This window comes from Ornithodoros turicata, chromosome 1 (assembly GCF_037126465.1).
Source record: "Ornithodoros turicata isolate Travis chromosome 1, ASM3712646v1, whole genome shotgun sequence".
NCBI classification, from domain to species: Eukaryota; Metazoa; Arthropoda; class Arachnida; order Ixodida; family Argasidae; genus Ornithodoros; species Ornithodoros turicata.
Window position 1 is genome coordinate 117,822,431 of NC_088201.1, and position 72,089 is coordinate 117,894,519.

At 43.2% G+C, this 72,089-nt stretch overlaps 1 protein-coding gene across 1 annotated transcript; it reads right to left on the bottom strand.

Annotated features, from left to right (window-relative positions):
* Positions 1-29,171: 29,171 nt before the first annotated feature.
* On the bottom strand, positions 29,172-44,866 carry LOC135368303 (phospholipid scramblase 3-like). Its single transcript, XM_064601490.1, has 7 exons — positions 44,710-44,866; positions 44,491-44,616; positions 40,941-41,015; positions 37,934-38,079; positions 37,698-37,865; positions 32,511-32,651; positions 29,172-30,739 (listed from the first exon to the last, which is right to left on the bottom strand). Exons 1-7 carry the CDS (start codon positions 44,723-44,725, stop codon positions 30,458-30,460), a joined length of 954 nt encoding a protein of 317 aa, XP_064457560.1. The 5' UTR covers positions 44,726-44,866; the 3' UTR covers positions 29,172-30,457.
* Between the last annotated feature and the right edge of the window lie 27,223 nt (positions 44,867-72,089).

Below are 72,089 nucleotides of genomic sequence, written 5' to 3' on the forward strand. Positions count from 1 at the left end.
GCGGAAATGGCTGCTCCACGAGGGTGTCGCCCCCCGAACGACACGATAGCCCCATGCAGGAGGAATTCTCCCTAAGTTACCTAGTCTATTGTATTCGAGTGGAGTTTCCTGACCAGAAAGAGTTACCCAGGCGACACCGCGAGGGGGATAGAAAGAATCGGCCGCCAATTTCGAGCAGCGCTCGAAAGTTGTACATTTTTGCATATTTTTTTACTACAGCACAGAAACCGCTGTGGTTTCAATTCCAGCGAACGAGACTCCTCAGGTTGAGGCCTCCTCAGGGTAGAGGTCTACAACATTGCAATTCCGTGATCAACCCATTTTGACGAATAATAAAGATTAATTATGAAAGTTAATTACCGGCTGCACTAATATTACTTATACACCACCACCTTTGAATAGGGCCCCTCGGGAATAGATCTAGACGGCTTTCTGTTTACACGCATGTGACGTCACCAGAAGACTTGTTTGATATTATATCTTGGGGTGCTGGGCAAGAAGCTGGAAAAACGCGTCGGCTGATAGGTTGGTAAAGCTGGTAGTGCCGACCAACGTGCTTTGCGCGGTGGCGGTACGTAATCAGTGACGTAGGGGTACAGGTCGCCTATATTAAACAATTTTACCGAAAGACAAGCAAACCACGAAGTCACACCCTGCCACACCCTGTATATTGTGATACACGTTGGTGTACAATACGATCAAATGAAACCCAAAATAAATTACTCTCACTGGACTCTTCATATAATCTCTTAAACTGGTCAAGTCTTTCAGTTAGATAATCCAAGATTGAGATATCATCAGCGTTGGCAAACTGATTAAAAATTATATTTTTTATGGGGCTGCGATGGGCGTAATGGCAATCTAACAGGTACTATACAATGCTAAGAAATGCCTTTCACAACATTACGTTGACAATATGGTGTGAACAAGCGATCGCTTAGAAATACCATATCTAAAATAGAACTTGAGTCACCATGGTTTCGAGTTGATTCCATAGCAGTCTGTTTTAATCTGTGTTGATAGGATCTGATTCACGTGTCTTTGGTAACAAAGATTTCCATTGCATACCAGCTAAAATAAAATCATCTCCCAGTACAGTTCCAGCATTGCTTAGGATATTAGTGGTCACATAATCCTTAAGGGAATTCAGAATTACCACGGGTTACCAGTGGCCTGTACAACACTCCCACGAACACAAATACACATGTAGCTAGCTGTAGCTAACACAAGTTTTCACCAAACTGTTTCAATATTACTTGATTCCGGGAGCGCGACGAAATCAAACTTTGAGTCACAGTGTATCAAAATGGCTACTCCACCACCTCTATCCATATGATTTATGCGAGTAACATTATACTGAGGGGGAAATACTTCTGAATCAGATATATCAGGGTGTAGCCACGTGTCCGTCACTGGAACTATGTCAGGAGCATACTCTAATGCGACTGATTCGCGAACCACCGACTCAATGACAATGCTCCCAGCATTTATAACGAACGGTGGATTTTACAGGGTTAGCTTGAGATGAGAAGGTGCGTGATGAAAGTTACGTAGAATGTAACCTAGAGAACGGTTCGCGTTGCTAGCTATAAAGTCAATGTGAGTTTTCGAAGACAAGTCTGATGAAAGGAATACGCCTAGATATTCATAATTCGGAACTCTTTCTAATGTAATGTTGTCCAGTGCGTCAGAGTGATGACATTCCTGGTTTCGTGAGATCTTAATGTGCTTACGTTTGTTAATATTATGCCCCATACCTCACGTGTTACACCATGTTAGTATATTATTAACGTCTGTCTGAAGTAGTACGGTATCAGCATCACACGAAATCTCTTTGTAAACAACGCAATCGTCAGCAAAGAATCGAATAGTGAAGGAAGAAACTCATTTGGTAGGTAGTTAATATATATTAAAGGAGCTGTAAAGTGAATTTCAACCCAGGGTAACCTTATGATTTTATGAAAGCCTAGGAAGAGTACATCCCAGTTACGAAATATTTCTTGTGGAATTCCTGTTTTCTTTGAGTAATCGAATTTCAAAGATTGCATTCAAGCGCCAGGCTGAGTACTCCCAATGCAGCAACACTGGGTTGGCTCGTGTCGGCTACGGCTAGTCTCGCATTTCTCATCCTCGTCCCGGTCGGTGGCGAAACCGTAATGGCCGAAATGTTTTGAGGGTACACGCCGTGTAATGTCGAATTTACCAAACCTGAATGCCCTCGAGCTTCGGATGGTCCAGCAGTCGCGCCGGCAAAACTTCTGGCCTTACGAGGCGCGCCGGAGACACTGACACGATGTCATTCGCAGAATCGTTGACGGAGGATGAATTGCCATCATGGTCGTCATCGTGGGAAACAGTCTTTACGTGTAATGAAAATTGTTGAGAGCCTCACATCGGAAATTTGGTATTGCTCCTTCAGTCCAGGTGTCCTTGCGGCTAATGCGTGCCGATGCAAACGGCAGAGGAATGCCTTTGTTGCCGCCAAATTAGACGTTACTGATCCAGCACAGCGGTTACATTTCAAGAATTAGTACTTTGAAATACTGTGGCTGGACACTGAGGCTCCAGGTCCTATTGCTACGTGAGAGAAAGCGACGACTACGCCCTAATCAGGAACAGCGAAGTGAACAAGTGAGTTCATTCACATATGCCTTCAGTTCGTTAACAGTAAAGCTATATATCACAATTTTACGCTGCCCATGGTACACGCATGAAGTTTCAGCACGTTCCCTGCAAACAGCTTAGGGCCGGGTCCCATAGCTTTATGCGAGCAGCAGCAGCAAAGCAGCAGCGGTGAGGCAGCACCAACACGGCAACATGGCAGCAGAGCAGCTTTCTGCTGCCGCTGCTCTGCTGCTGGAGGCGTCCCATAGCTTTGTTTTGAATTAGCAGCAGCAGCGGCTTAGGAAACACAATACGTGTTGGCAACTGTGGCATTGCTTACATTTTGCACATTTCGAAGGCGTACGCAGCAGGTAAGCCTTTTATTACACACATCTAGGAACGCAATCCTAGGTGAAAGGCGTTTGTGCGATAGATATGTTGTGGATTTTTAGCTCATAAGTGGACTTTGAGATGAGTGTGGTGGTGGTCTGAGCCTCGTATTACCTGATTGACACTTCGTTGATGTGTAGTCAGTTTCGTGACATTCAATGTAGGTTCGTCCCACTGCTGTGCAGAACAGTCCTTGCTGTGCTGTGTGGAGATTCTTCTACGGGATTTTGTTGTATAAATATCGCCTCGTTACTAGTATTCGATATTTTGAATTACTGTGACTGTCAAATGCGTACGTTGCTCTTAGTGAAATAAAATTGTCTAACGAAAATAAAGATCCCTTCTGCTAGTCTTCACTGCTTTCCGCCTGTTTTCACAAGGAATGGGTTCATTATATATCTCTATCGAACTTTTTTTGTTGTCTCAACATTGTCTCTATCTAACATCTCTATCTAACCCTTTTGAAGGGTCAGTTTCATTTAGAACAACCTAGGTCGCAAGTCGTCGACCCTCACAAGAAATGTGGTCGGTATGGTTTTTACACAGCATGGATGTGAAAGTAATTTGTTTGTACGTTTCAGGTCAAGGTATCAAGTTGTCAGGAACTTTCCGGAAGACAAGCGAACATGTTAGCTACAACTGTGGTACACAACATACGTATCACGTAGGTTCGGTCGAACACTTTATTGAGCTTTATGAACTGAATAATGTCCTGAAAGCGCACTTCACGCAGTCCCGATGATTGAACACTTGCTCCAAACTACTGCCAATCACAAGCCTGTCCAGATCCTCAGAAACAAATCACAGAACAACCAGCCACAAACGTTCTGCCGTCACTCTCCGCCCTGCTAACCCTAACCGTCGAACGAAACAATACCAACCAACCTCCTGATTGGCTTGCGAGACCGGCTGCTCAAGCTGCAGAGCAACAGGGCAGCACAGCAACCAAAAATTCGGATACGGGAGCAGCAGAGAATTTCTGCAGGTCGGCAGCGCTGCTGCTCAAATCGAGGCTATGGGACCCCGCCTTTACCAGGTGGCCCTGCAGAAAAGTCTTCAAAGCATGTGCTGTACATACCACGCCTGGTTCACCTTTCCTTTTTGCCTGCCTCTTTTTTTTTTTTTTCGTAATAAACATATCCCCCCGACCCCATGCCATAAGAGAAAAATTTCCTTCTGAAGCATACAAAAGTTTTTGCCTTTTTGACGTGTGATGCAGTATGTGCTGTCTCCATGTGCATGTTTATTCGCTTTCACTGATATTAAGCTCTCACTTTTCTTTCAGGTGCGTGTGGGCAGCACTGACTGCCTGCCATCTTGACAGAGCTACACTGCAACAGCACAAGAGCATCCCTTTCATGCACAATGCCCATACCCCCTCTGCCTTATACCCTTCTGTAGTAACCAGACAGCCACTACACAGTGAAATACATTCTACAGACATCAAAGCTTGTAAATATTGATTTATTGATCACTGTGATTATGAATGAACATATGAGTGATAGCAGTAGGCAAACAAGGAAGGAAGGAGAACATCCCCATACCGTGTCCATATCAAATTGAAAGTGCGTCACCTTCCACCAACCAGTAATGCAATGTATGCATGCTTTTTTTTTCAGTACACAGGTGTTTGCTACAAATACATTCCAGTCCATAAGCTCTGAGAGAACATAGGCTATCACTTTGTCTATCGAACATCACATGAGTTCATGACTTCATCAGTATAAGAAGGGCCTCAGGTGGGGACATGGAAATGTCATCAACAGAGGCTTCTCTTCAGAGGCATTCCTATCATCGACTCCACAAGCCTGTGATGAAAAATTTTAGACCTTTTCTGTGCACATCCATCTTTGTTACCCTTTCTCAATTTCTCATTAGAAATTTCCTATGTTTTCGCTCATACCAGTCCAATTGCAGTCATTGGCACGGGCTCAGGGCTTTTACAGACTGCAACTATTTCAGTGTAGCTCACATCTTTGCAAGTTGTCGGTGTTTCACTCAAGAGATGATCTACACCCTCTGTCAAGAAAAGATAATATGGTCATGGCTATGTGTTTTCCCTATACTCTTTATATCGAAACATGGTCCCTCATGGCTGTCTTGGATGTTGGTAGTGTGTCTCGTAAGCAGAAGCTCTGCATTTCTCTCAGAATTGGAACTACACCAGTAAAGATTGTTACAAGTATGCTGCACCCACGGGTTTAGATCAGCACGGGACTTGGCCGCAGCTACAAGCTTTTTCGTAACCATCTGTTACAAGGTCCTCTTGTGGGCTACATGGTTCATAAGCATTTCCAAGCATGGCAACTGCGTATTGCAATAGATTAAGTAACTAAAAGCCAGTTCTTTTTACCTTTTGCGACTTATACCTTTTACGTCATTGTTGCAGACAGAATCATTGTAACAGAACATTCAAGTACACAAAGCTTGTGTTGCTTTCTTTTGTATTATTTTTTTCGTGCCCTCAATTCTCTCTAACAAGAATTTGTATTTCTTTCTCCCCTTTTTTTGATGTACATCAGTATAAATATTTGTACCAAGTATGTGTGTGCGTGTCTGTATCGTACCTGATGAAGGACGGACTCCGTCTGAAAGCTTGTTTTAGTAAAAGAAATTACTTGAATGTTTCAGTCTATTGAAATACTTATCTAATTCACTTGCGGCTAGACATTTACCATTTTTGCATGTTGGTTTCCACTCTATGCTCTGCGACACGGCCATGAGTTCTGATAACCTACCTGTGTCGCGAGCGGGAGGCTGCAACCTTTCCGGTAGGTGTTGTGAGTGAGATAACTTGAATATTAATCGACTCGAGTAAACAGAGAACCTGATCAGCAGCAAATACTACAAGGTCTCATTTGAATTTATGCAAATATCGCAGGCTATGAATTCACACCTTGGCTGCACTGGTCCCACTGAAAAGGATTATGCCAGACAGCAAGATGTTCCTTGCAGCTATCTTGTTTACCTCTGGCTAATGTTTCCAAGATAAATTGTGTTCACTTGGGCACTCCGCGTTTGCGGTGGGAAGCGTGACGCGAACATCTGTGCCCACTTTGTGTGATGCACTGTAAGTCTTACATTTCTCAAACAGTTCTAATACTGCCAACCCTCGAATTGTGAATTCCCTCGTTTTATGAACACGAGCACGGGGAACCAAACTTTTTACATTCATTTTTCTCTCGTTTTATGAACCTCAATATTCGAATAATGAATGGAATTCCTGGGAACCAACTAGGTGTTGCCCAGCGTTTTTGCACTCAATTTATGAAGGGATCGCTCCGAGGTCAACAGAAACCTTTAAAGAGATTATTCCGTAGTCTTATGAATGACACCTGAACGGACAAAACGTTTACCGTTTTGTTAAACGTTTACACACTCGGTTCCTCTCGAAATCCGAACAAACGGGTTTTCCGGGGTCGCACAAGGTGTGACCAAGTGTTCCTGACCTCAATTGATGAATAACGTGGTCGCTGTTACCCAGAGATTAATAAATTGAGGTAAAAATCCCGGAGGAAATCCGACACCAGTCAAGTGCGAGTGTGGTGACGTATCTTCCTTTCAAGATTGACACAGCGCGGAAGGCATGGTCCAAAGCTAAATTAAACAATTTAGTATTGCATAATAAACAGAGTGTGAATGCGCTAACGTCTGCCCTTTGTGAGATTGATACAGCAGAAGGCATGGTCGAAAGCAAAATTACATAATATATATTGCATTATAAACACAATCGCAACTCGGAAATACTCTTCCATTTTCTCGATAGTACTCACTTAACGGAATTTTGTGTTTATGAATCCCTCGATTTATGAACGATTTTTCGGGGATCCGAGGGTGTTCATAAATCGAGGGTTGACTGTACTAGAGTTCTGAATTTGACGTACATCTTCTGGTCGGGTGAAGCAGAGGGCACAAGACTACAAATTAGCAGAGTATTTAGTATCTGCGAACTTGTATCAGGAGGCTATGTACCATTCAAAAGTGTTGTCTTCAGATTCACTGAATGACTCAACAGCTGGTTCCACCAGTGGTGAAGATATTGTCATATCATAAACCTGCAAGGAATGTAGAAGTTAAAATTTTAACAAAACAAGCGTTGTCCCACCTATGAGCATGAGGGTGTATGGACAATAGGTGTTGAAATCATCACTGGAGAAAGGTTGAGAGGTGCTGATGGTAAATCATCCGTTTGCATGCTTTTACTTCCAATTTTCACTTATCAGTGATCATGAAAGCCTGTGTCGCTGATACAAATGAAGAATACGGTCAGTATTTAGCACACAATTTCTCTCATGCTTACATTCTCTTGTGAGAGCTCAGGGCTCCCTAGGGAAGGGGGATATTCCGTTTGGTACATTACATAGCGTAGGCATCACAAAAATCAATATTAATTTGAAATGAACTATCACTATATATGTATTATTCCTGTGTATCGGTAAATACATACTTCGTGTACACTGGTGTTCGTATCGTCAGACGTCGCAAAGAGAAACAATGGTGTCGGGACTGCGGTCCGCTTGAGACGTTTTCGACCGTCCACTGCTACCATTTCGTACGAGTCGTCAGAGACATGAGCTGAGGAAATACGGCATGTATCACGAATGTCTTGACCAAGCGGCAGCAACCACTTTCGTTTCCGCGCATTATCCGTTGGAATCTTGTGGTACACAACGTCCCTCGTCGAAAAAGCACACTTGGTGTCCCCGAACATTACAGTAGATACCTGGCATCGCTGTCAGGTGAAGTTCTGTTCAATTTCGGCAGGAAATGAACTTTTTGCATACACAAACCGCACAAACCACGAGAGACGCAATTCATGCTTTGCATCACGCTGTGTGATATGGTTGGGAGGAGAGCAAACAGAGGTCGCTGATATCGCTGATAGTATTTTGGGATACTGTTTCTTCGTTATTTTCGAGAATTGTCCCAGTAATTATTGTGATTATTGAAGTAATGTTTATTGGTAGTCAGTAGCCGGACATTAGTTCGTGTATTACTTAGGTATCACGTGACGGGAGTGCTCCACTCAAGACTTTTTTAGCTGTTGCGAGGCGCAACCTAACATCCGATTTATTTTTTCTCATTTATGCTGTGTAATAATTAACGCGCCTTGAGTGCTTAGGTTCTGTGTATAGCATAACACAGGCAAGTACTACCAGGTCGCATACATAAACAGGGGGGGGGGGGTCAAATTTCACTTTACAGTTCCTTTAAGAAAAGTAAGGGAGCAAGTACAGAGCCCTGGGGCACACCGGACAAAACAGCGGTAAGGTTCGAATATGTATCATTAACTGTGACGTACTGACTGCGACCAGATAAAAAAGAATGAAGCCAGGTTAATGCATTAGAATGAATGCCTAGTGCACTAAGTTTGTGCAGAAGCAGCCGGTGTGGAACCTTGTCGAATGTTTTTTGATGTCGAGAAACACACAATCAGTCTGGGATCCGTTATCAAAGGCAGAATTGAGTCCGTGTATGAATGATATTAGCTGTGTTCCGCAGGAGAAGTTCTTGCGTAACCCGTGCCGAGCGTTGTGAAAAAAATGAGTTCAATTCAAGAAATTGAGCTAAGTATGAATAGATTACATGCTCAAGAATTTTACATGGTATACTAGACAACAAAATTGGACGGTAGACATCGTTTGTTACCTGATTTGTAAAGAGGAACCACCTTCCAGATTTTCCAGTCACTTGGTAGCGACCCATCATGAATTGGTTGCTTGAAAATTCATGATAAGATCACGGATGAGTAGCACGTGGTATTTTCCAAAAATTGGAGTTGATACAGTCTACACTACTAGATGATGTCTTCAAAGACTCAATGATTTTCTCTATCACGGCGGGATCAAACACAATGGGGTCCACAGTGATGTAATTAGTATTCGAGGTATGTAGTGGCTCACCTACCGTGGAACGTGGAAAAGCCTTAGAAAAAAACGTTATTTCGTACATCGACACACTCATATTGAGAAATTGAGTCACTTGTGTCAGAAATTGTGTGGGTTGCTACATTATGATGATCGTTATTGCTGTAGTCCCAGATGACATCTTCCTCACAGTATTTATTATGGTAGTTACGGTATTTAAATACTCACATTGAAAAGTATTTATCCAGAGTATTTAAATACCTCTTTCAACAATGTATATTGTATTTATATTTAAGTACTAAGACTGTATTTATTCCCGTCCAGGACTCACTTGTATATCATTCAACCTAGAATGCTACGCTAACACTTCGTAAATACTTTCTATACAAGGCATCACAAGAATATGACACGGGCCAATAAAGAAGAAATTAAGCGAATAATTAATGATCAATTTGCTATGTGGCCTAAAAGTAAAGAAGCCATGTTAGATACCACTTTAATGCTCATTTAATGTTGTAGCACGTGTAGCACCGAAAGGAGGAAGCTGCTGGTAACAGTGGGGTCAGTTCGGCCGGGCGACAATCTGGGATCTGGCGGGCAAGTCAGTGGCGACCTACAGTTTCTTGCGTCCTTCGAGTTGCAACTTTGCATCTGCAAGTTACAAGCCTACACGACCTCTACATTGACCACAACGTGAACCGGAGGTGAGCTACATTTTGCAACACACTAAAGACTATGCATAAAGCGAAAGGAAGACGACAAAAAGCGTCGTATATTCAGGCGTTAAGACGGAGAGAAGCAGCTTTCGCTCTGTCAGCCATGGAGGCTGTGCCTCCGGAAGCTGGCGAAACAGAAAGCAGTCAATCCAGTCATAACGTTTCAAATCCGTCACATCAGTCGGAGGCGAGTACATCATGCATGGAGCAGTGTTCAAGCGATGACAGTAGCAGGTGTTCGGACAATGCGTTTTCGTCGGTTCTGTCTAACTCCGATATTTCGGAGGCCGACCTCTTGTCAAGTGTCCACGAATTCACCGCGTTTGCTGATGACACTCGTGGAAGTGGTGACGTTGCGGACTTTACTGCGCCGCGAGGAAGTGGAAACGAAGACTTGCTTGGGGGGGGGGGGGGCTCACTAAAAAGGTGGGCAGTAGAGCACAACGTAACACACGGTGCTGTGAGCTCACATTTTTAAAATATTGAGGACGCATGAATGCCACGTTGGCCTTCCGAGTGATGCTCGGGCCTTGTTGCAGACTCGTCGCAAAGCAGTTTCTGCTGAAATCCTTTCTATGCCTCCGGTCGCTACTACCACATTGGGTTGCATGCAGATCTGTCGAGGATGCTAGAGCGTTTGCATGTCAAGCATCAAACAGTGCAGCTTTCTCTGAGCATTGATGGACTCCCCATTAGCAAGAGCTCAAAAATGCAGCTCTGGCCAATTCAATGTATCGCAAGAGGTGTACACGATGCACCGTTTCTTGTTGGTGTCTATGCAGGAAATGCAAAGCCCAACTGTGCAAATGATTTCCTTGACAAATTTGTCACAGAACTGGAAGTGTTGATGACAGAGGGAATTTGCATGAAAGGCAGCACATTACGCGTCTGCTTAAAAAAGTATAATATGTGATGCGCCAGCACGAGCATTTGTCTTTCAAATAGCAGGCCACATTGCATTTTCCGGTTCTCCTAAGTGCACTGTTGAGGGGCAACACATCAAGAACAGGACAGTGTTCCTTGAATCTGGTGCTGCCGCACGGACAGATGAGCGTTTTCGCTCCCAGTCAGACGCAGACCACCACAGGGGCACTTCAATCCTGACCAGGCTGCCTAACAACTGCATTGACGTTGCCCCCACTGATTATAGGCATTTGGTTTGCCTGGGTCTCACAAAAAAATAAATAAATAATAATCGTCAAATTATGGCTGTCAGGTCCCCGCAAAGTAATGATCAGTCCATCTGACCGCAAGGCTGTATCACAGGCCCTTATTGCTGCCCGAAGACATGTACCAAGTGAACTTGCATGCAAACCAACAGGGCTGGACGAAGTTGACAGATGGAAAGCCACTGAGTTCCGTCAGTTGTTGCTGTACACAGGGCCAGTCATCCTTAAGCCATATCTTCATCATGACGTATATTTGAACTTCATCACACTCCACTGCGAAATTACGGATCCTTTCACTCGAGGGCCTGTGTGTTGAACGTGCAGGCTATGCAGCTGACCTGTTGCGTTTCTTTGTGTCTGGGTTCATTCCGCTGTACGAAGAAGAGCATGTGACATACAATGTCCATTGCCTAACTCATCTGCCAGATGACGTTAGAAGCATGGCGTTGTTGATACTTTCAGTGCGTTCTCATTTGAGAATTACATGCAGGTGCTGAAGCGTATACTCCGGAAGAGAGAGTTGCCACTTGAGCAGCTGCGTAACAGACTTTCTGAAGGAAACGACGCTGCGGTTATGCCCTCCAGAGCAAATAAAATACAGGGCTTAGAAATGCATCAAGAGCATAATCATGGCCCTCTGGTTCCCGAGTGTTGGAGCCCACAGTACAAAAAAGTGAAGCTGGGCCACACAACTCTCACTAGTGGCGAAGGCAACAACTGCTGCGACATCAATAGACATGTTGTTGAAATCAGCAATTTTGCAGTTCTTCGCAGTAGCAATAATAAGCCCTGTATCATAGGCAGAGAATACCTTGTTAAGGAGAACCTCTATCATATACCATATGCGTCATGTCGCATCGGTGTGTTTCTGGTGTCAAAGCTGTCCACCTTGAAATGCTGGCCAGTAGAGGGTGTGAAGAAACTTGTTAGATTGCAACTTCATGACAAATACGCCGTCGTCCCTCTGCTACATGCTGACTTCTAGCTTCATTGTGTTTAAGAAAGTGCTTGTGCCAAGAACAGAAAAATATGATAATTACTGTTTAGATGCAGTTTGCCGTTGTCTTTGATCGTTTGTATTTCTTTGATGACACGGTGGAAGTAGTTCCGTCAACGTGGGTCCATGGAAACAAATTTCTTTGGTCTGAACAAGCACCCAAAAACATGAGGAACCTTATCAAGAAAGGGCTGCCACCCCTGGAAGGATGGAAACCGACCGTTATTGCTATGAAAGGCATCTTCTGTAAGTGCATCATCATATTGTACAATATTGCGCCACTGATTTTACATTTCATTCAATAGGATTATTGTGGTATGCACAGTGAGTGGTGCACAGAGTGTTAAGAGGGGATATCACCCGCGGCGTTTCGTCGTTACTGGGCACGAGATGGCGCCAGGATCTACCCATCCACGAGGTGGCGCTAGGGGCGCCGAGTGCTGTAACTAGTGCCGTTGTTCAAGAAGCGCGCGATACAGCGCGGTGGCATGTAGTCCCCACAGCATGCGTGACCCTGTTGTTTTTGTTCGTCCCGACTTCGCTCGGGACGCGCGGTTAATCTAAGAAAAGAGGGGTTCTTGAGGAGAACGCAGCTTTGGGGAACAGACGCATCTATTCATGTGCCTGTCGGCTGCTTCCTTGGTTTGCACTCTGTTCGACTTGTGTATCGTTTTACTGCTTCACCAAAATCTCCCGGCTGGAAGAGTAGAAAACGGTTCACGATGGCGAAATAATTTATTCTGTGTTGGCATCAGTGGTGCTGTACTTATGCTATGCAATGTTCGTTTGTAACACCCTCACCAATTAAACAAAAATACTAACTTGTGAATTTCGCATGTGATGGTACCAACTGTCTACCCCATGAACGTGCACCTTCAGCAACTTCATTTTTGCGACAATTCCCGAAATCGGCACCTAGTGGCTAGCACGTGGTCCGCCAATTTGACCGAATACTGCTCAGTTGAATGCGGTTTTGTTCAAGACGTTTGACTGAACGCCACTTTTGACTGAACACCTCCTTTTGTGTACAAATTTTACACGAGAGTATGACTTTGTATTTGTTCTCGCTCGGTACTGAATAAGAAAAAAAAGCACACTCATACACATCGTATACATGTTTTCTTTCCCTTTTGTATCTTCGCGCAGAAAATGTATCAGGTTGGAATGTCCGAATACGATCATTTGGGCTGGAGTTGAACATGTGATATTACCATTATTTTATACGTTATGCACGGACGCAGGGATGCAACCGTTCCCTGTCGCGCATTCCCCCAGGGCGTGAGTCGTGACGTTGCCCACATACGTGAGGCCGACAACGGCAAGCCCTATCACCACCACCACCACCCTGTCGCGCGTACACGTCTTGAAGCATAAATTAATGCCAGAACAAACGTTTAGCAAATAATCTGAATGCTAGCAAATAAAAATACGAAAAGAATGGTACTTGTAATAAATAAAGCGAAACAATAACGACCAGTAATGGCGGGAAAAGGGTGCTCGGTGTTGCTTGTGCATGCCGCATAAGCAGCGGAAAGAAAGACTGTCTCATTGAGAACTCAGCCCTTAAACCTGTAAATGATACGTAATGAATTTATTAAGTAGTTTTGTCAGAATCATTCAATGTCCATAAACACATTTCGGTTCTCAACAGAACCGCGCTGTACGTATACTTTAAGTGCACTATAGCAAACGATTGAGTATGTGACATATGTGCTATTATACACTAAAACTCTGCCACAAAATTTAGTTTTCCTTTGTTTTCATTGCTGAAAAAAAAAAGATGACATTGTTGCAAACTAAGCAACATACTGCGAAGATACAGCAAAGACAGAGAGAGAGAGAAAAAAAGTCAAGTGGGCCGTTTTTCTTTTCTCTCTCGCTGGCCGGTATCATTTTTCCGGGGCCATTCCTACGGGACTATTCTTTCTGGGACCATTTCTTCCTACACCCGAGACCGACATCGCAAGAAACTGTTCACATGTGTGCACCTCAACGTGAGAAGAAAATCATTCAACGCAGCCGGCGCTGGGCTTGAACTCGTTAGCACGGGAAGCCAAGTACAACGACATGTCCATTCACCAAGTCGGATCAACTGGAAAATATGTAGTGTTTGACAGGCTCTTCGCGATTCCACGCGAAATGATCCAGCGGACCTGCTCGGCCCCCACAAAACGATCCCAAATTTTTACGAAAATTTTTTAGCAGTCCCTAATAGTGCAAAACAACACACCACGAAACGTTTCTTCCGAAATCTCAATGTGGCGGGTGCTACACACGAGCAAAGTTCGCAGCGCTGGCGAAAACTGTGCCTAGCGTGAACGGCAACTGCGGCTCATAGAAAGCACCTAGAACTGTGCAGTTTTCTTTTGCGTATAGAGGAAACTATGCTCTACACAGCGTTCAAATCCCGGTTGTCGTGCTCCAATCGGTGCAGGTATACAAAGGCCGGAAGTTTCGCAATTTTCCTCCTACTTCGCGATTTTTTGGGGGAAAATCAAACTATTAAATTTTAATGAATATTTTTTTCCTGCCAAGACCCCAAGGAATACTTCAACAGGAAAAATCGCCAGACACGTAACTTTCATAGTCATTGCAGGAAAAAAAGAGGAAGTATGCGATTTTTCCAAAATTCGCTACAATCGAGCGCAAAACACGCAATGAACAGGTCGGAAGAGACGCCTGAAACCAACGCAGTTTTATAGAACGAGCCTTCCTCTACAACATATTAAAAAATCTCGAGGGTGTTTTTTCGTATACAGGAGAAAATATTTTGGCGGGTGCCGAATTTTCAGTTGCTCAGCTCATCATCGCCGCTCGTCCCTGCGCCAAACATATCTTTCGACGCTTCCAGATGTTCGGAACAAACACGCGCACAGGACCAAGTGAATTGACGGGACAGTCCGAACTGCAAGGATGAGCCCAATACCGAGAATAGCAGGCCGAGTCATTACATGCCCACTTGTGCCCGCTTCTCAAAGGCCGGCAGGAAAAAGAATAGCCCCGCTGTAGTGGACCTTAGCGCCCTTCCCCTTTTTTTCCTGGGGAAGGGAAGCTCGGATAGTATGCTGAAATAAGGGTCACACTTGGCGGATAAATACCTTCTGAACGTAAAGCCCGCGTCGTGGCAGCACCTGGCGACAGTCCGAACTGCAAGGATGAGCCCAATACCGAGAATAGCAGGCTGAGTCATTACATGCCCACTTGTGCCCGCTTCTCAAAGGCCGGCAGGAAAAAGAATAGCCCCGCTGTAGTGGACCTTAGCGCCCTTCCCCTTTTTTTCCTGGGAAAGGGAAGCTCGGATAGTATGCTGAAATAAGGGTCACACTTGGCGGATAAATACCTTCTGGACGTAAAGCCCGCGTCGTGGCAGCACCTGGCGACAGAAAAAGTTGTCCCGAGGAAGCGCTGTACATACACTCAGATATTTTCATTTATCTCTTGAACGGCTGACTTTACACGCGAGATAGTGGTACCAAAACGTTCAGGACACATTTTAGAAGAAAATGGATTGAGCAAATGTCGCCTAGGATGATTTCTTTTTCTGCTATTCGCTTCAGAAGTCCAAGGTGAATTTTTGGCTATTTTCCAGACGTTCTACAACGTATCAACGAAAAATCCAAGCGAAAATTGGAAATTTGATGAATCCTTTTTCTCATAATTGTTAAAAGCTATCAAATGAGGCCGATATTGTTAAGATCGGACGAGTATTTATCGAGAAAAATGGAAAAGTTTGCCCCATAGAAAATACATGGGGCCGCGACGGGTGATATCCCCTCTTAAGTACATTTCTTAAGCAGGTTGCAAAAAACAAAAAAAGATTTACGTACACACAGGAACAAACACCTTCCCTATTGATTTGAATGTCCTAGAGATGGAAAGGAATTGTTGATTTGTGTTTGAGGTATGCTATTTCGAACTAACTACTTTTGCTAACTAACTACTAAGTAATCTCTATGATGGTCGCTCACATTACAGTGATGTTCATACCTCACTGCAGCTTCGTATACAGAAGCAAGGGCAGCACTCGCAAAAGCGCAATGTAGCTCAGAGTCAGACACACCATCACAGAGGAGGAAACGGTAGCCACCCATCTCGCCGCAAGAAGGCTATCATGTTCTACAGAGGGGTAATAATGGAGAAGGCAATCATCATTATCAGCGAACAGGTGAGACAATCATGCAACAATTGGCCTGTTGGTAATGCTTCTTCCACTCAGTACTTGCTGCAAAGCGCACTGCATATGTTCCACAAGACAGCCATGGGTTCTTCAGAGCCAAATTGTGCTGGAAGTACCGTCCGTTCCCAATGATTTCTTTGTTCAGCAAATAGAAGGTACGACATTATGTGGGGGTCACAAGTTGCACATACATATGGTTAATGCAAAGCCCAAAATTGAGAGCTTGCAATATCTTGGACCTAGGCTGTTGTGTTGCCTTGGAACTGATCTTACTAAAAGGCTGGCAAGGAATGAAGCAAACTGATGACTAGAATAGATGATAAACAAAAAGAGGAGACCAGGGAGACAAGATCCATAAAGAAGAGACCCCGAGACGTGGAACACGTCAAAAAAGGGACATACACAACAAAGTCTCGGTGTGGGTCTATATCTACAGCTCGTTTGCTTCCCAAATTATTCCCCAATTATTATTGCCCAAAGCGTCGAAGATCAGCAATTGGACCGACAGGGCTTCCACAGATTAAGAGGTTTTCTGTCAAAAGGTGACTGGTCTGGTTGTTTTCCGCCTTTACAACTGCATCTTGCTTTTATGTAGGAAAACAGCCATTATCATATACAATACACAAATAAAATTAGGCTCAATGTCAGTAACGTACATAAGTGCTCTTAATTACATATGCAAAAAAGATGCAATTAATCCCTTTGGTTTTATTGACAACAAGCCCCATAACACAGGGATTGGGGTGTTGTTTCCTTCCTTGTTCTCCATTGGAAGAGCGCCCTTGCTCTCCATTCCAAATATGCGATGAACTTGAAAACAATCACCAGCAAAATATTATTAGTAACATATCATTGTTGTATTCTGTACCTGTGCTTAAAAGTTACATTTGTATCCTTGTATCAGAACGCACATCTCCATCTACTATTCTACTGCAAATGACGGGCTCTGGTACTACACATGAAGGTCTGTATAACAGCCATTCTGCAAGGCGGCTTCGCCTCATTATTTCCACTAGTTAAGTGAAGCCCACTGCACGTTAGTGCCATTGTTCTTTTTTTTTTGTGTGTGTGTGTGTATGGCTTCATTCTGTATTTCGGCTTCGCATCGATACGCTGGGGTGTTAGGTGAAGCCCGCTTTACATTGTTTATAATACTACCACAAAATGTTTTTTTCTATTGCGTGTTAGCACCGCGAAGCAGCTGTGGCTATCCTCAAAGGCTGCAATTTCTCTGAGCACATGGTCAACACTACCCTGGGCTCTGTTCTATCCAGCAAATGCATGGCCCGTGTTGGCTACCTTTCACTGCAGTTCATCCTACTAATGCAGTGTACCACACACAACTTAGGGGCTGACAATATGTTATGCCGGGTGAAAACGCTCAGAAATTTGGAGCAGAACATCATCGAATGAGCACACCACTAGAAAATGTTACACAGGATAATAGGAAATTATTCGAATCGGGTCTTTTCTTATTATTTAAATTCAATTCACCGTCTCAAGAAATAATTTGGATTCGACTTGCGGTGCAGATGAAATATTCGTAAGCTATTAGCAATGGAAATTTTGTTTTTCACGCAGCTCTGAAACATATGGCACATGTGTTATGGGAAGCTCTTAGTGCATGGTATCACTGTCCACTAAAATAAATATGTGCAACATTCGAAACTATGATCCCTCCCCTTCGTCTCATTCATTCATGCAGTTATCTAAATCTCTTGCAGGCACTGGGCCTGCACTTGGTTGCATAATAATTATCAATGTTCAACATGCACTACTGCTAATTATATATTAACCAGATTTTCACCACCACAGACTCCCCAACAGGACCACAACATGGTTTGACCGGTACGACCTCATGTGCAGGCACATGGACATGACACATGGCATATACTTTTAGCACACCTCCATTTATGCTCCTGCTCTGCAATTGTTTGTGTTGCAAGTCTATTACTCCCATTACAATGTATAAAAGAGCATTTTGTTAGACCAAAATGATGCCCCTGCGTCACATGACTCGTCCCACACTTCTCCACCATCCAATGGCAAGTAATATACAGTGTGTCCACCGTAACTATAGACGTAATTTTTAAAATAGAAAAATCACTTTTTCCTAGTTTTTAACCAATAGCGATGCACTCTACGCCTAAATGCCCACTTTAACAGGCCATAGGCAAGCTTCTGTGTCGATGCATTAATGAACTTTTTTATTATCAACAATAGAAGATTGACCCAATGAAGATATTGAATCCCTTGGAGTCACTGGTAACATTGCCGTTTTCAGAACAAAAATCGAGACAGTTATAGCGCGAGGAAAGCGCCCGGAAATAAGGCGATCTAGTGGTCGATTTTCGACACCTAAGTAGAAGCGCTCCCGTTTTCCTTTCCTCTGTACGCGGGGGAGGGAAAACACTGTTGCAGGGGAGATAGACAGTTATTTCCCACACCCGCATGGACACGAAATGAAAACATGAGCGCTTCTACTTGAGCGTCGGAAAATGATCACCAGTGCACCTTATTTCCAGGCCTTTTCCGCGCGCTATAACTGCCTCAATTTTTGTTCTGAAAACCGTAACCTTACCAGTGACCCCATGGAATCTGATGTTCTCATTGGGTAAACTTGTACCATTGATAATTAAAAAGTGGAGTAATGAAACTTAATTAATGCATCATCACAGAGGCTTGCCTAAGCCATCATTAGGTGGGCATAGAGTACATTGCCATTGGTTAAAACTGGGAAAAGGTGATTTTTCTAGTTTTAAAAATTACTTCTATAGTTACGGCGGGCACTCTGTATAATGGGTGCACGCATTTTTGTCATGACGTTCCCTCTTTGTTTTTTTATTACACGTGGTACATAATATAATTTTATATGTGACCATTTTGCATATGCATTGTCTATCTGATAATATAATGTAATAGTTGGTATTCATTTTATTTTCATTGTGTTGGTAGTCGAGTGATGCACCACATGTGTAGGTCTTGAGCTGTTTGCGGGCATCTTAATACTAATAATTGTCTTGTCTTTGGTGGTTCAAGGTGCACAGGTTTCTTGTATGAAACTGCATTGAGGCTGCATGACTAATTTTCACATTTTCCTCTCACATTCCCAGTTTACATTAGTAGTACCGTTAGTACAGCCTGTAGGCATCATTTGGCTTGCACCTGTTTCTTTGCACGTAACTGCTGTTGAGCTTGTTGAGCATGTTTAGACTCTCTTTATTATTTTGTTGGATGGCTTTAGTTGGAGGAGTTCAGTGTTAAACAATATACAGGTAAACAGAAAGCAGGAAAAAAAGACCACAGAGCTCAAGTGCCGCTTACTGTCCACATATTTGTGTTTACACTAGAAGGTTGATAACCCTAATCTACCATTAGATTTCCAGCGTCAAGTGTTACGTCTTCTCCACATCTTGCGGCTTAGACAGCAAGAGCACAGTGAAACCTTGGATGCGATTGCTGCACAGCTTAGTGGCCCTACCGGACATGGACCTAGTCTCTCGAAACCAATGGTGACATCTGCATTCTCATCACAGGAGCGGCTAGAAGAGTTTGTCTCTTCCCTTACATCGATGCAACGCAACAACCATGCATGCTTTTGCATTACACATGCAGCTTCCATCCTCAGTTACTGCTTACACACTGTAGGATCTGGCACAAAATGTAAATTAATTGCACTGAAAAATTCCTGTTCAATATTGTGTCTTTACTCACTGCATGTGTAGTGGATTTTGTGTGCAGTGACATTTAGGGAATGTAATACGGAAAACTCTTACAGAGTCCTTATTCGCACTACTGGGAGTGCTTTCACAGCTTCCACTCGTGGCTTTTAGTACTGTATTCTCTCTACTTCCCGTGTGTAACACATGGAACTTTTAGTAAATTAGCATTAGATACGAACAGTTTTTGTGCCGCCTGATGAGCATTCGTATGTCCCAGATATGCTTGATCGATATGTTGTCTTTGACATACGGCTGCAGTAAATGGCAGTCAATTTTTATAACTTTTTGAGGAGCGTGCGATTACTGATTTTCATCATATCATGATTAATAGCATGGTCTACCATGATGTTGTGGACTCGGATCACATCTGCTTTCCTATAGATGTGAGAACTTTTTATGTGTTCTTGTTTCGCAGGTTCAAGTGATGTCTGAACTAGGTGGAAAAGATGTGAATTCCGCAGTCCGTGCTATTCTGAACTACCTCATGACAGATGAAGTGGTAGAAAAGTACAACTGGCTGGGCCGTGGTAGAAAAAAACAGTTTTTCCAAGCTGAATCTTCTAGGTCTCATACATTGTAAGTATATTATGTAAAATGCATAAAGCAGTAATGAAACAAGAAACAAAATAACAAAGGTTTCTTCAAGGCGTGGCGTCTCCACCAGGAGTAGCCAAAGCTCGGAAAACGAAAAGTGTGATACAAGCAAGTCCCACCTTGCTTCAGGCTACTTTTTTTTCTTCTTTTCTCGGCAACGAATGCACATACAGGCCTGAAACAAATGGCTTCGTTACCTGGAGACATTTGTTCAGTATAATTTTTCAAGTAAAATCAGAGGCCACGTCTGGTCTTACGTGGAATCACCTAGCATATAAATCAGAGATGCATTTAAAAAATCTGCATAAGTTAACACAATGGAATGGGTCAGAGTCCTGCAGCTGGCAACCGTTTCAGTGACTTCCCTCACCCTTCATCTGCATGGACTAAGTTCTCTGTGTGGGGTGGTGGAGTATGAGCCTGTACTGTGCTCATCTTGAAGATTAGAGGTCTCAAACACATGGTCTTGAATCTTGAATTTCATGCGCTGCAGTGATTTATCCCCCCATTGTTGCAATTCTGGATAAACTACTGCCCCAATGCCGTCATACTACTGAAGATAGACTGATACACGTTGATGAGCTAACTATAAAACTGAATTGACTTGTTAGTGTTCTTGCAGAGCTGCATATTTGTTTTTTTTTTCCTTAAGCTTGACAGACTATAGGAAAATAGCAGTTTCCTGTGCTCATGTGCATGAGCAGGGTCAACATCTATAGAACCAGAATATGAACCATGTTCACCAGCTTGTCTTCCCTTTTTTACACCCTCTAGAATAGTGTGTTTTTTGCTATAGGCTTAATTGAAGCTTTCCGTTAAAAATGGACATTAGTACCTCTGTTCACTGTATGTTCAGCAGTGATTCATAACCTCTGTTGGTCACGTAATCATCATGTTGCTGCTGTAAACACATAGACATCTTACAAGCAGCAGATGTTGCAGTGTTGATTGAAAGCACCTGTCACATCAATCACGTTTGATATGCAGTTTTCACCTTCACGTGAAAACCAGGTTTGTGTAGCGTTTTTCTATGAAGTACTTGCTCTGGATAATACGGTGACGATAGACACCCCACGTAATTCATCTGACCAGACTAAAGAATGCAGCTGATGTACATTTTTTGGCAGTCATTGCTTTGTTCAGTCTCATAAATGTAATCCCTACACATTTACACTGCAGCAACCATCAAAATAAATCGCAAAATTCAAGGAGCGACAAAGCTGGATGTGAAGGGTGCCATTGTCAGCTGGTTAAGACATGCAAAAGAGCGGAGGACAAAGGGAAGACAGGCATCCACGCACACAACAAGCGAGTCCCTCACTGACAGGTATGGCTGATGGATCTACTAAGGGTCATTCCAGCTCAAGTGTCCCAATTGCATGGCTTCACCATCGCCAATTTCAATTACGGAAATTATGCTGCCTATTTCATGCATGTCCCTTTTTTCCTTCTTTTCGGGAACCATTTACAAGGGCCGAGAGGTGCCCTTGAAGTACACCACACACCACTAAAGCTGGGTGCTAGGAGATGCAAGAGAACTGTTAAGGCACTTTTTTTGCTTGTTTAGTAGTACCACTATACTGCATTTAAGAAGTTCCACACTTCCGTCTTCAGTAGTTGATTTTTTGTAATCAACCAAAATGCTGCTGTCTCACCAGAAATGCATAACTTTGCTGAGGAGGAAGTGGCATCGGTGGATGAGTTAGATCATTGAAGCTTCCGCAGAACTATGGCAGCGTGCCCCAACAGTGTGAAAGACACCCATGTGATATTACGCATTGCTATTACACATGGCTGTAGTTCTTTGGCAATTTCAGCACTCAAACTCACTCAACAGTGCCACTAAATCAGAAAGATCACGTTCGGCAACTTCTATAATCTAAGGTAATTTATCTTGCAAGATATGCATCACAAACACCTTAACGTTGGCGCGTTTCGAGTGCAATGACTGCATAGCGATATCTCGTTGTGTTTCGATACATTTTCGTATTCCTGTGCAAAACGACAAGACTGCTCCGAACAATAATGTAGCAAAATACAGTTTGAAATGTGCTATCGGCACGCTGGCACTACTTTTGCAGCTGATTGTATGACGGAAACTTGCTTCGTAGCCATATTGTGCAGTATGTACATGTCTTTGTTTCTCTAATATGAGCTAAAAAAGTTTTTTTTTCTTAATGCACAGAATAGCACAAATTATATTCCTTGATATTCGATTGCGCTCAGCTTATGAGAGTTAGCGAAATTGAGGAAGATCGTCACATCAACCTCCCAGATTAACAAGGAACTCAAAGGATACCCCTGAAACTAATGAACATTGATAAGACACATACCGTTCACCTCCTGAAAGTCGTGTGCAATGGGGGTGGACGGTATGTGTCTTATCAATAGTGAGTTTTAGTATACCGTTGATAAGGTTATCGTGCCTATCGGAACCAATCGCAGTGCTGCGTGACTCAGAATCTTATCCACTGATTGGTTCCGGTTGATACGGTTCGACGCAAGCCACGTTATCAACGGTATGCTAAAACTTTCAAATGTTCCTTAGTTTCACGGGTTTGTTCAAGGTCTTCCATCTACCCATCCACCCCCGCTGCACTCGACTTTCAGTACATTGTGCTGCTTAAGCAGCACAATGTACTGAAAGTCGAGTGCAATAGGGGTGGACGGTATGTGTCTTATCGATGTCCCTTAGTTTCACGAGCCTGTTCAAGGCCTACCACCTACCCGTCCACCCCTATTGCACCCGACTTTCAGTACATTTTGCTGCTTGGGTTTGGTCTTGATAGATTTCGGAGTGCTGTTCCTCGAGATATGCTATCAGGAGTGTTCGATTTTCACGTGTCTTATCGTTCATGTGGCCCTACCACACTGCGCACACGTGGCGCTTTGGTGTTTCATCACTTTCTTCACTTTCGTCATTGAACTTGTTGCTAGTCCAGTGTCCGTGTGCCTTCTCCTACTTCTCTCGTCCTGTTTTTTACCGTTAGTTACCTTTTCCATTACTATGTACCAACAGGTACAAACATTCACCTTTCTGCCCAAGTGCAGTTTTCTAAAGGAAGAAGTACTGCCATAGCTGACCCCTGCCGCCAAAGAAGGTGAAAAGAGGAAGAAGTGGGCGGGAGGAGAGAGAGAGAAAAGGCAATGAAAAGGGAGATAGTGACTAGCTAATAATCCTGGTCGGGCCAATTAGGACCACCAGTCTATGGAAAGCAGGGACCAAAGTAGTGTGTTGCTTTCCCAGAGGGCCTCGAAGGGTCCAAAACAAATTCTCGATCCACTCAACCACCAGGATCCACCTTTCCCCAGATAGGGGAAGCCACGCACAGCTATACTTGGGGGTCTGCTCTCCCGACCCTACCGTAATTGCGGGAGAGGCTATTGTGGCAACACTGCTGAGCGATGGGGACGCCAGTTCCCCGATGCCGGGGACCCCACTGCAGGATTGAAAAAAATCGGGATATTTTTTAAAAACTCCTCTCCAGTGGGCTTTTTTGGATAACACCCATATATTTTTGGATATTTTTGGAGAATATAGACGAACCTAGAAATGTGACACAGAGTACAAACAAATGTGTTTTGCTGTTCATGATTTCGGGTGACATCTCATAGTTTCGGTTTATGAAACTGCCTGTCCGAGTAGCATTGAATGAGCTTCCATTGTTTTCCGAAAGGTAGAGTCCCATGCACACTCTGGGTCTATGGTGTAGACGGTACATACCTGCATTATCTGTCGTACTTGAGTTAACATGCCGCCAGGAAGCAGAAGAAAACCTCTCCCTGAATGGGCAGAAGTAGAAGACAACGGGAAAAAGTTAAATCTGAACAGTTCGAAAAGTCAAGATAAAATGTTACAAAGCTAAAATAGTTAATGTAATTAACCTGGGCTTTTGTAAACAGTCAACACTACAATAAAATACGACGGGTGTGTTTCGTGCGACGTTGAATTTCGTGCGTCACATCGCACCTGGACAAAATCTCTAAAAAATCCGCATTAAATTGTATGGATGACATCCCCAAAAAATCCACGTGGATTAAATCTAAACAACCCTGCCCCACTGCGGCGTGCATCGTGGACAGGCGCTCTAGACTGGCCGCCAACGAAGAGGCGGATCCAGGGTTATTCTGAGGGGGAGGGGGGAATCCTGCCTTGGACAGCAAGCTACTATAGTGTCAAGGTCGATTGGAACTCTATGTAGAATCTCTATAGAAACTAAGATTCTCCCTAGATTAGCTCATTCGTTGTGTGTAGTTTACGTGTGTGGTTACGCTCAAGTATGTGTGGTTTACAAGCTGGGCCTTGCCCGGGCTGGGCAGCCGGTTAGGCGTGGGGTTGGGAAGGTCACCGTGGCGTCATTTCCAGGCCGTGTCGAGCAGAATTTTCGGCATCCGAGGTCGAACTCGGATCGGGTGAGCCTCCGCGGCTTCGTATACGGACCGCGTCGGGTCGGTAAATTCATTCCCGTGAAGTACTCTACGGAGAGAGACGAACGAAAGCGAACGCGTGGCCGCACGGCACGTCTGATTTTATATACATATATCTATCTAACCGGATAATAAATTCAGTTACAGCTACAGATTACTGAAGTCTACGGTGCTCACAAGGGACACTAGAGATAAAGTACGCTGGCCTTAAGTATGGACACTATATGTGGACTGTAATAATCTATGGATGAACGATAAGCGTTTGGTTAAGCGTCTATTCTCGAGAAGCGCGTTATCATGTTGCAATGCAACATCACGTAAGTTTAGTAGTAATGCCACGCACATTATAAATGAAACGCGGATACTTACTTTGTATGCTGCTTAATAGTCAAATTAAGTACTTTTGGTATGGGCTCCAAACCACTTATGACTACTCTATCTTCTGCGAATAAGGGTTTCATAAGTGTGTTGCTTAATTCCCCAAGATGCTAAGCATTGTTTGCACATTAATAGGCTAAGAGTTGGTAGAGCGTTTCCGCGTAAGTCGGGTGTTTTTCACGAAGGGCCCCCGGCTGAATAATTCGTAAACAGGTGGCGCCATCGATGAAATATCGTTTTCGTAAAAGTTCCTGGACATAGACCTTGAGCAGAGTGAGCGGCTACTTTGCACACACTCATTAATTAAAAAAATAACTTGACTTTTAAATTTCACTTCACACGCTTACGGGAATTTTTTTTATGTATCAGGACCTTCAGCAGAAAATATTTCAAGAAAAAAACAACGCGTAGACACTTAGTGATTTTTTTTCGAGTAATGAGTAGATTTTGGTTCACAAATTTCATGCGCGGAGCAGTGCACCATTGTGTTCTTTGGATCAGCTATGGGACGTTGAATTTCTTGTTCATTCGCCTGGTTCACGCATGGGGGCGACAGAAGATTAGGGCCAGCTCTCACTTGGCGACCCCCGACGCGACGTCGTGAGCGGGCGGCGGAAGTAGAGAAGCATTTCCGCCACCCCGTCAGAGCGCAATTTTCATGTTGTCGACACAATGGCGTTCCGTCGTCCAAAGCAGATGAAAAACCAGGAGGCGTTGCCTTTCTCTGTCACCTTATTGGTCGCCAGTATATCGTTCCCAGAAGCTCGCCGCGACGCCGTGAAAGATGTTCGGCATGGCAATTCTTTGGCTCGACGTCTCTTTTGTCCCAGCGCCGGAAATGCGGGCCTATTTCCGCCCTCAGCTCGCGACGTTGCGTCGGGCGTCGCCAAGTGAGAGCTTGCCTTTCATTAAAGCCGCAGGTATTCTACCTGAACGCGTCTGGTAAACAGCGCTGGCTGTTCTGTTGTTCCGTAGGTGAGATATTGTGCTCTTGTCATGGATGATGACGAGTGCCCTGTGAGCGTTGTGTGCTACGTAAACAACAAGAATTAGCCGAGGTAGACCACAATCAGGGACGACACAAACACGTAAGCCTCAAACCCCAGATATTAACCAATTCAAACAACTCTGAGATATGCTAACCACCAGGGATATACATTAATAATAATTGGGTGTTTACGTCGCGAGACACCAGGGTCGCGAGACACCAGGGATACACAGTAGTTAATTACTTCTAGTTTAGCTACTGCGTAGTAGTTAAAAAGTAGTTAGAAACTACTTACAAAAATGATAGTTACAACTACTACTTAAACTTATTTTTGTAGCTAACTACAGTAGTTAGGTTACACTGGACTACAACTATGTCGTATTTTCTTCACTTAGCCTTGTGTGCGCTTCACAGTATTCTGTGCATTCTATTCTATTCTAGTATATGTTCTAGTGTTCTGTGTATTCTTCAGTATTGTTTGTGCGCATTAGCGAGAACTCTAAGACTTTGTTTCTTCTTCTTGTGCATCACACGCATGCACAAATATCAGCACTGTGCATCTGACGCAGGAAGCGAAAGCTCACTCCGCAGTGTTGTTCAGGGCGATAATTGCATAACGCACTGCAATGTTGGACGCAGGTACAGAGAGATGCATGCTTTTCCTGGTGTAAGAACGTGAAGTGCGTCGGTTGAGAAGGGGTTTCGAGGGGGAGTCAGGGCGGTATTCATTGTTTTGCAACAGGACCTTCAGCATCTCGGAGCATTGGTCACAGAGTTTGAGTTAGACTGGTTAGTCTCGGAATGAAGGCGTTGTTCTCAAGTTTGCGTACCGGATAATATTACGGCACATGAGCAGAAAGTACGTCTTCTGCGTGAATCGAGGTACACAACGATCTACAGACACAGCACATTAACAAAACGAACGCCCCCTCAGCCGTCCCCGCCGTCACATTGGAAGCCATTGTATCGCTGCGTGACATATCAGTACATCAGTATGCTATGCAGGGGCGCGTGCTGTGTTATGATTGTGCGGAGTGTGGGAGCTCACTGTCTTCTCGGTCCCCACGTATTCACGCGCTATTTCTACGCCTAAGCGATCATAGATATAACGATGCCCACAAAATATCAGAGTACTTACAAATGTAGGTAAACAACCACATCGAACTTGGGTCTTACGATCTCCGGTTAGACATGCGAACCACTACAACACACCAGCGCGCAGTTTCCTTTGAGCTAGAGTGTCTCAAGTACTGGAGGGGGGGAGAGGACGGAAAACCAAGCAAGAAATATGTAAACCTAAACCTATTAATTAGTCGAAAAAATCACAAAGTGTCGACGAGTGTTTTTTTCATAATCGCTAATTACCAGGAAATTGCTAGAAAAAATGGATTGCAAGCATTTTTAATAGCTTACACGCTCAGTCAGATCGTTTAAAATGTCATAGTGGTCAGGCGCACGTTTTTTGTTCCTTGATATTGACATAAACTTGCTCTTAGGCGCGTTGACTTCCACTTGCCGTACCAGGCTACAATACAATCTAAATCGGATTGAACTATTAAGCTTTTATTTTGGTCACAAATTTATGTACACGGGACTACATCTTCATCATAAAGTATGATTCTAAAGCGAATGCCTTCCGACATGCGAACCGAATGGATGGACGTGCGACGGTCACTCGAGGCTGATCGATACTTTCACTCGACAAAAGTCACTGGGTGAATACGACTGAATAAAAGTGTTTTGAACGTTGGAGAACGAAGTGCAATCTTTATTGGGACAGCAGCACGTGCAGCATTGGTAGCTATCATGGCGGCGAGAGGTATGTCTGCAGCTAAGGAAGACCGGTGCATAATGATTAATGAAATCCCCTGTGAACGAGAACTTCAAACAAGATGAGATTTGCATACATTGTATTCACTGTATAGGGAACGAATGATGTGAAGTGGAAGCACGAGCAGAATTCCGGGGCACCCCCTCTGAAAATCGGCTAGGCCTAATAGTAGTAGCCTACGCAAAGAAGCCAACTTTGCAGGATGGTGAATTAGTCACGTGACGGAGAGAATATTTGGTCAGGGGACCACGATACCAACACCGAATAACGCGCCCGGGAACTTGCGTGGAAGTGAACGAGGAAGTGATGTATAAGCACATATTGGCCTGTAATCCTCTATTAGCTTGGATGTGTGTAATCCTGAAACGTTATATCAAGTTAGTGAAAATGTACTGCTCAATGTCCGGGGATCGGTTCACAACATCACTGCCGCATAGCCGCATATTTCCTAAAATGCTTCAGAGAAGACTCATGCGGAGCTCGAATAGTTTCTCAATGGTTTGCGATTTAACAGGTATTTACCTGCATGCACGGCATGCTGATGGACGAAAAGGTGTGTCAGAGCTACCAGTTAAGAGTTTCAGAACTCGCTACCGGTTAATCTACTGTGCAGAGATGTAAATAAGTTTTTAACGAGGTTACAGGCACTGAAAATGAACATGAAGATCCTAGGTAGCAATTTACTTTCCAGTTACTTCATACCAAATACGCAGTTCTTCGTGCGCTTGGCTTTGCTATAATTGATACAGATAATGATCCCATAATGGCGGGCGCAATACGTTAGGTTGATATACATGACTATTTCAATATGATGTCTATTTGATGGCAGTATGACGACTATTTCAAGATGTTTTCGCGGATGAGTAAGATTTATTGAGCGATTAGGCTATTTCCACGCATTATATATGGAAATGCAAGCGGACAACATCACAAAATCAATGAATTCCATCTGCATCACCGACGAGAAACAGTTATCTCATAAAGTATGCAAGTGGCGTAAATTGCAGAGACAGAGAATAATTATGACTTATGACAAACACAACATTTGTCACCAACAACCAAGCAATGATTTGAAAGACGGCAGCTGGGAAAAGCGAGTGAGCGGCGCTAGCGGGACTCAAAATCACATGCCTCTGTTTCCCGTTTAGGACTTGACTGCAGCGCAGAAAAACAACGACAACAGTGTTAGACCCAGGGGGCGGTGCACCTACAGTCTCTTAACTGGTGAATGTGTATTCGAAAGTGAATTATTTATATAGCTAAACAGAGATAAGATCTACGAGAAACGACAAGTTAGTTGCAAAATTCATCCCTTTCAAAAAAAAAAAAAAATCGCTAGTTGAGATTCTGCATGTGTACGGTTTGCTACGTCTGATAGCGCCATATGTATGTACCAACTCCCTCCAATAGAGTTCATCGATTCTCTGGTTCCCAGTCAGTCGCTGACCGTCGGCGTAGTGTAATAGTGGTAGCAGTGAAAGGCATGGAAGGAAATGGGGCATCAGAGTGGAGAGCTGTGCGTTCGATTACGCAACCGCACTCGCTCACTTTCCCATCAACTGACGTCTGTCTTCAGTCTTTGAAGTATCTGAAGTCTTTCTTCAACAAGCAACGCACATTGGAGATGAAACAACTTTTATGCGAGGGATAGCTTAGCAAGCAAATCCGCATCTCACGTCATGGCTATCAAATGACAGAACATGTATCAACATTTTTATAACGCAGGCAGTGATGAACAGGAAACGAAAATAGGAAAATGGCGATTCATTCTTTCCATGAACAAAGAACAGCGCTATCGAGTATCACATTAATTTCATACATCCTCTTCATGACAGCATTAGTATATGTAAATCATCTTACGTAGGAGCACTACAGCACCCGACCGGATATGAGGGAGTATCATGCACCATATTGAACTACCGCAGGAGGGAAAAATTGGACAAGTGAATACAGTGACAGCGTTCATTAGTAACGCATTTAATATCGACTAGGAACGTGGACTTGGCGGGCAGTTCCTTCGCCACAAAAGCGAACTCTACAGGAAACAGGTAGACCGACTTCTGACCTACCTCTGCCTGGCCCCCGCGTGAAATGCATGTCTCCCCTTACCACTGAATCGTCGAAAACGAGACGGCAAGTATCGGATCTGTTCAAAAGGGTGCAGTTCAACTCTCACACGTGTGACTGTTCGAGAACCTGTGAATGTGTGTGAGAATACCCACAGTAAGACTGCTGCCCATGCTGTTACTAAATATGGGCTTAACAATGATAGTCATTCGCTTACTAATAGCAGAGTTTTTATATGTGTGGAGTTTCCCATGCTTGTTCTGGAGACGCCAAATTGATGTCTTCTGTGAGTTTGACACCTATACGCGAGTTCGCACATTCAGCTTGAATATCCGTACGGCAACACCGAGTGCGGTATGACTATCTCGCTATGATCATGTTCTGGTTTCTTTTGTATAGCTTCCACGCATTTCCTGGGGCATTAGTAAATGGATTACATGAGGTAAATCACATCAATAATGTATTGCAGGCGCGAATGAGAAGTTAAATCTAATGAGAAAATTTGCCGAGCATTCGGGAAGGAAATATATCACTTATTTAGCAGTGTTGATCTACCGATGTATGTTGAATCTGCTTCTGTTAATTGGATGCTGCTCTGTAGGTTGGATTCTGGCTGCTGTGATGTATTGGATGTTAGGCTGCTAGGCTGAGGGATGCCACGGTCCGGGGAGTCGTCCTGACGTGGTGCATATCGTCTCATTGGCCCCGGTGGACGAGGTATCCGATTATCTGCAATGCGTCTGCGCCGCCTACGCATTTGGAAGCACTGGCATTTGCCACAGAGGGGTTCTGTGTAGAAGAACATGTATCGCTGCGAAAAACAACAAGTCAGAGTTATTAGTTACTACGGCCTCGTTTTATTTATTTGATATATATTGATATATACAATTAGGTTTGCTACAGAGGTGGAAGAGATGGTTGAGAAACACCGCCAGCAGAACTGACACACATAACAGTAATACTAGGTGGCAACAAATAAAGGAGAGAAGCAAATGAGGCGACAAATACAAATCTATGAATAATGGGAACACCAGCGCACAATATAAAAAAAATATCTGATTACAGATGCAAGAAGGTGAAAAACATCACTCGGTCACTGCTTCACAGCAGCAACAGTGTGCGCATTACAGTTTCCTGGTGTTTGAATCAGGGACAGCGCTGGAAAATGCGGCTGTTACACGTACCCGTGTAGTACCCGTTTGTTATGCACATGAAATGTTCGACGAACCTGGAGCGGATATTTCATGTTTGTCTTTGCTGTTCGGATGTGAAATAGGAGTTTTATTTATCTATGTTAAAGTGCCACACGGAAGAAAAGAAATATTTTATGTTGTGTAAAAAATCAACCTCTGTTACAGCCCCACTATGCCGAATGTAAACGGCCTCAGTGAATACTACGCGGTGGTATAGTATCCAGGTATAATCCAGGTATTTTTGACAGAAGTCTCAAAACTCTATAGATTTGCATTCTCCAACAGTAGGTGAGGACGTTTAGAGTAGGCGCTTCGCTCTTAGCAACAGCCTCTTCCTTTTTCATTCGGCGTTGGAAGTCTGCCAGCAGTTTGGTAATGAGACTGAAATTGACCCTTTGGAAGGTGGTTGCCAGACGCATTGCTGATTCCGTACAATGCATAATATGATATCGCACTCCCCCCCCTCCCCGCCCCCTACAACTGAAATAATTTCATGGTACTCCCAGTTCATAGAGAGGAAAAATATCTTAGAAGAACACACTGGGAGACATCTCGATTGCAATAGGTTATCAATTCCTTAAGACAAAAGAGAGGACACGAGATTTAAAAATATTAATAATTCTTAATAATTAAAAAGCTTAAATGACTTATTCACGTGCCACCCACCGCGCACGGAAAACATTCCCGAAGGAAGTCGCCCCAGACGCTGTAGGGTTCGAACCTCCTCCTCGATTAAGAGTCTGCTACTGCGATTCACCGTTCTGCGAACTCATGAACCCGGAAATGATTGCAGCTCACCTGGAACCTGCATTTAGACAAAAAATGCAAGACGCTTTCCAGAAAATCAGTTTCGAGAACGATTGAGCATTTTTGCGCTGTATTTCCAAGTTTCCCTTTTTGCATTTAGTGCGTGGGGACGTTCACTCACAACTCAACTCACTATGAACGCAACAACTCGCAGACGACGGTGGTTCGTCTTCATGGCCACAACCGCTGAGAGCACGTTTGTAATTGGCTACGGCCGTTGAAAACACGGTCCTCATTAGCTGGCTCCTACGTCTCAAGTCTCACGTTTTACGTGGCTCTTAATAGTTACGTCTTGGCGACGAGTAATCTAGGTGATGTTGGCTCCAGCAGGTAGAAGTGGCGCGAGGGCTCCGGAGAAAGCAACAACGAAAAGGACACGGCGACACCTACGCGAGGGTTATGTCGGCTATGTTTTTTATTTAGTTAGTTAGTTTATTACGGAGTTATAATACACCGCAAAGCGAAAATATTTTGCATGGTGGATCGTGGACAGCTTTATGAATGAAACACGGTTTCTAGCCGGGTTAAGTATGACGCCATGTCTCCTTTAAGTTCGGTAAAAGGTAGATCAGGAATACTTACCATTAATATGCCACATCCAATAAGACATCCCTTGAGATGAACGTCAAGGTCTCTGGGAAAAGTGACGAACAGGAACCTGTAGTGTAGTTGATGGAAAGTCACTCCGATTGTGCCGATCCGGACGTCGTTCAAAGTTATCACCTGGGTATACGTTGTGCATAAAAGTTGAGAGGTTGCGCTGAAGCGTCTCGCAATTATGATGAAGCATGTACAGGGTGTTACACTATAAACGTCTACATACGCCGGCACTCCATGCTTGGCAAATACACAATGCAGGCGCAACATTGTACTGCCTGCATGTAAAGCTCTTAGGGACAATCAACCATGCTAAATTTCCACCCTATTGTGCCCCGCGATGCGAAGTTATTACGCGAAACGTGTGATTCCCTTAGTCAAAACAACCAAGATGGCGGTTTGTCAGAGGGCAGTTAAGATGCTGCTCCCCAGACGGCGACGAGTCGCTTTGGCAGAGGCGTGTCGTCCGTACTGCAAGCCTAACCAACTTTACCGCGGTATCCAGTTCCAAATATTTGATCTTGGAACGATTAACTAAAGGCGGGGTCCCATAGCCTCGATTTGAGCAGCAGCAGCAGAGCAACAGCAGCGGAGCAGCAGAGCTGCAGCGACACGAGCGGTCCCATAGCACTGGGCGAGAGCAGCAGAGCTGCCGAGCTGCAGAAATTCCCTGCTGCTCTCGTATCCGAATTTTTGGTTGCTGTGCTGCGCTGTTGCTCTGCAGCCTGAGCAGCCGGTCTCGAAAGCCAATCAGGAGGCTGGTTGGTATTGTTTTCGTTCGACGGTGTTTAGGGTTAGCAGGGCGGTGAGTGACGGCAGAAGGTTTGTTTCTTTTTGTCCTGTGATTTGATTCTGAAGATCTGGATACGCTTGTGATTGCCAGTAGTTTGGAGCGAGTGTTCAATCATCGGGACTGCGTGAAGTGCGCGTTCAGGACATAATTCAGTTCATAAGTTCAATAAAGTGTTCGACCGAACCTACGTGATACATATGTTGTGTACCAGTTGTAGCTACATGTTCGCTTGTTTTCTGGAAAGTACTTCAAAACGCGTGACCTGATAACGTACAAGCAAATTACTTCCACGTCCATGCCGTGTGAAAACCGAACCGAACAAATTTCTTGTGGTCGGTATTGCAAGACCTTGCTAGGTGGTTGTAAATGAAACTGACCTTGAAAAGGGTTAGATGGAGATAGACAACGTTCAGACAACAACAAAAAAAGGTTCGACAGAGATAGATAATGAACCCATTCCTTGTGAAAACAGGCAGAAACAGTGAATACTAGAAGAAGGGGCCTTTGTTTTCGTTAGACAATTTTATTTCACTAATAGCAACGTACGCATTTGACAGTCACCGTAAGTCAAAATATCGAATACTATAGCAACGAGGCAATATTTATACGTCAAAATCCCGTAGAAGAATCTCCACACAACACAGCAAGGACTGTTCTGCACAGCAGTAGGACGAACCTACGTTGAATGTCATGAAGCTGACTACACATCAACGAAGAGTCAATCAGGTAATACGAGGCTCAGACCACCACCACACTCATCTAAAATTCACTTATGAGCTCCAAATCCACAATATATCTCTCACACAAACGCCTTTCACCTAGGATTGCGTTCCTAGGTGTGTGTACTAAAAGGCTTAGCCGCTGCGTACGCCTTCGGAATGTGCGAAATGTAAACAATGCCACAGTTGCCAACACGCTTTGTGTTTCCTAAGCCGCTGCTGCCGCTAATTCAAAACGAAGCTATGGGACGCCTCCAGCAGCAGAGCAGCGGCAGCAGAAAGCTGCTCTGCTGCCATGTTGCCGTGTTGCTGCTGCCGCACCGCTGCTGCTTTGCTGCTGCTGCTCGCATAAAGCTATGGGACCCGGCCCTAACTGGTTGAAAACTACGCAATGTTCGCGGCACGTTAGTTTGTTACTTTTTAAAACTTTCTGTAAATCTGTATTATTGGCGACGGCAGCTTTTACGTTATTTCGCTGTCTTTCAGTAAGCAGACAATATCTGTTTTGGTTGTCGTCTGCTAATTACGCCGGCAATTTGGTGTTTCACGTTGTTTGTTTCGCGAGCAAAATGCGACAGTTAACCGTAGTAGGGTGGTACTCTGGTATGCGCGAACCCAGAGTATTAAGGAAGTACGCATTCGGTGTCGCCGTAACTTTCACAGGCGACCACCGAGCAAAGACACCATACTGAAGTGGGTGAAGCGATTTGCGCAAGACGGCACAGTCCTCAACCGCAAGCACAGCCGCAGCCAAAAAGTATCAAGCACTAAATTAAAATATGCCGTGGTTGGTGTATTTGAGGCCGACCCCCACATGTCGATTAGCCGTGCAGCCAATCTTTTTTCAGTGTCCAAAAAGACAATACACAAGGCATTGAAATCGAACAAAATGTACCCGTTCAAGTTGCATAGGATCCATGCCCTGTCTGAGATCGACTGCCGGCGAAGGAAGCAATTCTGCCTCGAAGGGTTGGAGAGGATCCAACAGAACCCGACTCACCTGCCATTCCTGGTGTTCACTGACGAAGCAGTGTTCCACCTTGACGGCAGAGTTAACACCCAAAACTGTCGATACTGGGCACGTAACAACCCTCATTGGGAAGTGGAGCGACGATTTCAAACACAAAAAACTGTTGTATGGGGTGGGAAGGGAGTTGCCTCAGGACAGAAGCCGCCGATATTTCGAACAGAGACTGTTCTTCTGGGCACCGTCCTCATCATTGGCATGGTATTTAAAGGGTTAGGTGTGACGTGTTTAAAGGTTCATGCGAATTGTGGGTCAACAGCCCGGAGGGAAGAAAGGTTCCGTACGGGCTTTTACGGCCGGAGTGAATGGCTGCTTTGTTAGAGTGTGGAGGGGATTATGTGAAGGTAGTGATCTAGGCTACAGACCGGTTACAGCAAAATGGAAGGGTCACGAACACGTGGACGAAACGGGACAACAGGCAAGAATTGGCAAGCATAGCGAAAGAAAAGGAGGTTAGTGGTTATGTGGGGAAATTTCGTGGGGTGGAATTTCGAACCAAGGTGTGATTGGCCCGTTCTTCTTCCCCAGTACCGTTCGCACCGTCAACTATCTTGACATGCTCAATGAACTCTTTCTCCCCGAACTGGAAGAACTGCACATGCAGAGAGAGGTGTGCACATTTATACACGACGGTGCGCCACCGCACTGGCCTGTGTCAGTGCCGAAGCTGGCTCAATGATATGTGTCCTGGTAAGGGGCTGGGTCGAGGATCACCTAACATGCCATGGCCCCCACGATCTCCAGACCTCACAATACGTGACTTTTTTCTGTGGGGTTTCATCAAATCAAAAGTTTATGACGGTACACAAATTCCAAACCTGCAAGTGCTTGAAGAACCAATAGAAGCAGCATTTCTTTCTGTGTCAAACGAAATGCTAGAAGCCACAACTTGCGAATATGTGACACGGCTGCATCGCCGTATTGCCATGGACGGCGCCAGGTCGAGTCGCACTTCTAAAAATCAGCATATTCATCAAAGCAAATTTCATCATATCCCTCCTTTGACAACGGCTCCTGGTCTTCGCAGCGAGTTCTTCGACGGCCCTTATTAGGGGTACAATTGATTGCACAGAGACTGCGTCATATCGAAAAACCCAATCGCAATTATTGTGGTGAAACACCTCATCTCATGGTCATTCAGGTTGCTGTTGTTGTTGTTCAAAAAACCCACTTCACGTTCGCACACGGAGAGACATTCGTGAACAAATAACGCAACAACAACAACAACAACAAAAATCGGCCGGAATCAATCGCACTTCGCACTTCACCGCTAATCTATCAAATATGCACATTTGATGAGAAAGTTGGGTAGAGGGTCAACTTATTGCTTTGCCTGTGTACGGGCGTCATATGAGGGGAAGAAGTAGGCCCTGATGGTTGTCGTATACCTCAAAAAAGTTAATTTGCACATAACGATTTCCAAACACGGAAGCGAAATTGAAACGACAAGCCGGTTATGAGGAACTGCAGTTTTACATAGCTGGCTGCGTGATGATGTGCGACTTGTCGCCGTCTGGGGAGCAGCGTTGGCACCCCCGAACTGCTGTTCGCAACACCGCCATCTTGGTTGTTTTGAATACGGGAATGACACGTTTCGCGTTATAACTTCAAACAGCGCAGCTCCATCGCGTTGAAATTTAGCATGGTTGATTGTCCTTAAGAGCTTTCCATGTAGACAACACAATGTTGCGCGTGCTTTGAGTATTTGCAAAACTCGGCATGCCGGCGCTGGTAGACTTTTATAGGATAACACCCTGCATTATACGGACATTATAAAAACACGGCTGCACCGTCCGCTACAGATTACATAAAATTACTTCCCTTAAGTTTTAAGAATCCAACAATAACATCGCGTAACTCATGCCATCACGCTAGCAACAGTTATTACTAGACCTGACTTCCATTCGCAAGTTTACTCTTGTACTCGCGGAATCCCGAACTTGCACGGTGCCTACACCACGCGCTGTCGTACAAACAATACATCTTCATTAGCGGTTATACGTCTTGTAAACAAATAAAACACTACCAAATTGCAAACGCGTTTTGTGCTTTGAATTTTCAGCTACCATTGACGTTTTTTTTTATACTGACAGTGACGCAGACGGACGGACAGATGCGCGCAGCGCAATCGGGCGTGCAGTATATCAGCCACTCGATAATCATTAAGTCTGCCTCCTAACATTGACTGTGCTGTCTGAGGTTTTCCAGACGAATGCCGCCACAGTTCCCCCCTTAAGTCGGCCCAGGACGCATATTAACCCCATGACCCCCACTCATTCCTGCTGTCCTCTCTCCATCTGTCCACATATGTATGCAGCTGATAGCAACAGGGAAAAATAAATAAATAAATAAATAAATGCTAACTCTTTCCGTGTTGCGGCGGTGACAAAGGATCTCTAGTGATCCAAATGACCATTACCTTGAATAACTATTCAAATGGCTCAGTTTGTTGTGTAAATGAAATTGGACTACTAGAGTGGCATTCAGAAGAAAGAGACGCGGAAACCAAAATGTGTCAACCTTGATAGCGAATATGATGTACGCTGGCGTCTCCGTCGTTCAAGCGCTGAGGGCGTTCAGCATTGGGATTAGCCAAATCCAGAACTATGTTATCAGAAAGGAAGGCTAGTTACCTCGAACCAAGTGTCCTCAAGGAAACAGCGAGGGCACATGCAGTCACCCATGATTTTGAACACTGGTTTCTCGGCCCTATCACAGATTGTGAATGACGTGTCCCACAAGTCCCGCTGTTCGTATACGAAGCCGACTGTCTGGCCAGGTGGAATTTCTACCTCTAGTTCCTGAAAAAAAAAAATAAAAGAAAAACGTGTATTTGTTCTTTCGCACCTAAGGCAAAGAAGTCACTTGCCTGTGCGAGGCAACTTAGGAAGCATCCTCTGATACCACTTTGGCACCGGAGCGGTCGATGAAAGATCATAAAGTCTGCGTCCAGCGTTGCATGTACGTCGAAAGGTCTACTTCCCGGCATCATGCAAGCATCGCAAGGGTTAGACTCTGAAAATGAGAAGGCGTATTCATTCGTACTCGATACACGTGTATGATGAAGATACAGCGGTCCTGCATATACTGGCGGAATTGGCGCATAATTTGGAACGACCAATAGAAAATTTAAGTTCAAGGAGCAATGAGGTGACATTTAACCTGGCTCGAAACAATGTCTGATCTCTCAAGCTGTACATCAAAGTCACCATGCAAAATATTTTTGCTGTGATGTGTATTGCCGCTGCCCAATCACATTTCCAAAAGCTGTCGGGAAAAGTAGGCGCAGACACGACCACGGCGTGACGTCGAAATGTACGGTAAGGTGGGGCAAGATGAGGCGCGGGGCAAGACACGACATTTTTTTCTCGACGCCGCCTGTCTCGGAGACACGCTGCTTCATGCGCTTGAAACTTTACTCGTAGATCGCTCTGCATGTCCACTCTCTTGCACTTGATAATTGCTCGGATCCGCGTATCCGTTGAACAGGAAAAAAATATGTTACTTCTGCCTGGAATATAAACACCCACCAAAAAGCGGCGATTTTCTGTAGTTATCTTTCTTGTCAACTGTGCAGCTGCGTTTCGCAGGCTTATTCTGTCAATGTAAGTCTACGTCATATTTCTTTATTCACTCATCTAGGTATATGCAACATATGGGCGCTCTTAGTTATTCGGTGTTGAATAGAAACATTACTGCATTTTAAAAGCGATATACACACCAGTGCAGTGGAAAAGGACGACACACACACCAAGCACTGTTAAAATCTACCACCAAAAAGCCCGGTTTTTATTGGTTTTTACATTAATGCATCCGATTATATGCACGGGGCAAGACGCGACAACTTAATGTAATTTAAATTTATTGCAAGATGGATTCATGCTTGTTGAACAGCGATATATTTTTTTTTCTATTTTTGCATATTGCCGAGGAGTTTCCTAAGTTATTTCGAGCACAGCATAAGCGGGTGATCAGCGGCACACCAGGCTGGTGGGGCCTTGTTTGCGAACGACGGTGGAGCAAAATAGCATTGGCTTCTGTGTGCTTTACTGCACATCGTGTGGGCTGTGGGCTCAAGTGTACGCGACCATGGTCTTTGCTTTGTCTGCTCGAATTGCAAAACTAATTTGCATACTTCATTACCACGACATGTCTCATTTTGCTTCATGCGATATCTCGTCTTGCCCGAGGGTTGGGGCAAGATCGAACAATCTGCATTTTGAATTTCTTCTTTTCTGTAGACCGGCTTCGTCCTCTCTGCATTTACAAGTCAGAAGCTATGGACCCCTGAGAGTGTACCTATGGCTAGATTTTTTCTAACACGAAAAATAAAAATTGTATATTCATTGCAACTTTTTTTTTCATCTTGCGCCACGTTACCCTACTCCAGCCATTCCTCTTTGCTCTTCTCACTTCACGCGCCGCTTACACCTGCCCGAGTTGCACGTCGCATGTCACATGCTAGGGGACTCTCTAACATCACGACGCTCCGTCATTCTCCGACACGTTCTGTTAAAGGGTGGCGGATTTTCTGAATATGTGCAGACCAGAGGCATCACGCGCACGCTGCGGGAAACTTGAGCCTGTCGTTCTGTCAAAGGAGCTCATCTTATTCGTTGCGGACCACGCTGCAGCTAAGAGGAAAAAAAAAAGAACGTTGGTGTTACCTCAGTGCTCCTTTTGTATATTTCCTGTTGCAGGTGGAGGTGCTGATTCGACGAATGAAGAAAAAAAATCACTGAAACATTTCCTTGCACATTATTTTGAATACTCAGCCTGACAAAACTGATTTCCGTTATTTCGTCACAATCCTACGATGAACATGCCAGTTTTAATCACGATTGAAATTATAAGAATACTACGAAGGATTATTAAATAATACCAGCTTCGTATTTTCCAGATTTAAAATATACATTTTCCTGATTTTAAGGTGTGTATCGAAAGACTAATGTTAGCCATTTGCAGCTCAGCATGTGACAAAACTGGGTAAGTTTAGAATCAGTAGTAATTGGGCTGCAAATATGTATCACGGTAATCGCTCACAGATATCGCCTATGTACCCGCAAGAAATAACATGCCGTGGGACAGAGGGGTTTCCTTGCGTCCACTAATACAGATCAAAAATTGCCTCCTGGTCAACTTAACGGAAACTGAGCTACTTGATTTGATGATGGTAATCCATGTACGAGCCTAAAGCTCGCATCATGTATAACGAGTAATATTGATGCACGCTGTAGAGGAGTAGATTATGCGAGCAATAACTTTATTTTGACTTTGGGAAGTGGGGAGGTTCATCGGCAGAGGCGATACGCTACCCCGTTGCTGGTGGGGATGTGGGGATTATGCGGAGAGAGGAGACGCAGACTAAGTCGTAACGCTTACCCACAAAATGCATCCCCTTAGTTGCAATATGCAAGTAGGCGTTGCCAGGCTCATTTGAAGACTTACGGGTAATAATGGTAAACGTTATATTGGGATTGGCGTTGCGCTGAAGCCGTTACCCGTAATCCTTCAATTCCTATGTTCAACGGAACGACGTAAAGACCCAGGCATATGTTCGATTCTACAACCAATTCGCAGTCACAAGGCACGTTTCGCGGGTATGAATTTTGTTGTGACTTGTGCAAAACGCTCGGTTCAGCGAACTATGTACGTACATAGTAGCTATAGTATGCGTGTTATGAATTTGAGCAACTCTCTATTGCGATACAGCTAATCTACAAAAGCTGCGCTGGATGCTGCACTTTTCTGACAAACTTTGCATTACTCGCCATTTCACTAGATAACTGTTGTATCTTACATCCAATGCGATATCTGGGTTCCGGAACTTAGGCAGTGGCGTTAAATAATATGTGCTTTGTGGTGGATGCACTGACCTTCCAGCAGCATGAAGAGAGCTGTGTCAGTCCTATCCACTGCTATGAACCTCTTGCGGTACGGGTAGTGTGGAACTGAAAGCAAAAACAAACAAGAGTAACTTTGAATTTTCTATACTTTTCGTGACACCGAGGGAATCCAATGCAATCCAATTCCAATCTTCATCACACGATAAACATGGGCGCATTTGTCCCCATGGCAATAGCAATTGCGTGAGAACAAGAACGGCTTCATAACAGTGTCATGTCTATATCGAACAAAAACAGTCCGACTGTCTGTCAGCCGTCAACTGTACTTTAAGAAGGCAATGCAGTAACACAATTGGGAGTCATCACGAGGGAGATCAATGATTTTCTGCCTTTCTCAGCGGCGATTTTTCTTGTCTCCGCTATGAAGATAATATGACTCCAGTCGAAATACAGCGAAACCAAAGCTTAGCTCCGGCGCTGCAAAAAACGGCACCTTTGGAGATGGAGTCTGAACCCCAACGACCTACGGTTTCAGTGCATCGTCTTGTTTATGACGCTTGTAATCGTGCCTTAGCAAGTTGAGCATGATTGTTTAAGTTCCGCAGATTACGAGGAGAGCTTCTGGGTTCCTACTAGCATAGCATTGCTCTGGAATAAAACAGATTCGGAGAAACCTTGCTCTCCTCGGTATCACAATCGCTAACGTGTTGGCTAGCTCAGCTCAAGATCGCGGGTTCAAACGCGGCCGACGACGGGAGCAACGTGGGGGAGGTAAACATTGCTTCCAGTACCGTGTGTCGGACATTTCAGGCGCACGTGAAAACAACAACAGATGGTCGAAATTATCCTCAATCCTACCCTGCCGCACGTGCAACATGTCATACTGCAGGCAGACAAACCTTGCGTCTAACATTACGGCACCATTATTCATGAATAGGGAAACCTGTTCGCGAGACAGTGCAACTCTACTACTAAACCTAACTATAGGTGCTTATTCTTTCTTTGCGAACTTGGAAGTAACAGCAGCGAAAGACAAAGAAAATGTTTTTGTTTCTGCGGCGTAGGCGTGAAGAGTAACAGGAGTCCCTGCGGAAGAACGGTTATCGTGGCTGACCAGTGAATGAGTGACGCACTCAGTGACTGCTCACACTCTATGACGTGTAGGGGTGCAGGGTTTTCCCATTAAAGTCATCTTGAAATTCTCTTTCTTGATGCACCTTTTAAATGTGCAGTAGCATTCGATTCTCGTGAATCAATGAGCAGAAAGCATGTTTTTGCTGTAAAAAGGAGTTACACTTAGATGGGGTTTGTGTGTGAACATTTATTCTTACATATATAACAATACAGTAGATGTGAAATTATTACAAGTGGCAGATACAAAGTCGAAAGTTATTTCAGATGTTTTCTATAAGTGTAAACATTCACCAATCAGTTGCAAATCGCTAGTAAGACATACGAAAGCAGAGTAGAAACTTGATTCAGCACTTACATGTTTTGAAAGTCTACCATCATCAAAACACACAGCATAAATCCATAATCAGTAAATTCATAGGGATATATACCAAATGTCCGAACAGCGCGGACGAAAAAAAAATGAAGATATTGAAGCACTAAACGTCACTGCGATCATGCTCCTCTGTGTTTCGTAGGTGGCTCGCGATGTCTCGTCCAACCTGCCTTTCTTGCGTGAAAATTAACGCCACCCAACCTCGGTAAGATTCCGTTTTGACTACCTGCTGACAAATGCCGATGTCCTTATGCCGTCCGCGTCGTACCAGCATAACCTTCAAGAAATATCATTTGAAAAGATACTGGAACAGCACCATGTCAGTGTGAGTGGGCGTCAAAATATATTACATACCATTGCACACAGCGCCGGCGAACAGTCTGACTGCACATGTCAATCTCCTCCCATCAGCAGTCGTAATGCCTACGAGCAGGGGTAAAAACCTCTGAAACGGCGTACAAAGAACAGGAATGCTTGACACATCGATTACATGTCCTAGAAACGAATAAAATGCTCAAAATGAAGCCCAATTAACGCCAACTGCTTGTGAGCCACGCCGGGGCACGCGCACGCCCAAACACTTCGGCATATCGCAAAAGACTGACTAATCCGTTGGGGAGTGCCGAAAACGCTTGCACTTATGTGTACTGGAATGCTGTACGGAATACAGAAACAATAGCTTAAAGTAAGCTGTGTAATACGAAGTATTACATGTACACGCACATCTACCACAGCACAGGTACTTTTGCGAATATGTTCACAAACATCTGAAATAAGGCGAACTATTTCCAAGGCAGACGAGCCACTATATGGTGGGGCACGGAAACCTGTTACAACGCGCCCTCTTTGGACTCGGCCAGCGCGACCAGCGGCGACACCGGCGAAGGGCCTGCTCAGTTGATTTGTTCGGAAGGAATTTAATTTCAGATTTTCATTCAGTTTTCACCTGCAATATTTTTCGATACGACGCGTATTCGAGAATTTAATTTGTTTGAATTGAACGCGTTCCTGGAATTGTTCATTTTCGACACGGCGTGCTTCCTAATCGTATTATTAGTTAATTTCAGAGTGATGATGCACCGTTGGTCGCCATTACGCTGGTTTCTTCAGCAACTGCCTTCTCACTTATTGTATTGGCGGCTATGCAACATGCTGGATCCCATTAAATCAATTGGAAAGCAGTTTTTTTATTGATGCACATTAGGCCAATTCCTCCAACTGGCTTATCATCCCTTCTATTGCTGAACTCTGTAATACACAGCATGTCGGATCTCATTAAATCAATTGGAAGTCAATTAATTGTAGTTTCTCATTGACGACCATTAAACCAATTCATTCAATCGGTTCCTTACTCCGTGATGTGCTCTTCACGACACAACACGGCAGAGCCTGGTTTCGCGAGGGCAGCTTCCCTGCTTAACTTGCAATTCAGTCAATGGGAAATAGTCGGCCTTCACACGTGGAACGAATTCGCAGTCTCGTTTCTCATTGAATTTCATTGAAATTACTAGGAGTCAATAAGGTTCAACAGGAAATGACACCTCGCGCCTTCCTGCTACAGTGATGCTACATCACACGGACCTGACAAATCACACACGGTGATCAGGCCCGGCGTCTACCTTATGTAGCACTGCTGATGGCGGTTTCTCAATAGCTGCACTTACATGAATGCGACAGAAGCGCATCGTGTCGAGTTATCGCACCTCCTCGCCCCTATGCCAAACAGTGGATTGTTTGACGTGGCCCGCTCGGAGATGATTGGTTGCGATAAGTCGCTACAATACGCTTTGGGCGCATTCACATAAACGGAGCTACTATGTTTTTGTAAACTACATTGACCAGTGACACTGACGAGGCGTCACGCAACAGAATGTGTGATGGCTGCTGCCAGACTGATTTATCGGTATCCGGGGTTTCGAGTAAAGCTAAATGCCATTTCATTACTCCTTTAGAGTCAGCCATGTACACCCCCAGAAACTAACCTGGTTGCGCCATTGTTGTTTATACACCTGTCCTGCTGAGCCCAAACAGACCATATCACCGTGCTCGTGTATAAAAGTGTGAGAAGCATACCAGAGATGGGAAAATATTCCGTCGTCTCGGTGATACCGATGTAGTCAAGATGCAGTAGCTTGTAGAGTCCCAGAGAAATACATATGGGTCGCTCAACAGGAATGAGTTGACGGCGTTTTCTCTCCACTTGGAAGGACAATGTGAAAATGTGTTTTCAATACATCTTCATTAATAGTTACGCGCATCACGTGAGTGCCAAGGAGTGCAATAATAACTCACTAGCAGTGCGTTGCATAAGCCAAAAATGCAGCCTATGGTCTCCGATGTTCTTCCTTCTTCTTCCACCAATCCAAAGATGGTCGCGAGATGGTCGTGCTCTGTAACGGCTTCTTCTACACTGGCATCTGAGGTTCGTTTTTTTTAGTTGGAGCAGCTAGTGATTCTGTAAGTCAGAAATTTGATGTCTTGAATTTAAAAGGACTCTGACCAGAAGTTGTGGGAGCTCTTTCGTAGTTGCAGTCGATAAAGCATCCAACAAGGGCTCTCCACGCGAAAACATCGAAACCCTCACGGTTTCTCTAAACTCGAATTTTAAACATTCGACTTCATCCGACTGCATCACGTCTAGTGTCAAACGGAGAAAACATACGTTTATATAGAATATCCACCCTGGCTCACCATCATGATGACGTCGACACGAGGGCCACTGGCAACGCCCACAATTGGCTCAAACGCGTCACGTGGTCACGCAATACGTGGTCAGCTGTAATTGTTGCCATATGACGAGCTTGCGAACTTGTGTAATTCCCGGCTCATCCTGCCTTTTTCGGGTCACTGTACTGGTGATGGAGTTGTTCGCCATATTCTGAACGTTTTACCTATCACTGCGGCATACTGTTCTTGATCTGCTGCGAAGCAACGAACCGCAACGGCAGTCACTCGCCTCAGCGAAATTTTGACTGCTGTATCCCAAGGGAGCATCGGGACCTGATGATGTACTGAAAATGCTGAAGTTTGATTCTTTGAACCTTCATCTAAAGAAACCAAGTGTGCTCTCGTGTGGTTCTGACGGAAAAGTAGTTTTAACAAGGTTAGCACATTTATTTTTCAAGATGAAGTTACGCACTGAAAACCACGCAAGTGCATCCGATCATTCTCGTAGTTTTGTGTAACACATTTGCTTTCTTACGCATCCCACAGAACCCTCCGCTTCATGAACCCAGTGATATTTTATGTGACCCTCCTGATGCCTTCTTTCTAGGCTATGCCGCTCTCAAGCATTGAGATGACGAAGGGTCGTGGTGGCTGCACCTCTGCTTTCGAAAGTTGAAACAGTCAATCCACACTGTGCTTACTGGCTTTGTATCTAGTCTGACAAATCCGACAGTCCTGGACTGACTTTTTCAAGAAAGTGTCAAATGTAAGTATGTGTTATATTGGTTTCACATATCCCCACCATATATCGAGTGTGTATATCACTGTGTAGCAGAAGACGCGCCACTCCGTGACACAGGTGTTGGCTTCGTTTGCGTCACGGAGCGGCGCATCGTCTGCAGCTGTCTCTGCCTTTTCTTCAACCGCTTATTTCTATCATAATATTAGTGAGTTTTAGTATACCGTTGATAAGGTTACAGTGCCTATCGGAACCAATCGCAGTTATGCCTGGCTCAGAATCTTATCCACTGACTGGTTCCGGTTGATACGGTTCGACGCAAGCCAAGTTATCAACGGACTGCTAAAACGCTCTATTGTTCTAGTACAATCGTCTGATTTTTAACTACTCACTATTTTACCATGGTTTTGGCGCACTAGAGCCTGAGTTACTTATGCGCCATTAAAACTGAATCATCACCTTCAACCGCCATTATTCAATTGAAGTATGGTGGGCTAGAGACTGATGTACCGTTCGCCGGTTTTCATATGTACCCGCCGATGATCCTGCCGAGAGATGGCGCCAAGCGTATCTCGGCGCTATGCGATCTAATCGCCTCTCGCGGTTGATTTCAGTACTACTCGTCACCTGCTCCCCCGGCTAGACTGCGCTGGCTTTCCTGTGGACGCCGCCACATTGAAAGCCAGCGCAGTCCAGCCGGGGGAGCATGTTGAAAACTGTTTACCGCACATGCCAGAGAGAAGGAAAGCACACGCGTCGTATGCTTCATCCATGGTATCGCTTTCCTCCTTGCTGGAATGTGCTGGGTGCGAAAGCGCTGGGAGCCAGGCCTGCTGGAAAACGGTGTATACCAGAGGATGAAAGAGCACACTATCGCTTCTTGCGTCCTGGAAAAAGATTAAAAGAAAACAGAAAATGCAGCCCAAGATAAGGGCAGTCGCGATAGAGTCACCCGATAGATTTGTGTTTTTGTTTTGTTTCCGCAAGTTAAAGCTAATCTTCGACGCATGAGGCGGCACTGTGCTCTTTCACTCTCTCACACTGGGGGTAAAGGAAAGCCGCTTCTTTGAAGATGGGCAATAAACCAAATAAAGAAAAAAATGGCGTTCCTTCACGAATTTTTTGCGGACGATCTACCGAACGGATTTTTGTTCTGAAAACGGCTTTGGTATCCGGTGACTGAAGAGATCTGATGTTCTCATTGGAGCAACTTCGTAGCTTTTATAATTAAAAAGTTAATTATTGAAAGTTAATTAACACATTGCCTTAGTAGTCTGTTAATGCCTCCCTAGGGAGTGCCCTTCAGCATATGCTATATTGCAATTGATTTCATCTCGGAAAAAGTGATTGATATATTTTTAAAAAATCTGTTCACACTTAGCGTGGACACCCTGTATATACTTTCTAGTTCTTGACCTTTAGTTCTGTATGGTTAATTCAGACCTTGCTGTCACAATCGGCGATTCTAGACGTTCCAAATAATCTTGACATACAAAAACAATATCAATATCAGTAGTAATGGAACGGGCCGAGACTACGGGGAGTCAACTCAGCAACCTGGACGCCTGACCCCTGTCCTGAGCCCTGCGCGTATTTTTCCCCGTGCGGTGCGTGTGCGGAGGGTTGTCCGCGCGCTTATCGGCGGGGGAGGGCTGCGTGCGCGCTTACCCTCTCACATTTTTCAGCCTGGGCCAACTTCATTCGTCATGTTTCAACCTGTGCCGATTTCAATGGCATTTTTTTCCCGGTACAACAGGCGTGCGGTGGGCGGTTTACATGCAAAGGATAGCCATACACAAAAGTACAAGTGAAAATATATTTATTAAAGTCATTAGTGTCAGGAATTATGTTATGACTCTATGTGAAGGAGAAAAACCCAGCCAAAAACCTGAAGCAGAAGAAGCACAATACACGTAACAAAGATTATACTTATTACAGGTATGGTGCAATAGCATTGAAGGGGTATCACACATCATACACATTATTTTTTATTAGTGGTAATCACGCGTTTTCAATTAAGCAGAAGGGATAGCACATTTAATCAAAGAAGATATTTTTAATCAATATGATTACAATCAAAATTACAAGTTTTATTAGAAAAAGTCTCACATTTTTCCGCCTGGGGCGACTTCATTCGTATTTTTACCCGATACAACAGGTGCGCAGTAGGCGGTTTACACGCAAGTATAGACATGCAAAGAGGAGTCATATACAAAACGTACAAGTGAAAATATATTTATTAAAGCCAATAGTGCTGGGAATTGTAATGCCAATTGTGATGCCAATCAGGTGAAGGAGAAAAACCCAGCCAAAAACCTTCACGACTTGGAACAGAAGAAACAAAATGCAAGGCACTACATGTAAAGAATATACATATTTTATTCACTATACCTAGCCATCTGATTCTGAAAGAAAACATGAAATCAACATGCATCTCATTGCTTATTAGTTTAATATTCCAACATGACACAAATTTAATTAATCAGTTTCTTATGAAGTGAATAGCACAGACATAAGGAAATAATTAGAATCAACACGGTCAACACATAGCATTAATATAGAACCAAACTGACATGTCCTCCAACATGTAGGGAAATAATAGCTACACAATACCATATCGAAACGAGAAACGGTCACAAGATTTAATCAAAGAAGATATTCTTAAACAATGCGATTACAGACAAAATTACAAGTTTTATTATAAAAAGTCTAATATTCCTATATGTGAGAACCATCAGTGCAATAGGGGGAAGTAGGGAATAAGGAAATAATTAGAATCAACACGGTCAACACATAGCATTAATATAGAACCAAACTGACATGTCCTCCAACATGTAGGGAAATAATAGCTACACAATACCATATCGAAACGAGAAACGGTCACAAGATTTAATCAAAGAAGATATTCTTAAACAATGCGATTACAGACAAAATTACAAGTTTTATTATAAAAAGTCTAATATTCCTATATGTGAGAACCATCAGTGCAATAGGGGGAAGTTCCGATAGTTTTATGTAATTAACTGTGAACAGCAGAGACCCTGGAAGACCATGGGACACGAGCGACACGAACACAAGAGGAAATAAAATCTATACCACTACAAAGAAGTTATTCTTAATCAAAACAGAGGAGAATAATCTTTCACTTTAACTATAATAAAATCATCATTGTGAAATAATCTAAACAAACACTCTACAATTTTCATTCTAAGAGACACGACAAACATTACTTTGTTTTATGAATCCAACACAGAAAATAGATATGTTAAAAATGAACTTCACCACATAGCACGCTCCTAGCCAACAACCAGCTCTGATGATATCTGCTATGATTTATTGAAGACAGGTGCTGATAGATGTATGGAAGACCACGGAACACGAACGACACGAACACAAGAAGAAATAAAATCTATACCACTACAAAGAAGATATTCTTCATCAATATGATTACAATCAAATTACAAGTTGTATTATAAAAAGTCTAATATTCCTATAATTGCGAACCATCATTGCAATAGTGTGAATATCTGTTATAACATTTCGAGCGCAATAGGGACCAATGAACCATCATAAAATCGAACAATATACAATTTTCATTCTAACAAACACTACGAACCTTGATGGAAGTATCCAAGACATAGAAAACATGCACTGTTTTCATCTCGGTTTTCACTATTTTCCTCAAAGCCGGGAGACTGTATGCTTTATCCCATGCTTTATCACTCAAAGGGTTTGGGGCTATATTCCCTCGTCCAGCAAACAGAACGCTCTAGAGGCCAGATAAGACAGTTCAAAGGCAATATATTTTATTGTGCAGTGCAAATAGATGCCGGTATTACTCGTTGGGATCACTATCTTCTCGCATCCTTTCCTTGAAACGGAAATCTTTCGTCAAAGTGGTTGACAAGTCGACTAAGTTTGTACAGATGCGATATTCTTATTGAACATGTAGAGAAAGTCCAAATTATTAAATGGTACCAACAATACTCAATCAAAAACGAGAAACAAATTTAATTAATATTATATATTTAATATAATTTAATATAACAATATTTAATATATATTTAAACAATTAATATCTTACAACAGAAAGTTCTAATGAACCACACATAAATATCAAATGTGAAATGCAACTCAGAGGTATGAGGCATTCCCATCTTAGAGATTATGTTTACTGATGTCAATCGAGTGAACAATTGAAACAAATACAAGACATTAATTATTTCAGGCAGTAAGTTCACAACTCATAGAATATCAGTCGAGTGAATACTTGAAACAAAGTCAAAACAATAATTCTTATGACAGGTGGAGATTTTAGCATTCTAAACCAGATAATAAAATTTTAATCAATAAAGTAAACATAGATATGCTTTTACTTAAGTGTAGACGAGCACTTGAAAACAGAAGAGACAATTGCTCTACATTGAAAAGATGGACAGATTTTGTACTCGCTACCATAAGTCATGGGAAGATGTGATAAAACACTGCTTCGAAAAGGAAGAGCCGCGAAACGATTCCATTATCGCTGCATTTGAATACGTCCTAGACATGGTCGTATTCGGAGAAATGGTACAAACTACAGAACTGAAGGTGCAAGAATTTATATGCCGAATCTACAATACATAAAAATATCTCCACATCAACGTCGGAGGGGCCACTGGGATTGATGGCGGAGTTTTTGAGGTTTCCTAACGAAAAATTGAAATACACTAGTCCAGATGTAATTGAAATCATTGCAATGAGCATTGCATTCATCAAGAAAGCAGTCAGATCAAATTATCATATACAAGCGGTCTATATCGCACGATTCATTATGGATTTGCTGAAATTACACATATCTGAGACAGAAAGTACATAAAATCTTATCATGTGATATGTTCCACTACCATGGCAACGCAATTATTTTCTTCTACCAGTCTCTGCAACGATGTCGAATGAGCAGAAGTTCAGTATTATTGTACAAGGTCTGATGTATCATCACTTATTGAAACTCAACGAACATATAAACTGCGGTGGACCACCGGACGATTTTCATCTAATACTGTCTTGTACGCCATTCAAGAACATTCATACAAAGAAAGGAAACATCAATAAGAGATTGTGCAAGTTCGTCGGCGTAGGACAATTGTAATTTATCGGAATAAACAAGCATATAACTGAAACAATAAATGTAATCTTTGTCATTATTATAATGAATTCTACACATCACAATGAAAAACACTTTGCATTTGGTATGGTTAGGTTGCACACAATGATTGCTGAGGCAACGAATATTCCACACTATACAAAAATTATAATATGGAATCAGAGCTAGCCATCAAATAGTTTTTTTCGCGACTACACTCTGTCCAACTTCATCCCCCCAAGGGTCACCCGCGTCGACGAACACGTTTCGGCAACACGCCGGGCCGCATTTCCCCAGTGTCCTACCCGAAACCGAACGCGATTCTGCGCCCGACGCGTTAACGCGGTACTGTACGCGAGCGTGTTGCTTTTTCCGGAAAAGGGTTCGTCGATGCGGGTGACCCTTTCTTCGAGTTTTAAGTAAATTTCGTTCGGAAAATATTCGTAACTTTTAATATCTACGACATAGAGAATTTACATTATGATATAGTGTATATAGAAAATATCAATCCATTCGGTTAAATTTTCTGTCATCATGAAAGAGTGCTCGTCAAAGTGAGCAAGCTCAAGCTTGCGTATTGTGAAATTACACATTCTACAACACTGATCGTAACTCGCAGCATCTGTTCAATTTTTAATTAAACTCTTACTGATGTGTGGTAGTCACCACTTCCCCTGAATGTGAATCGATAAATTTTAGCATTTAAGCCACAATCAAATATATTGTATAGTATGTGTGACTATATGCAGAACTTTTTAATCTATATCTCTTAAAAAATGCAAGAAATAGCGTGCAGTTTTGGCTTTGAAAATTTAAAGAAGAAAATGATCTTTAATGTTGAGTTTGCGTTTTACAACGTTATGAGCTAAAAACTTATAAAATTAAAGTATGGCCTTTCCATTTGTAGTGCCCTGATGCTATGACACTAAAATAAAGTGATAGTTTTTTTGTATGGCTACGGGAAATCTCGAGTGTATTTTGTGAATTTGATCTACGTTTATGTGTGACCTGCGCTGATCTGGTTATTATAATTAATATAACATATATTCCATTGTGTTTTCATAACGCTCATCTCCATTGTATATTGGTTAAGCACTTCTGATGGCGGTTGTGTGATCCGCTTCTCCCAAAATCTGATTGACACTTGGAAATTATTTCGTATACGTTTGTGTGCCGTGTGTTACGAAGATTACATGAGTAGAAATGTAGACTTGGCCTGCACGTTATGCTCGTAAAATCCTTCGTTTGCATTCTGGCATTTGATAATACATTCGATTTCGCGAAGACTTCGTATTATCTCGCAGGCGTTGAACCCGAATGCAGTTGTAAAAGTTGATGACACTTTGTCGCGAACGCTTTGACTTATCCCGCCGCGATCAGTTATCTTGCCTTATTTCCCGTTTTGCCATATCTTGGATAGCTCCTTTTTCCTATCCAGACACACAAATGGATAACTGTGTTGACGAAAATATTTATTCCGCGCTCCATTTGGGTTGCTTGTCAAAGACGCCTTTTCTTCTTCCTTTCCTACGTCTGGCCCAGTCCAACAGTTTGAGATTTTTTTTGTAATCAAAGATTGATGTATCATGCCTCAAATTTCAATGACCGATCCTTCTCCGACAATTCTATCCTTGGGGTGATGAAGTTGTACAGAGTGTACTCAGGGAAAAAAATCTATTTGATGGCAAGCTCTGATTCCATATTAAAATTTTTGCACATAGTGTGGAATGTTCGTTCCCTCAGCAATCATTGTGTTCAATCTAGCCATACCAAATGCAAAGTGTTTTTCATTGTGATGCATAGAATTCATTATAATGATGACAAAGATTACATTTACTGTTTCAGTTATATGCTTGTTTATTCCGATAAATTACAATTGTCCTACTCCGACGAACTTGCACAATCTCTTATTGATGTTTCCTTTCTTTGTATGAATGTCCTTGAATGGCGTACAAGACAGTATTAGATGAAAATCATCCCGTGGTCCACCGCAGTTTATACGTTCGTTGAGTTTAATAATATAATACTGAACTACTTAACAATAATACTGAACTTCTGCTCATTCGACATCATTGCAGAGACTGGAAGAAGAAAATAATTGCATTGCCATGGTAGTGGAACATATCACATGATAAGCGTGGGCATAGTGGCACGACACGGATCATGTCGCTCAAATTTCCTATCATTTTTATTCAGGTCATCACTCTCGCATCTGCACTGGAATCCTGCTATAGTTATCAGCAATTCCTGCCAGCTAGATTTGATGCTATCGCCGGATACGCCGAACCACTTTGCGAAGCCAAGTTGCAGACTGCAGCTTATGTGCACCATTGTGATGAACTTCGGTACTTCATGACGTCGGTAACTACAGCAGCGCCACAGACTATGTTAACCGAGACCGGCCAGGAACTTTTCAGTGGGCATAGTGGCACGACACGGATCATGTTGCTCAAATTTCCTATCATTTTTATTCAGGTCATCACTCTCGCATCTGCACTGGAATCCTGCTATAGTTATCAGCAATTCCTGCCAGCTAGATTTGATGCTATCGCCGGATACGCCGAACCACTTTGCGAAGCCAAGTTGCAGACTGCAGCTTATGTGCACCATTGTGATGAACTTCGGTACTTCATGACGTCGGTAACTACAGCAGTGCCACAGACTATGTTAACCGAGACCGGCCAGGAACTTTTCAGTGGGCATAGTGGCACGACACGGATCATGTCGCACAAATTTCCTATCATTTTTATTCAGGTCCTCACTCTCGCATCTGCACTGGAATCCTGCTATAGTTATCAGCAATTCCTGCCAGCTAGATTTGATGCTATCGCCGGATACGCCGAACCACTTTGCGAAGCCAAGTTGCAGACTGCAGCTTATGTGCACCATTGTGATGAACTTCGGTACTTCATGACGTCGGTAACTACAGCAGCGCCACAGACTATGTTAGCCGAGACCGGCCAGGAACTTTTCAGTGGGCATAGTGGCACGACACGGATCATGTCGCTCAAATTTCCTATCATTTTTATTCAGGTCATCACTCTCGCATCTGCACTGGAATCCTGCTATAGTTATCAGCAATTCCTGCCAGCTAGATTTGATGCTATCGCCGGATACGCCGAACCACTTTGCGAAGCCAAGTTGCAGACTGCAGCTTATGTGCACCATTGTGATGAACTTCGGTACTTCATGACGTCGGTAACTACAGCAGCGCCACAGACTATGTTAACCGAGACCGGCCAGGAACTTTTCAGTGGGCATAGTGGCACGACACGGATCATGTCGCTCAAATTTCCTATCATTTTTATTCAGGTCCTCACTCTCGCATCTGCACAGGAATCCTGCTATAGTTATCAGCAATTCCTGCCAGCTAGATTTGATGCTATCGCCGGATACGCCGAACCACTTTGCGAAGCCAAGTTGCAGACTGCAGCTTATGTGCACCATTGTGATGAACTTCGATACTTCGTGACGTCGGTAACTACAGCAGCGCCACAGACTATGTTAACGGAGACCGGCCAGGAACTTTTCAGTGGGCATAGTAGCACGACACGGATCATGTCGCTCAAATCTCCTATCATTTTTATTCAGGTGAGATACTTAGTTTCCTATCCTACAACAATTCGCAGTGGAAATAGATTTTTGGTCGTGCTAGTATGCCCACATAGTGTCATTGATGCATTGAGTGGTGTCTCCGATGTACTTGCTATTCTGTTGCTACGTGCTGGAGATGTTGAGTCAAACCCAGGTCCTAGACCACCAAAGTACAGACACTCCAAAAAAGACTTTGTCAGAAACGCTTCCCGACCTTAGGACTGTGCTAAATGCCATCAAAGACATGGACTCAAAAATGACTGCTGGACAATGTCAACTAATTAATGAACTATCCGCAATGAAGGCTGTTCAGGAAAAACAAGATAGAACTCTGTGCGACCTCGCTGTAAAAATGCAGCAAATAGAGGCAGACATGAAATCTATTACTGATATAAAAGAACAGATTTGTGCTCTACAAGCTTCTGCGGATGAAGCTCAAGATAAGCTACTACGCTTAGAGGGAAAGGTAGATGACATTGAAAATCGTGAAAGGCGTTGCAATCTGATAGTACACGGAATAACAGAAGATGAGAATGAAAGCTGGTCACAATCGGAAACTAAGATTAAGGAATTTTGTTTGAAGGAACTAGATATACATATCACAGAAGTTGAGATACAACGTGCACACCGCTTAGGTAAAAAACAGAACGGAAAACATAGACCAGTTATTGCGAACTTTTCATCTTTCAAACGTAAAGAGGAAATTCTTTCTTCGGGCTATAAGCTAAAAGGGAAAAACTATTCAATTTCCGAGGACTTTTCCACGAAAGTAAGGAAGGAACGACAACGATTACTGGAGTTTGCGAAGAACCAACAAGAAAAATTCAGGTTACGATATAACACACTTACCATAAATGGAAAACAATATCAATACAGTGCCTCCTTGGAGAAGGTATGTGAAATTCAGAAACAACAATCAAAGCACAAGCGAAGTCCGCTAATAACCTTGGATAGTCGCGTTTTATCAGTTGTGAATCTAAATGCAAGAAGTATAGTAAATAAAACGCTTGAGTTTGAAGAAATCTGCACTTCTCTAATGCCAGACGTTATTATTATTACTGAAACATGGCTAACTGAAGACATTGTTGTTTCTGAAGTGTTTCCGTGTAATTACAACGTGATCAGAAAAGACAGAGGTTATAAAGGTGGGGGTGTAGCAATACTGTTGAATAATACATTTAAGTATGTCTTGTTAGAAGTACCCGACGATGTTGAAAGTGTCTGGTGTAAACTCTGTATTGACAATGCCAGCTACTATATTGGTGCCGTCTACCGTCCTCCTGGATCACCCCCCTCTGTCATGGATGCACTTAATAAATACATGAGCAATAACCTTGACAAAGGAGCAAAGATTGTACTAGGTGGAGACTTCAATTTTCCAGATGTCGACTGGGAAAACCTTATTCCTTATGGTAGAGATTCTTCCAGCGCCGATATTCTTATTAATATTGCGTATGAATTCGGGTTGACTCAGGTGATTATGCAAAACACAAGGGTGAGTAAAAATTCTGGTTCAATTTTAGATTTGACGTTCACTAACTTGAACTCTGAACCCACTTGGGAGGTGGTAGATGGCATCTCAGACCATCTAATTACAATAGTCAACATTGTGCTTGGTCATCAGGCTAAACAAAACGAACAATATGTATGTTGTACAGGTATGTACAAGTATGTTTTTGACTACAACCAAGCAGATGATGTAGGCATAATAGACGAATTTGAGAAGCTGTTCAATATGTTTGTTGCTCTTGAGAGTTCATGTTCAGTTGATGACATGTGGAATTTATTTAGGCAGGAAGTACTTTTCTGTTTGAATAATTTTGTACAAAAAAAAACGTAAAAAGACATATCGTGAGAAACCTTGGATTACTCGTGACATCATACATAAGCAACGTAAACTAAGACGTCTTCGAAAAAATGCGAACAACAAGGACTTGATAACATTATTTCGTAACCAAATTACAAAAGACTTGAGAAGCGCTAAAAAACAATTCTTTGAGCAAACTCTGGTTCGTTTTATGAACAGCGCACCACAGAAGTTCTGGCGATATGTTATCCCTCAGAAGAATAAGACAGTATCCTCATCCGATAGTCTATCTGCTGAACGATTCAATGATTATTTCGCCTCTGTATTTTCTATCGATGATACGCGGCGCCCACCATGTCACGATTACACCGGGCTTGATCCTGTTCCCAACCTTGAAATATCTGAACCCGGAGTGCTAAATATGTTGCTTCGACTAGATCTTAAAAAGTCACCGGGGCCAGATAATATAGATAACACATTTTTAAAACGATACGCAGAATACGTCGCACCATTGCTGGTAATTTTGTTTAGGAAATCTTATGAGTCAGGGAACGTTCCTAATGAATGGAAGCTTGCTAAAGTCATACCAGTTTTAAAATCGGGAGACAAAACAGATTGCTGCAACTACAGACCCATTTCTTTGACTTCTGCATGCTCTAAGATAATGGAACACTTATTATTCAAACAAATTGTGGAATACTTAGATAGAAATAAAATATTGAGGTGTGACCAGTATGGTTTTAGAAAGGGGTCGTCTACAACATTGCAGTTAATCGAGGCTGTGCATGACTGGGCGTCGTGTCTCAACGAAAGAAAACAATGTGATGTCATCTTTATCGATTTTGAAAAAGCATTTGATAAGGTGTCACATTCGAAACTAATAATGAAAGTTGCGAATATCTTTCAAAATCAGAAGTTAACGTCTTGGATATCTGCATACTTAACGTCTAGGCAACAGTTCGTTTTCTTTCAAGAGACCTGTTCAGATACGCAAAATGTGCTGTCAGGTGTCCCTCAGGGAACTGTCTTAGGACCCTTATTATTTCTTCTATACATAGACGACTTAACCGATTCAGTACCGTGCAACATCAAACTCTTTGCTGATGACTGTATTTTGTACCGATGCATATCCACATCAGAGGACCAGTTTGTCTTAATACTGCTTTGCAAGGTATAGAGAGGTGGTGCCGAGAATGGCAAATGAACATCAACGTAAAAAAGTCAGTGGTTATGTCTATAGGGCTGAAGAAAAACATGCTAAAGTTTAACTACTACCTCGGAGACTTTCAGTTGCAACATGTAGACCAACGCAAATATTTGGGTGTCATTGTAGATAGTAAGCTATCGTGGAAACAACATGTCGAATATATAAAAGGGAAGTCTCTTAGGAAGTTGAACGTAATTCGTCGTACTCTAAGGCATGCACCAAGTAAAGTTCGATTGGTGGCATACACTACACTTATTAGACCAATAATCGAGTACTTGAGAGAACTGATGTTCTGAGGCTGGAAGGGACAAACACATACAAGGCCTCAATTTGCCTAAGAAATTAAGATGTGGGTTCGACTCCTGCAGCTGGCTAACCTTTTCAGTGACTTTCATCTTTAATCGAGTACTGTTCACCAGCATGGTACCCAGAAGAACAAATAAAAAGGCGAGAACTTGAAATGATTGAGAGAAGAGCTATTAGGTTTGTCTTCAATAAATTTGGTAGATACGATTCGCCCACTCAACTGTTACATGACGCAGACCTTACTCCATTACCTGTGCGAGTTGAAATGCTGAGCATGAAAGTGTTTTGGCTACTGCTCAACGGAAGACTTAACACAAGCGCTGAAAATTTCCTATCGTTTAAAGAATCTGGGAGAACTCGACTGAGGCGCACTAAGTATTTATGTGAGCCACACTGTAATATCAATGTGTGTAAAAACTCTTTCTTTCCACGTGCTATCTCACAATGGAATTCACTTCCGCAAAACATCGTTGAATGTGACACATTGTCAAGCTTTTTGAGCATGATGTATGGCGAGCCCAAATAGGCTCTTACTGTTTTTCTGAGCTTTTATATTGATGCACCTTGTCCATGCTCCCTGTCGTGCGTGAGCACTCCTACTGTAGCACCTTCGGTGCGGAGTAGTATTACTAAATAAATAAATAAATAATAAATAAGATTTTATGTACTTTCCATCTCAGATATGTGTAATTTCAACAAATCCATAATGAATCGTGCGATATAGACTCCGTGTATATGATAATTTGATCCGACTGCTTTCTTGATGAACGCAATGCCCATTGCAATGATTACAATTACATCTGGTCTAGTGTATTTCAATTCTTCGTTAGCAAACCTCAAAAACTCCGCCATCAATCCCATTGGCCCTTCCGACGTTGATGTGCAGAAATTTTATAAGTATTGTAGATTCGGCATATAAATTCTTGCACCTTCAGTTCTGTAATTTGTACCATTTCTCCGAATACGACCACGTCTAGGACGTATTGAAATGCAGCGATAATGAAATCGCTTCGCGACTTTTCATTTTCGAAGAAGTTTTTTATCACATCTTCTTATGACTTGTAGTAGCGAGTACAAAATCTGTCCATCTTTTCAATGTAGAGCAATTGTCTCTTCTGTTTTCAAGTGCTTATCTACACTTAATTAAAAGCATATCTATGCTCATTTTATTGATTAAAATTTTATTATCTGGTTTAGAATGCTATAATATCCACCTGTCGTGAGAATTATTGTTTTGACTCTGTTTCAAGTATCCACTCGACTGATATTCTATGAGTTGTGAAGTTACTACCTGAAATAATTATTGCCTTGCATTTGTTTCAATTGTTCATTCGATTGATATAAGTACAAATAATCTCTAAGATGGGAATGCCTCATACCTCTGAGTTGCATTTCACATTTGATATTTCTGTGTGGTTCATTAGAACTTTCTGTTGCAAGATATTAATTGTTTAAATATATATTAAATATTATTATATTAAACTATATTAAATATATAATATTAATTAAATTTGTTTCTCGTTTTTGATTGAGTATTGTTGGTACCATTTAATAATTTGGACTTTCTCTACATGTTCAATAAGAATATGGCATCTGTCCAAAGTTAGTCGACTTGTCAACCACTTTGACGAAAGATTTCAGTTTCAAGGAAAGGATGCGAAAAGATAGTGATCCCAACGAATAATATTGGCATCTATTTGCACTGCACAATAAAATATATCGCCTTTGAGCTATCTTATCTGACCTCTAGAGCGTTCTGTTTGCTGGACGAAGGAATATAGCCCCAAACACTTTGAGTGATAAAGCATGGGATAAACCATACAGTCTCCCGGCTGTGAGGAAAAGAGTGAAAACCGAGATGAAAACAGCGCATATTTTCTATGTCTTGGATACTTCCATCAAGGTTCGTAGTGTTTGTTAGAATGAAAATGGTATATTGCTCGATTTTATGATGGTTCAATTATAGATTATTTTCCTCTGTTGTTGTTTACGTGTTGCCGCTTAGAGTGTTCCTCTGTTCTTCAGCGTGAAATCTGTGCTATAATGTTAAATTTGTAATATTTCACTTTTTGATAGATTGATGAGCTATTATTTCTCTATGTGTTGGATGGTGCGCAGGTTTGGCTCTCTATTAATTGTAGCTGTTGATTGTGTTTTTTCTCGTTATTTCCTTACGGCTATGCTGTTCACTTAATAAGAAATTGGTTAATTAAAAGTTGTGTAATGTTGGAATATGAAACTTAGATTTCCTACTGCACGCGAAATGTTATGACAGATATTAACACTATTGCAATGATGGTTCGCACGTATAGGAATATTAGACTTTTTATAATACAACTTGTAATTTGATTGTAATCATATTGATTAAGAATATCTTCTTTGTAGTGGTATAGATTTTATTTCTTCTTGTGTTCCTGTCGTTCGTGTTCCGTGGTATTCCATACATCTATCGGCACCCGTCTTCACTAAATCATAGCAGATATCATCAGAGCTGGTTGTTGGCTAGGAGTGTGCTATGTGGTGAAGTTCATTTTTAACATCTATTTTCTGTGTTGGATTCATAAAACAAAGTAATGTTTGTAGTGTCTCTTAGAATGAAAATTGTATAGTGTTCAATTAGATTATGTCACGATGATAATTTTATGATAGTTAAAGCGAAAGATTATTCTCCTCTGTTGTTTTGATTAAGAATAACTTCTTTGTAGTGCTATAGATATTATTTCCTCTTGTGTTCGTGTCGTTGGTGTCCCATGGTCTCCCAGGGTCTCTGCTGTTCACGGTTAATTACATACAACTATCGGAACTTCCCCCTATTGCACTGATGGTTCTCACGTATAGGAATATTAGACTTTTTATGATAAAACTTGTAATGTTGTCTGTAATCGTATTGATTAAGAATATCTTCTTTGATTAAATGCGGTGACGGTTACTTGTTTTGATATGGTTCTGTGTAGCTATTACAGTCGGACGTCGCTTTATGAACCCTCGATATACGAATTCCCTCAACTTACGAACGGCTCCACAGGGAACCAAACGGTTTCCGTGTATTTTGACCTCGTTTTACGAACCCTCGATATCCGAACTATGAACGGATTATTAGGGAACGGACCCAAAGTAGCCAAGCCATTCTGACCTTGATATACGAACGGGCGTTATGAACGTACGGAGGACAGGCCAATGGACCGGAGGATAATGAAAGTCCCTCAGTACATGCTGTCAAGGTCCAACATACAATGTCCCAATGCCACCACGTTCCACAAACATGATTCACCATTTCCTGAAAGTATAATTCGGGCGTTTACAGCCGAACGGTTGTGAGTTTGGACCAGGTCTCCGAGATGGAAACATCTTGCCTTTCCAAGAGAAGGCGTTCAGTCCCGACAGCCGGGAACAAGGGTGATATTTGCCGTTGGAAGCAGTCTCATCCGCGCGCGATACGGTACTTTGAGGTCGATGATGAAAGATGAAAGTCACTGAAAAGGTTAGCCAGCTGTAGGGATCGAACCCACATCTTCTGGATTACCGGTCCAGGGCTCTACCAATTGAGCTAAGCTAACACGCCTCTGCAGCGACTTTCGGGGTGCGTCGTCTCTTGCTCGGGTGGATGAGTCAAGTGTCAGACTTCTGTCATCTCTTCTAAACAGGATAGACCGTGCAGAAAGTATGGTGCAAAGCACAAGTACACAGTATATTCAAAAATAAAGCTTATTCAAATGAATTTCCCGTGATTTGGTGAGGTATTTGTGCACTGCACACCTCGGACCTCGATTTACGAATACCTCGATTTACGAACGATTTTCTGAGAAACGAAGGGTGTTCGTAAAGCGAGGTTTGACTGTATTTCCCTACATGTTGGAGGATATGTCGGTTAGGTTCTATATTAATGCTATATGTGTTGATCGTGTTGATTCTAATTATTTCATTATGCCTGCGCTATTCACTCATAAGAAACTGATTAATTAAATTTGTGTCATGTTGGAATATTAAACTTAGCTTCCATATTGTGCTCGAAATTACTTACATCTATCAGGTTCTCACGTCTGAGACTTTTTATAATAAAACTTGCAATTTTGAATGTAATTGTATTGATTAAGAATATCTTCTTTGATTAAATGTTGTGACCGTTTCTCGTTTCGATATAGTATTGTGTAGCTATTATTTCCCTACATGTTGGAGGACATGTCGGTTTGGTTCTATATTAATGCTATGTGTTGATCGTGTTGATTCTAATTATTTCCTTATGTCTGCGCTATTCACTTCATAAGAAACTGATTAATTAAATTTGTGTCATGTTAGAATATTAAACTAGTAAGCAATGAGATGAATGTTGATTTTATGTTTTCTTTCAGAATCAGATGGCTAGGTATAGTGAATAAAATATGTACATTCTTTACATGTACTGTCTTGCATTTTGTTTCTTCTGTTTCAAGTCGTGAAGGTTTTCGGCTGGGTTTTTCTCCTTCACCTGATTGGCATCACAAGTGGCATTACAATTCCCAGCACTATTGGCTTTAATAAATATATTTTCACTTGTACTTTTTGTGTATGACTCCTCTATGCATGTCTATATTTGCATGTAAACCGCAAACTGCGCACCTGCTGTACCGCGTAAAAATACGAATGAAGTCGCCCCAGGCGGAAACATGTGAGACTTTTTATAATAAAACTTGTAATTTTGATTGTAATCATATTGATTAAAAATATATTCTTTGATTAAATGTGCTATCCCTTCTGCTTAATTGAAAACGCGTGATTACCACTAATAAAAATATTGTGTATGATGTGTGATACCCCTTCAATGCTATTGCATCATACCTGTAATAAGTATAATCTTTGTTACGTGTATTGTGCTTCTTCTGCTTCAGGCCTTTGGCTGGGTTTTTCTCCTTCACATGGAGTCATAACATAATTCCTGACACTAATGACTTTAATAAATATATTTTCACTTGTACTTTTGTGTAGGGCTATCCTTTGCATGTCAACCGCCCACCGCACACCTGTTGTACCAGAAAAAAAATTGCGATTGAATTCGGCACAGATTGAAAAATAACGAAAGAAATTGGCCCAGGCTGAAAAATGTGAGAGGGTAAGCGCGCACGCAGCCCTCCCTCGCCGATAAGCGCGCGGACAACCCTCCGCACACGCGCCGCGCGGGGAAAAATACGCGCAGGGCAGGGGTCAGGGGTTCATGTTGCTGAGTGTACCCCCGTAGTCCCGGCCCGCCCAATTACTACTAATACCTGCTGCGACAAAAGAAGCCTATATTTATAGGCTTCTTTAGGGAGGGATTTGATGATTTTGATCTTGTAATAAGGTACGCGAAAGGAGCACAAACTGCAGATATCGTAGAACCGTGCCAAGCTTTAACCCTGCTACTCAATGCCCTCTATCATTATCAATACACTGCTTATCGTTAAGATGCGCAATACCTCAGCTTCCTAATGTTCGGCTAAAACATAGTTTGTAACATTCACCATGTAACAACGGGAGTTAGACGCGCCGCGCACGTGTCATCTTTCATCTCAAGTCATGGGGGGGGGGGGAGGACTCAGCCTGCGATGTTTGTAGACCAGAATCGAACAAAAGGAACTTGGAACTTTCTTCAAGTTACTTTAACAAACTTAACCCTCCACCCCCGAAACAAAAGAAAAAGGGAATGGAACGAACTCCTCAAGAAGTTAGTGGAGCTCAAAAGCAAAGAGCTATGCAAAAAGTTATTGAAATTCGCTAAGCCGAGTAGCCTGGTTACAGTATCGAGTTACTGGTAACGAGTTACCCCCAACAACATGGAACACGTGAACAACTTGAGAAACCGTATTACATATGTCATGATCGTTCTATACCCTCTTTAAGAAAATATCTGCGCACCTTTGCTAATACGAGGGCAACATACATACAATTTGAGAACCACAATCTAAGAAAAAAGGGTGTGATAAGATAGTAACTTCCTTAGTTACCTCCTAAGTCAACATAGCGTCTGATAAAGGGTGTAAAAGGGTGGTAAAAAAGTTATCATCCATTCAAATTGAGAAAAAAAGGCGCACGCCCTCCTCGCTCACCGAATCAGAAGCGGTAGCTCTATCATTCGTAGGTAGCAGGTAAAACTTTGCAACCTTTTAGGCACAACATATGCGACAACTGTTACCTCCTAAAAAGGTGTAATTGCTCCACCCTTTTTTGCTGAGAGTGCAGTATGGCACATGTGTGACTCGTACCTTTGTCTTTAGGATACCGTGAGAAATATTAATGTATCAAGAAGATGGCATTTTCTTAAACATTGGCATGCTTTCTGCCTGATTTTGGCATTTGATTGATTTTGGCCGAATTTGGCATTCTTTTTGCCTGAACTCCCTAATTTTCCCACAGCAACACGGTTTTTGTAAGGGTCACTCATGTGAGACGCAACTTTCTGTATTCGTCCAAGATATTCATCAAGCTCTTGACAATCGCCTTCAACTCGACGCCATCTTTCTCGACTTTTCTAAAGCTTTTGACAGAGTTCCACACAAGCGCCTTTTATTAAAACTATCCCATCTAAACATTGACCCTACTATTCTCTCCTGGATATCCGCGTTTCTCACATCCCGTTCACAGCGTGTCACTGTTAGCCAGTTCTCTTCCGACTTCTGCCCTGTCACTTCCGGAATTCCCCAGGGTTCCGTCCTCGGCCCCCTTCTGTTCATCATATACATAAATGATTTACCTGCTTCTATTTCTAGTTCTATTCGCTTGTTCGCTGATGATTGCGTCTTATACCGTGTAATATCCTCTGATGCTGACCAAATCGCCCTACAAAAAGACCTAACCTTAGTCCATAACTGGTGTGAAAAATGGCTAATGTCATTGAATATTGATAAATGTGCTCATGTCTGTTTTCGCCGAATTAGATCACCGTCCTTGCGCACATATTCCATCAACGGGCGCCCTATTCCATGTTCCTCTTCATATAAATACCTTGGTGTTCACCTTCAACCGAATCTTCCGTGGGTAGAGCATATCCAGGCAGTGTCTCGAAAAGCCACTCGAACTCTAGGTTATTTGCGTAGGAACCTAAAGTCATCACCATCTAATGTAAAACTCCTCGCCTACACCACATTAGTGCGGCCTCAGCTGGAGTACGCGTCCGCTATCTGGGATCCGCATAATAAATTTTTAATCACTGAAAACGAAAAAATTCAAAACCGGGCTGCCCGATTCATTACATCTGATTATTCTCCTTTCTCGAGTGTATCCCAGATAAAGCAACGTCTTCAGCTAGCTGACCTCTCTCATCGTCCACGGATTTCTCGTCTCTGTCTCTTCAACCACATTTATCGCTCGAACTCGTTACGCCCCCACTACATATTACCTCCTACTCGCATTTCAGCTCGACTCGATCATTCTTACAAGGTTTCCCGTATTCGGTCTCGCACCACTTGTTTCAGTAAATCATTCTTTCCTAACACTATCATCGACTGGAACAACTTACCTCAGGACACTGTCAATGTCATCGACCCCCATCAGTTCCGCATTGCATTGCAGCGTCACTTCGCTGTGTCATAAACATTTTTGTATTTTGTACAGAATTTTTTCGTGTTATTTCCCTCCAGTTCCTCTTTTTTTTTTTGTTGTTGTACACTTGTTGTTGAGTATGTACATATTGCCTGGCCCACCCCCCTCATGTAATGCCCTCTGGGCCCTTGAGGTGTATGGAAATAAACCTTTCCATGAAAGCTTATTATGGACACCCGAAATCCTTTAAAAAAACACAGCATACCAGATTGTATCCCTTTCAAGCAACATCACAGCGCGATAAATTCACAGTGTTGTAACCGAAGTGCGAAATGCGGGGTGGATTCTGAAAGTGGAAGGTAGCTTAAGGTCAGGGTTACACTGAGAAAAGTACACCACACCACAAGACGCACACGTTATTGAATACAGACCAAATCGCTAAACTTACAGTTTTCAGCATGACATGACGAGATCCGCTAGACAAATCTTGACCATCATCACTGGCTCTGAGGCAGAGATGTGGTGGTGGGCACTTCAGTGATACCTTCAACAAGGCATTGGTTTCTTTAGAAGCACGCTCTGGTAGTGGTCCAGCATGACATTCTGAATGAAAGATCAGGATAGCTTTCATTCACTCACAATTTCAAACAAATTGACATATCATATGCGTCGATCATATTATGCAAACGGATTAAAGGGGAATAATTTATTCACTTCGGAAGTTCCTCTTTTTTTCTTTTTATTCAGAATGACTACAAAAGCGAACCTTGAGATGAAGTCTTCCAGCATTCCAGTTTTGTAGGCACGCAGGAGGTGGAATGCACAGCTGCAGCACGCTGTCGTCCTGAAAAATGGTTATATTTCGTTTGATGTCAAATACAAAATATATGCGATTCCACACATTACTGAACCATATTTTTACCAAAACGAGTCCATTATCCTAAAAGCAACGCATAAACCACAATGGATCACTGAAATCGAAACTATGCGATACTGCGATGCCAAGTTTCGAGACAAGCCTTCTAGAACGGTGTCACTCATGTTGAAAAGCATCTATGAGTAACGTTTATCAATGTGAGGAATACCACAAGAAGAAATAGCACTTACCACTCGATAATTCGCTTAAAAATATCGGAATCCCTCGAAAGTTTCGGGAGCACGGCCGGATACGTTCGTTTCTCGCAGCAAGGGCGACGGGGACTCCGAAAGTGAAAACACGGCTGGACGATCGAGGAACATCATTGGCCAGATTCGAAACTGTCGGTCACGTGATTGCAACACTCGGCGCCTGACAGTCTGGGAAGAGAAATCCATTGCTGCACCCCGGTCATGTGTCTGATTATCGTGAAGTGATCAGATCAGCATCGGGGAGCGATCCTATATTTTGGTCACATGACCAAGATCAGTCCAGACCCCGAAATGATCAGAGGAGCATCGGGGAGCGATCCTATATTATTGTTTACATGACCAGAAGGGGACCAGAGCGGGAAATCATCAAGGCACCGTCGGGGAACTACCTTATCTTCTCTCGCGCTCTACCTCCTCAGTTCTCACACCGCTGGGAACCAGTCGGGCACTATCACCCGTTCACGAGCCGAAGCCCCCATTGCGTTCCCATTCTTTTCCCGAGGGTTTGTGCTGGGAAGGGTCTAACCAGTACATGCAGAAGGGTGCAGCCAGTTTAAAGTAAACTCAGAACACACAGAACAAGAAATTCAAAAATCCAGATTGTCTCAGGCTTAAGGGTGTTTCATGTCTCGTTTTTACAAATATGTAGCGCTAAAGAAGACATCTCGCTGCAAAGGTGTATAATTTATCAATGAAAAACTCGAGCAGCACTGCAGCAGCATATCGTACGCTTTGCTATAACGCATAATTCTCCAGCTTGCCATCACCTTCAAAACCCCATGGTGCTAAAATAGGCGTCTGGTATAGGTTTGGCCAGAATGCTTGTACCAGATATGTCGTCCAATCATGTTACAAACTTTACTAAGCCACACTTTTGCCGATCCCAAATTTAGCATCGTTGGCCAATGAGCCCGGTGGCCAAAGACCTGCCAATCAATCGCCAATGATTGGCCATTGGCCACTGTCTGCTAGGGTAGTACCTACAAATTGGCATTTTGTTTTTGCATCTCAATAAGGCATTTGACCGTGTATGTGCAATATAGAAAGATGACACCTAATACCAAGATCATGGCTTGGCTCCGGGACTCCCTGTGTGATCGAACCCAAGTTTGAGTACATTGAGTACAATGAACTTAAGTCATCCTGCGCAGACTGAGTATCACATATGGGGTGCACGACAGGAGTCAGTCTTGAGACATTAGCTGTTTCTTGTTCATATAAGTGATATGTTAAGTGATATTAATTGTAAAGAACATTTATTCGCTGACGACGCGTAATATATAGCGCGATATACACCGAAAAACGTAGTGATACCTAAACATGCGTCCTCGGGAGTAGCCGAATTTGTCGTGTGACGAATTCAACCTCTCTCTTGTATTTTCAACATCAACACCAACATCAACGTCCTCTATATGCCGATAGTCTTCTTCTTCTTTGTTTTCCGGTGTGTTTTGCTTATGGCTTAACTTGCTCACCTGGCTCGCCTTATACTGCCCACCTTTGCAAAGCAGTTTACAACACATCAACGAGTGGTGCTACAAATTGCAAATGACGTTGAACATCGACAGAAATATATGTATGTTGCTACATGTAGAACAAAGGCTTTGGCAACATCATATTACTTGCAAGGGTGCAAGTACCTTGGGGCCACCATCTCGTCCGATTTTAGATGGAATTTTCACGTCTGTTTCATAGGCATTACAGTCAACAGAAAGCCTCTTCTATTTTAGAAGAACACTGGACTATGCTACTGCTTACATCAGACTAACGGCACCTAGGTCAGACTCGTGTTACCGATCGTCGCGTACGCAAAGGTAGCTTGGGCCATAGGTCGGCGAATTCATTCATGATGGCCTTCACCGACTTCATTCACCATCACATCATAGAGAATGATGTGATGTTGAATGAAGGGCATGATGTGATGTGAAGTTGAAGTTGAAGTTGAATGAGCGGCATGATGTGAAGTGAAGTTGAAGTTGAAGTTGAATGAACGGCTATGATGTGATGTGGAGTTGATGTTGAAGTTGAATGAAGGGCTATGATGGGTTTTGAAGTTGAAGTCCGCGTGATGGGTTTTGAAGTTGAAGTCCGCGTGATGGGTTTTGAAGTTGAAGTCCACGTGATGGGTTTTGAAGTTGAAGTCCACGTGATGGGTTTTGAAGTTGAAGTCCACGTGATGGGATTTGAAGTTAAGTCCGCGTGATGGGATTTGAAGTTGAAGTCCGCGTGATGGGTTTTGAAGTTGAAGTCCGCGTGATGGGTTTTGAAGTTGAAGTCTGTGTGATGGGTTTTGAAGTTGAAGTCCGCGTGATGGGTTTTGAAGTTGAAGTCAGTGTGGTGCGATTTGAAGTTGAAGTCAGCGTGATTGGTTTTGCAGGTGAAGTCAGCGTGATTGGTTTTGCAGGTGAAGTCAGCGTGTGTGGGTTTGGAAGTCGAAGTCCGTGTGTTGGGTTTTGAAGTCAGCGCGATGGTTTTTACGGGGAAGTCAGCGGGATGGGTTTTGAAGCTGAAGTCTGCGCGATAGATTTTGAAGATGACGGATAGGTTTCGAAGTCCTCATAATAGGGTTTGAAGCCGACAATGTTTAGTCGATGTCTGACCTTCACGTGTCGTGACAGTTACTTGTGCGAACGCGTGCGGAGTGAATGGCAAATGTGTATTGGAGTGCACCGAGCGAACATAAACGCTTCGCGTTTGGTGTCTGGTGTGGGCGTATGGGCGTGACACTGCAGATGCCTGGCGGACCTCCTCCCCCCCAACCTTGTTGTGTACCGGCGGTCGCAGGGAGGGAAAGTGTTTGGAACGCGTTACTCTCTGGCGTAGTGGGGCGCGGAGGGCAATGTCATGTAGCCGGGGGCAATTGTATGTTGCGAATGTGAGCGGTAGATTAGATCGAGATGCGATTTGGCGTTCTGCTGTCGCGCGGTCTGCACGTTGCGGTTGTTCTGTTTGACTCATTTGCTCGCCTGCAGCTCTAATGTGCGTATATATGTATATTAGATGGGTTTGGATTTGAGCCACCGCCTTCGGTCGCGTACGCGCGTTTTACTAGGCGACAGTAGATTGCTGTCGTGCTGATGAAGTGTGTTTTATTAGGCTTATTTTGTGTCTTCTTAGATTGCTTATTATTCCTTTGTGTGATTGGGATCCAAATAGGACAAGATCGGGCTGGTATTGTTTTTGTGGACGTCTTTTGTTTTAAATGTAATACACAGAGGTCACTATAGGTCTCTTATTTATCTGAGGTGCATAGGTCATGTTTTGGGGAATTATGTGTTCGGCATGCATGTAGCATCCATCGGACACAAGTGTTCCATCAGCGCACGCAGCTGATATTTCTTAGATATTCATCGCCAATAAAGTACATTTAAGCAGAGGCGGGGAAGTTAATTATCACCCAAAAGTTGCTAGTTACGAGTTACGTCATTAAGCTAAATATGTAATGAAGTTACAACCTTCAAGTTATCAAAATGAAATTAAGTGAGAAATGAAAGTTCTTGCTACTATGCCGAAATTAAGTTGGGAGCGGAGTTCCGAATATACCTTGTCAATTGGGCACCAAAGTGAGAATTGGAATTCCAAGTTCTGTGAGTTCCCATTTTCCGCGCACATTTCATAGAACCTTGCCAGTGGCCTTATCACCTTCCCCGTAAAAAAAATGCATTCCACGCACACCAAACGAACGCTCTGCTGCGACCTAACTCAGAAGCACGCCGGAATTGCGTTTGCGTACATCCAGTACATCGCGCTGCAACAAGGCGGAGCAGACAGGCTGCTGTCGCCGCGCACGTGCAAGAGGCGGGGTCACTGTCGACGGATTTTTCAGCAGCAAAATAAAAAGAAAGGAGCCCGCGTTGTGCGTTCTGCCTGCTTGGACGAGAAGCGAAATAGAAATTTCGAACTTTGCTCGTGATACTTTTGCGAAGTTACCTCAAAAAGTGACTAACACTACACTCAAGTGATTATGATAAGAGGTTGTTTCAAATATCAAATAAAAACATGTAAGAGGGGGAATTGTTGTAAACTGTGTCGACACATATTCATTTAGAGATTGTGAGAAAGGAAAAGAAACTGTTTCACGGACTGTAAGTTGGTGGTCTTCCGAGCTCCTTGCAGTCTTCACTTCAATTTCCGCCTCACATTCTGTATGTATTACATGTGTCCAAACGCCTCGGTCGTTAAGAATTCACTTAGTGTTCGTCGGTATATACCCTCCTCGGAGGAAGAAGAACACAATGGGTTACACTTCTCCGAGGAGAGATTCTCAGTTTTTGGTGTCAGTGAGTTATCGGGACCATGATACATCCCTGTGACACCCCCTGCAAAAAAGGGGGCTCTCCGTTTCAGCTGTAATGACATGTCGGTAATTATACGTGTAAAGCTGTTATCACGTAGCTGTAATAATGACCACGCCCCCTGCTTGGGATTCCGGATAAACCACTGCAGTGGTGTATTGCATGAAAGAAGTAGAGTAAAAACATATGTCCAGCGAAGGTGATTACAGGTCGCTGAATTCGTTCATGACGGCTATTTCCAGTGTCAGAAAGCATCATGTCACAAGAACTCATCTAATACTGAGTGGCTGGCCACGATGTATTCCGATTCCGAAGCTAATAGCCGAAGATACCCCCGCGTCACGAGTGAAAAATGGCACTGCGGAAAAGCCGGACGTACGCAGCCACATGATCGTGCAATGTACCGGCAGACACAGCGATCGTACGAAGTCCTATGAACGTTCAATGTTCCGGCAGGCAAGGATGTCGTACGAAGCCACATGAACCTGCAATGTGCTATGCGCTCACTTAGCTGTCAACAACGGGCGCAACATTGTGCAACAACCCTACCGCATAAGCAACATACCTCCCGCCGCCGTTCACATGCGACAACGGAGGTCAAACGTTGCATCCCTCCCTTTCCTCCTTTCTTGGTGCACCCTGCTCCCAAGCCCAACCCAGAGCAAGGCGACCGCACCCTCCAAACAGCATACCCCTCCTCCGCTTACGCTTTCGCCCCCACTACCAGGAGATCCACGCTAACAGGGGCGAGGAAGACGCCAACGTCGTAAGCCTCCAGCAGCGAGCAGCCGGGCACACCAACGTAGGCCTTCGTTGGTATTCAACTTCAAAACCCCATCAGCGGTCACCCGAAGCCACATGAACGCGCAATGTGCTATGCGCTAACTTATTTGTCAATAACGGGCGCAATATTGTGCAACAACCCTACCGCGCAAGCAATACACCTTCCGCTGTTCGCATGCGACAGCGGAGGTCAAACGTGGCATCCCTCCCTTTCCTCCTTCATTGGTAAACCCTGCTTCCAAGTCCAACCGAGTGCAGGCTGACCGCGCCCTCCAAACAGCATACCCCTCCTTCGTTTACGCTTTTGCTGCCACGACCAGGAAACCCACGCAAACACAGGCGAGCAGGACGCTAGCGTCGTAATCCTGCAGTCGGGCACACCCCACGTAGGCCTTTGTTGGAGTTCAACTTCAAAAACCCCATCACTGACTTCAGCACCCATCATAGGAATTCAACTTCAAAACCCCATCACAAACTTCAACTTCAAAATCCATCACCGACTTCAGAACCCATCATAGGAATTCAACTTC

Coding starts and splice junctions, on each gene's coding strand:
- LOC135368303 (XM_064601490.1), bottom strand. Junction 37,866..37,933: donor TCCTAAGTTGCCTCGCACAG/GCAAGTGACTTC, acceptor TTTTTTTTTCAG/GAACTAGAGGTAGAAATTCC. Junction 32,652..37,697: donor TTGAGGACACTTGGTTCGAG/GTAACTAGCCTT, acceptor ACGTATACCCAG/GTGATAACTTTGAACGACGT.